Source organism: Castanea sativa, chromosome 9 (assembly GCF_040712315.1).
Source record: "Castanea sativa cultivar Marrone di Chiusa Pesio chromosome 9, ASM4071231v1".
Classification (NCBI taxonomy): domain Eukaryota; kingdom Viridiplantae; phylum Streptophyta; class Magnoliopsida; order Fagales; family Fagaceae; genus Castanea; species Castanea sativa.
This window is the reverse complement of record NC_134021.1, coordinates 12,395,779-12,467,867: the sequence shown is the minus strand read 5'-3', so window position 1 is coordinate 12,467,867 and position 72,089 is coordinate 12,395,779. Positions and strand designations below refer to the sequence as shown.

Here is a 72,089-nt window from a genome sequence, read left to right as displayed (position 1 = left end):
GAATACTGAAGAGTATAGATTTGTTAGTGGTTTTCCTTAAACTAAAATTATGGTTTCCCTAGAATTATTTACTGTATATTAAATTCTGTTTTGCTGCATTACTCAATAAGTATTAGGTTTGGATACCTTTTTCTCTATTTTTCCAGTTAGTTTTTCAAATTCTTAAAATCTTTTTGTTTGATTTTTGTATTGATTAAATATTGTTTTTGTTTTACAGATTTTTATTGCGTAAATCAAACTGAAACATTGAAATAGCCTAATTTTTTATTTTGGATTAAATTGACATGTATGTCATCGGTATAAGAACATAAATGAAGAATAAAAAACATAAATGAAGAATAAAAAACATAATTTAGATTGTCACTTATATTGCAAATGATAGAGTTTACTCCATAATTATATACAAATTTAACTGATGTTTAACTTGTGCAGATAATACAAATTAAAATGAGTATGGAGTATACAACTTTGAAGCAGATATCAATGGACAAAGATAATTCAAAACTGAAAGTTAAGAGTTTTACGAATGTGGAATGCAATTAATATAGCAAACAACCATGATCTGATCAGCCTCGATATGATATTGGTTGACAAAGAGGTAAATTCATAATTGATTCCCTTTTAGAATAAATTGTACAAATATTATTTTATTAAAACTTGAAACCAGATAATGTAAATTGATTGTTATTTACTGCTCCTATTGATTAAAGAATAATATTATTTTATTAAAACTTGCAACCAGTCAATGTAAAAAGGTTGTTATATCCTACTCCTATTGATTAAGGAATAATTCATTTCAAATGTTCGTAGGGAACATTGATACATGCAAGCATCAGAAAGAATCTTGCTCAAAGTTTTCGTCCACAACTAAATGAAGGCAGCATATATACAATTACAAATTTCTTAGTTGAAGAAAATAAAGGGAACTATCGTCCAGTACATAACCAACTCAAAATACTTTTCAATTCTACAACTTCAGTCTCAAAATTCAACGGATTTGATCATTCAATTACTCAATCCCAATTTGAATTTGCTGATTATGGAACAATAGCTTCCCGTTGCTATGACACTACTTACATGACTGGTAATTTTAATTGTTTTACAAGCCAAGCATCTACTTTTACAGAGCTAAAAAATAATGCAATTCATATCTTAATACTGATTCTTACTTAAAAAAAAAAAAGTGTTCTTACCAGATGTGATTGGCATATTGGACTACATTGGAGTCATTGAGGAGATCAAAACAAGAGGGCGTCCAACAAAGATGAGAAACATTCAACTGTTGTTAGAAGAGTAAGATATATAAAAAATTTTTCAAACTCATATGTTATAATTTTTAAATAACTCAAATTTACATATATACAAATTCAGGAACAAATCAATTCAAACAACTTTGTGGGGAAATACTACACAACAAATAGATGATGATTTCTACAAAACAAATAAAGGGCCATTCATTGTAATAGTCACTTCAACTATTGTGAAAACTTTCAGAGGTAAGAATTGATTAACTCATTTATCAAATACATAATATTTATGTATCTATAATGCTTATAAATTTTACAACTTTTTTGTAGGTGACTATCAGCTATCATCCACTTTTGCAACAAAGCTGTATGTCAATTTAGACATTCCAGAAGTTGCAGAAATTAGAAACAAGTAACTATTATTACACTTTTTCTTTTCAAGAGTGTACCTACTTAGCAATATTCCTTAAATGATATTAGCATAAAATTGTATAAAATAGATGCTATACAAGTTAAAAAAAAAAAAAAAACCAGCAGGTATCTTTAAGAAAGAAATGTTTATTTCAGTTTGTTTTGATATATATACATATAGAAACTGTTCTGTTATTTTTTTAATGAATTATACCTAATTTTTGGTTAGATACACCACAATGGACATAACCGTAAAAGATATACTACCAAAGGGACTACCTAAAGCACAAGATGGAGAACTTGCCTTACATAATAAAAAAACAGTGGTTGAAATAAAGGACTTGGAATGGAATTCAAAGACAAAGGTATCAACTATACTCTTGCATTATGAATTTATCATAATTAGTAACTGTTTATGTGTTTTATAATAAGATATAATTTTATAAACTGACTAAACTTTGTATTATAGGACTTACTGGTAACATGCAATGCCAAAATCATTAATATCAACAACAAATATGGATGGTATTATGTTGCATGTCTTATTTGCAAGACAAAAGTGAAACAAGTCAAAGGAATTCTATGGTGTGAACGTTGTAAAAATCAGCCAAAATTTGCAGTCCCAAGGTAATTATTCTACTAACAACTTTGTAAATTCTCAAACACACATAAAATATATATAATATTCTACTAACAACTTTGTATTTAAAACAGCTATAGAATTCAAGTCCAAGTACAAGATGAGACCGGTTCAACCACATTCATATTGTTTGACAAAGGAGTTGAAAAAATTATATCTAAAATTGCAAAAGAACTTGCAGAGATGCAAGAAGAGGTAATTTCATATATAAATGTCAGCTCCATATCTTTATTATCTGAAAACTGAAGTTTTAATACTTTTTTACCAATGTTGTACACACGCACACACACACATATATTCACGCACCATTTAATATAATCTACATATATATATATATATATATATATATATATATATATATATATATATATATATATATATATATATATATATCCACGCACCATATACATATTGCTAATTGTATGAAACTTTGTTCAAACAGATTTTCAAATTAGATGGGAATACTTTACCAGAAGAAATTCAAAAAATAATTGGCAACGAATATTTGTTCCAATTGCATCTTGATGAATATAATCTGAAGTATGGAAAAGAAAATTACATAGTTTCAAAGATTTTGGAGATGGAAATTTCACATAAACAAAATGACTCACGTAAAGTTGAAGAACATCAGGTAATTAAAGCATATTTACTTCACCTTACTTACTATATGATTCAAACATTAGTCTACACATAATTTACTATATAAATCTAGCTGATACATAAAAATGCAAATTATTGCAGGACACAATGGAGGAAATTGTAAAAAAATCAAGAAAGGACAAGTACATAGCCAGTCCAAAAACAGAAATAGGAGAACATCTATTGAAAGACCTGAAAGAATGCCGCTCCCAATGCTTCAAAAACGTCAAAAGGGTGCTAAGCAAATTGCATCAAAAAAGAAAAAAAAACTGAACTCTAATGTATATACTACCTTACTCAACGAGTCTTTATGTATTTCATTGTATTGTTATTTTTTTTTCTTTAGAAGAGTAAACTGAATGTACTACTAAGTTACTGCAACTGTAATATTTCCTTTATAAATTATCATATTACAACTGTAACATTCAGGTATTCTCAACAAATATTGCTGGATAAACTCAGATTGAATGTACATCTACCATAAACTCAGATTATTTTAATCTTTTCAATTCCATATTAATATGATAAGATTTTTTAAGGTAGTGTTGTGTGCTATAGTGTTGAGTTTTATTGTGATGATGATGTGAAATATTGATCTCCAATCTTACCCGTTATAGTCTTAATGTCCTCTATTTTATTTTTCTCCACTTTACAGTGGACCTCTGAGGGCTTACATTGAAGGTTTGCATTTAATTTTCATCTTTTCTCATCAGGTCCTTTTCTGTTTTTGTGTGTGTGGCCCGTGCTTGCATGCAAATTTGAGTAATAAAATTGCTCAACATAATTTCATCGTGTGGTTGTCTTAGTTTTAAAACATATTCACCAAGTTGCAAGTTACAAGAAATTAGAAATATTTCTAATTGCTCCAGTATTTCTACAAAATCAAAATCCGGATCTTATTCTAAGTTGCATGTTTAAGAGCTATTTGGAAGAGCAAAGAGTATTTGATACCAATCGATTTTGATTGTGGTTGTTAAATGAATGGTCCAAACTGATAACTAACGTATCTTACACACTTTGCAACAAACTTTTTCTTTAAAAACTAATTATATTAACCAAATTTCTCTTCTACTTATGAGATTTCAAATGACCCCGCGCATTGCGCGGGTTAAACACTAGTATATATAATAGATGAAGCTAAGAGAAAGTTGGTTCCTGCATTTAAGGACGTGTTGACAAATAGGATAACTGCCTATTTAAAATTCAGACACGTATACTGTTTTTCAAAAATACAGCCGCACGTTACAACACTTGGCTTTTAAAACCCTACCACGTCTGCAATTAAAAAAAGATGTAAATTAAATAACCGATTTGTTTTTTTTTTAAAAAAAAAAACACGTTTGACTGCCTTTTTAGGTATATTAATTAAAAATAAAGCCCGGTTTAAAAAAAAAAAAAGAGAAAAAAAAACATTGCGATTAAACAGCCGCACGTTACATCATTTGGCCTTTCAAAACTCTGCCACACTTGCGATTAAAAAAATGATAAATTATATTGTTTCGTTAGGTTAACACACCATTTGATAGCATCTTAGTATAAAAGGAAAAGTAACCGGCTAAAATACAATACACCCAAAAAACAAAACGCAGGAGACAAAGAGGAAACTGTGTTTATAAGCCGTCGATTGCCAGTCTAGAGCACCGCAATTGCAAGCAAATGCATAGAGAGAGAAAAATATATGGGCATCAACACCGTTAGGCTATCTATCTGCCGCCATTAGATCGTCGAACCGGCTCCGGTACAATTTTCTCAATTTTTTTAGATTTCGATATGAAATATTACTTTATATTGAGTTTTTTTCTCGGATAGGTTTAGATTTGATTTTGGTTTTGATTCCTTTTTGTTTCGGGTTGTTGGGTTCTCCATCAAAATGTATCAAGCGTTTCAATTTCATTCTCTGAATTTTAATTCATATTTTTCTTTCTTTTCCTCCTTCTTTCTTTTATTTTCAATCCTTATATGATGGTTGCTGTTGAAAGGTAGAGATAGTTATGTTCTGTTTTTTTTTTTTTTTTTTTAAATTTAGGCATTAATTATGATTTACATGTGGGTATTATGGTTCAGTCGGTTATGATTTAGGTTTTTTGGTTAGGAATAGTTTTGTTTTGGGAATTTTGCATGGGAATCGAATTTGCATATTTGGTTTGTAAACCTAATTTATCATATTTGCCATTTGTTTTTCTTTCTTTTTCAAGTCGAGGTATTTCTTGTATTTTTAATTCCTTTTATTCCCGTTCTTTTCTGCAATAAAATTTATAATTTACTTTTGTTTGTTCTGGGAATAGAAACAATTAAGTAGGAAAGTTGATTGAAATCCCTAGCAGACAATAACTTGCGGGATATGACTTAGTTTTGGTTGATTAGTAGTTTGGATTTGTTTTGATTAACGTTTTTGGAATCCATTTATATATATGGATTCACATTCTGATTACATAAGCTATTAACTATTGCTTTTGAAGATATATCAGTTCATGTTTTTAATAATTCATGGGTATATATATTAATATGGGCATGTTGTTCCTTTGGGAAAGGTTATCGTGTAAATTTTAAGGATCTCTCTGTTTTTCGGCATTGATAAAGATTACTGATATAGATGCTTTTATGCTATGAGCGCATCAACTTTTATATGTTTATCCAAGCCAATGATATGTACATGTAGCATCATGACAAAGATAAGATAATCATGGCCTTTTATGAATCAAGTTCTAATTCAATAAAAAACAATATATCACATGTATTAATCACGGCGTACATGAATAAATCTAATACTTATGCAGAAAAAATTACTGCAAAATTTTTAATATGAAGAAAATAACCTTTCTTTCATTCTAAAACACAATTAACACATTAGTCCTGTTTCGTTCTCAAAGAAAATGACTTGTAAAATTGTTATGATTTCATTAATTTTTTCCCACCTTTGCCCAGGAGCCAAATAGATGGTTAGAGTTCTCTTTTTTCTTTCTTTTTTAGGCTATGCTTTGTAGCAAATATGGCTTATTTGTGTTTGTTTAGTTTTACAATTCAGTCTGCCTCTAAGATTATATATAGTCTTAGTTTTGCAAAATTTGAGTTTCTATTAGTCATGATTCTATAACTACTAATTTTAAGTTCAAACCGAGTTTTATATATATGGTTTGTGGTCTCTAACTTTTTTTCCTACAAAACAAATACATATGTAGTTTTAAGTTTGACTAAACCATGTTTCAATAGATTTTCATACTATATGTATTTTTTTTTTAATTTATAAATAGACATATAATGTAATTTTTCTCTTTAGTTATGTATGGATGATAGAAAAGGTTCTAGCAAATGTGAAGATGAGAGACATACTTTGGTTTATGGTGGTTGACTATTTTAACAATTACATGTTGGTGCATACACATGTATAGAAGGAAATCGATTTATGTGGGTGAGGTTTAACCAACATATATTGAAGACTGAATTATATAATGGATTGAATGGTGTGATTTGAATCCCAACATTGAAGCTTAATTATGACCCTGTAATTCTATTAAAATTACAGATTTGTTAAGATCTTTGTCAATTACAACCATGGTGGCCGATACCGTACCGGTACCGGCCGTACCGGCCGGTACATACCATACCGGCCAGTGCACCGGTACCGGTACACTTTTATATTGTACCGGAAAAAATACCGGTCGTACCGGCCGCGTACCGGCTGTACCGGCCAATTTCGGGCAATACCGGCCGGTATCGGGCGTACCGGCCGGTACAGAAAAAAGCTTTTTTTTTTTTTTTTAGTTTTGTAATTTTTGAATTTTTGTAAGGGCATAATGGTAACTTATTTACATTAATTTATTAGTATTATTTATTTTCTTAGTATGCAATGAACAACTAAGCTTTCTATTTTTTATATTGTGTTTTTTTTTCTTTTAATTGATACTAAAGTCTAAAACTATGAATAATTTGTTCTGAATTGAGGTAATGTTTTATGATAAAATTTTATATTTACTATAGTATAAGTGAAACATTATATGTTTATAAACATGGTTCTAGAGATTTTGGTGTGTGTGTGTGTGTGTGTGTGTGTGTGTGTATATATATATATAAAATAGCGGTAAATCCGAAACGGTACACCGGTATTGACCGGTATTCGAAATATATCGTACCGGTGGCCAAACCGGTACAGCCTCCGGTACGGTATTGACTTCCTTGATTACAACACTTGGGTAATTTCCAAGAAGAGTTGCTGGAACAAACTGATAGATTAGAATGGTTTGATTTGCCTTCTACTAATCTCATACTTTGTATTAGATTTTGTCCATTTAGTGTATTTGTGTTTGAATTGGCTCTGATTTGCATGTTTTAGCAAGCTTTTTTCTTTACAGATTGATTTTATTAGCCAAATCTGAAGTTTAGAGTGAAGATTTTGTTAAACTCTGTGTTACTGCATATGAAGGAATTATTTACCAGAGTTTTGATCTTGATATTCATATTCAAGCTAACGAGGATAATGTAATCGTTACTATCATGTAAGCTTCTTGAGCATCAATAACTATATAATATAAACCGTGTTTTGAATTCTATAAAAATACTATATAGAAATAATATTTTTTATTATTTTTAATGTTCTTTATATTAACTTTGACTAAGAAGATTAATGAAAAGGTTAGGCAATGGAGTTATTCTTAGAAAGAGGTTGTAAATCAGCAGTTTATCTGTATATTTAGTTATCTGATTCCATGAAATTTCAAGTTAAATGAGTCACAAGTGAAAGGAAAAGATTTGAAAATATATCATAAATTTAAGAATCAAAGAAGACAAGAAATAGAGAAAATATACTTCTGCTTGGAAGAATTTCATCTTCTCAATTAAAATTAGAGTAGTAAATTTTTGAATATGACATTTTTTTTTTCTTGAATTTGGGGATGAGATACGACTTTTCTTTGGTTATTTTAGTTGTATTAGTTTTGATTTACATGTTTGAGTTAGATTTGTTTCATCCTGAGTTTAAATCACATTTATAAGTCCTGGAAGTATTTTATGTGTCCTGATATTACTCAAGCAAATGATATTTTAAGGATTACAAGGAATTTTATCATTAGCAGAACCTATATTATATTTTAGTTACTCACTAAAAGAGAAATACATATATAGTGGCTTTCTTGGTAGATTTCTATTGATAATTGTTTGTTCTAAGTTTACTTTATGTTCTTACTTTTAGATTGTATTTGAAACACCAATGACTTAAATCATAGTGCTAATACCCTATAAACCATTACATCTTTGTTGGGTTAATATTACATCTTTGTGGCATTCTAACTAATATTATGGTTTTGTATTTTCAGCCAAATCAACTTATAGATAAATATTGACAAATGGCAGGTGGTAGTTTATGTTTTTGTTAGTACCATGGGTTAAAAATGTGACAAAATGAATGTGTAGAACCTTTGAATTTGGGTTTCTATATTGAAACCATGCAGGCTTAATAAGCATTTGGAATTTACAAGAGATGGGAAATGAGTCATCTTTTTTTTTTTTTCCTTTGTAGATAGTATAATACATTTGATTAATCAAATTTTTTATTATTATTTGTAAGGTTAAAGGTAAAAATTATTCGTATTTTTTTATTGTGCAATTCTTCTGCTTATGACAAGATATGTTGAGTCTCTCTCTACTTCTAATAGAATGCAAAAAAAAAAAAAAGGGACATGATATGATATGGAGATTTTAGCACTGGATTTTGTAATTTTTCAAGGTACAAGATTTTATGCTGCACCTATGCAAAAAAATTGCAGTGGTGGTGTTGGTGAATATGAGTTTAGCATGGCATAAAAAATTAAAAATGTGACGCATTTATTTAAGTATTTATTTTACTTTCTAATTTTCTTAGGAGTGGCAAATTTGGTTGGTAGTCTCAACACTCATTTATTTGACTCTTTTGGAGCTTTTACATGTCAGCCTGCGGAGAGAGATTAGTGGAAAATATTTGTTGCATCAGAGAGTCTAGGATTAGAGAAACTGTCGCATATGTTTAGACCAAGTTGCTTGATTGTTAATCTTTAGTCAATAGCAAGGACAATAAATTAATTGTTTTGCTGCTGCAATTAATTATAGATGGTACATTGCAGACAGGTTTTGATTTTGATTATTTTCCCTTCTCAATAGTAACGGGTTACTACTTCTAAAGGGACCATTTAGGAATGTAGTGATTATTTTTAGCAGACACACAGACATCTCTGTACTTCAAGTTCTCAATTTCTTTGTTGCAAAAATATATTGCTCAGAAATTGGTAGGGTGCCTTGAATTTACAGGACAAGCAGAGAAGTTCATAGATCACTATGCTCATCAAATACAATTAAAACCTGGAATTGGTTTAAATTTTATTTTCTGACCATGTTGAAGCCTAAGCTCTGAGCTCCAAGATTTGCCTATGAATCTATTCTAGTGTTCAAAAAGGTTACTACGTAAACAAGGAAAAAAGTCTAGGAATCACAGGTGAGGCTGGCACTTGCTTTGACGCTCGAGTGAGAATGCATTAAAATGCTCCTTTAAGACCCTTGAGGTGAGGCAACTCTAACAAGGCACTCACTTTTTGTGACTAATTGAGCACCTTGGTTGAGGGGACAGGATTTAGAACGGTGCTTCACTGAAATAATGATATTTTTAATGAATTAAAACTCAACCCAGGAAATTTTTACCATTTTTCATATTTCCTACTAATAATTCTGGCTTTCTAAAATAAAGAAAATTCATAAAGGCCTATATATTTTAAGAGTAAAACAAAGAAAATAATTAAGGCGAATATATTCTTAAAGAGTAACAAGGCCTCATGAGCATCTCGAATATTGGTGCCTACTTTACTGGGGCCAAGTGCTTATTTTGGCACTAGGGCCTTAAATGATTGCGATTAATTTGCATTAAAGGTTAATTTGTTTGGCTCCAAGTAATTGTGAAAATGCATGTCTGTTTTATTTCAATGTAATTTGTCAGGCTCCTCTATAAATACCACCAAAGTTTGGGTTGTGATGACTGAGAGTGAAGCTGTTGAAAAATATTAGACCAGTTCTAATTTTTAATCCTATGTGATAGAGATACCAAGGGAAGAGATTAAGTTTCAAATAAATGTTAGGACAACTTTTAATACAAGATGAAGAGGAAAATCTTTATTGATCATGCAAATCTTTGTGTTCAATAACTATATTCTCTTCCTATATATATAAAAAAAAATCTATATTCTCTCAAACCCACAACCTTTAAAAAAAACCTTAACCAATTAGTTATAACTTATGAGATCTCAATTAACGTTTTTTTCAGATCATGTGTTGATGTCAGGTTATGTCTGTCTTTTAGAAGAACCACTTGCACATTATTAGCATCATTATTAGAACAACTAGCCATCCACCCCCTTCCATATTTACCATCACATTAAGTATAATATATTAAGTTGATTTTTTTTCTAACTCATAAAATGATCCCGCGCATTGCGCGGGTTAAACGATAGCTTAATATAATATATAAAGCCATAGTTGGTTCGTTTAGCAAGTACCACTTTCTACCATGAGTAATAAAAAGTTTAGCATAGTGCATTCTCATCATTTCCTTCTAATAATTAATATATATGCTTTTCTGAAAATGAAGGAAAGCCAATGAAAGAAAAGATTCCCCACATTTTCTTTCATTCCAAGAACTTACAGGTGGTTCTTAAGGAGGGAAATCCTTCTAATTCTCGGCTTGAAAGATTTGCTTCAGATGTTTCTAGTGCCTGCCTTTGGATTTGCTTGAAACAAAGGTGGGTTGGCAACACTAACTCTACTTTCACCACTTCTATCTCCTTCTTCTTCATGGAAACTGGATATCACTGAAAACAGTGGCTTTTGTGAGAAATATACAATTTTAAGAAAACCACAACACGATCCAAATTAATTAAGAAAACCGCAACACATTCCAAATTAATTAAGAGAATACAACACTTTGTATCGACACAAAGTCCATTACAGAAACAAAAAACCAATAATTAAAGATGTATAACATAACCAAAAAGAAAAACTAAAATAAAATTTTGAAAGAAAGCTTATTTGATCCAAAAGATATCTTTAAGATTTCTATTCTGATCACTTTAGGGTGAACCTTTTTTAGTAATTTCTGTAATCTATAAAAATATAAGACGATGTTTTAAATAATTTTTAATGCATTTAAGGCCGATTGACAACCATAATCAAACACATTCAAGGCAATTCATCAAATAGCAAAACACCCAACACTTGCTTTTTAATTAGTACATGTTGTTGCTTATAATAGTATAAATATAAATTTTAATCAAGAGCCAAGCTAGTTAATGCAATTAAATCTTCAAATTGCTTCAAAAACAAATCATGAACTTATGAAAATTATTCTATAAAAAAATGCAAATTAGAAAATTTCAAAACTGTGGTGCTTCCGGGCTTCTTTTCAAACTTGTTTTTGCCAACTCTTACTTTTTAATTAGCACCCGTTGTCACTTGTAATAGTATAAAGATAAATTTTAATCGAGAGCCAAGCTACTTAGCACAATTAAATCTTCAAATTGCTTCAAAAACAAATCATGAACTTATGAAAATTATTCTATAAAAAAATGCAAATTATAAATTTTCAAAACTGTGGTGCTTCCTTGGCTTCTCTTCAAACTTGTTTTTGCCGAAAATCTTCAGTTGGGCTCCAGCATTTTCTGTTAAAAATCCACTTTGTTCTTCAAAAATTTCTTCTAATGCAATGTGCTCCTATCAAACCAAAGTATTTCAAAGACTTTAAAAATTAAAAACAGAATTTTACTGGTAACTATTTCGGCAATCTGACAGTGTGTGAAGACTCTGATTTTTCTTTCTCTACTTTAAAATCTCAAATCTCTAAGTCATTATTCTAAAGGCCCCAATTTTTCCTGTTTGATACTGAAATAGTTTTTAACAGCAACTGCGGTTCTACCTTTCAACAGAAACTGCCATAGAATGGTTGCAGACCAAGAAAAAAAAGTAAGAAAAAAGAACAGAAAAACCAAATAGAATTAAGAGAATAAGAGGAAAGAAAGAAGAGAACAATAGCATTAACAAAAAAAAAAAAAAGGAATATGCAAATCTGAAAAATAAGAATTAGAACTGATTTTTTTTCCTTAGAACTTTTGAGTCTCTCTCATTCCGATGTGCCCCTTATGAACTGTTTCTCTTTGCGATTGGGGTTCTGGTGGTCTAAGTCTGGCGAGGGAATGGATGGTAGAGGAAAAACTGATGGTTATGGCCAGCCTAACATATTTATCTCTTGGCGCCCTATGAACTCTGTCTCTCATATCTCTGTATCTCAAAACTTTCGAGTTTCGATTGCATTTTAAGTTTTTAACTCAAATAACTAAATCTAAAGCAATCCAACCAAAAAATTCAAACCTAAATCATATTCAATCCCTAGATTTGAAAAAGAAAAAGAAAAGGAAAAAAACAAAAACTTTACTGATTATGGATATATGGCAAAAAAACCTAAAATAAATATCAATGCAACATTCAATCCTATACTTATTTAATCCCAACGATTTGGTTAAGATTAGATACAGAAGTACCCAAACTAAAACCAATATTTTTGAGTGATTTCTGTAATCTAACAAAAAAAAAAAAAAAATCTCATTTCTTTACAATGAAACCCCCCCCCCCCCAAAAAAAAAAAAAAAAAAAAAATCAAAACCTAGCGTAATCCAAATACCTAAATAAATTCAATCCAACCAATCTCATACCCAGATCTAAGAAAGAAAGAAAAGAAAACCTTTATCGATCGTAGTTCCAACGATCTGATGGTAATGTGTTAATGGCACTTAGTTTTCTCTTCCTCAATCTCTACTCCTACGCGCCTTATGGACTGTCTCTCTCTAATCTCTATCTCCGCATCTCTCAATCTGGAATCTAAACATTTAATCTTGAATTTTTAGAAGCAAACCATTTATTTTATATAAATTCAAAGTGTAAATTGTGACACTCTAACTTAAAACCAATTGGTGATGAGAAAAAACATTGGAATTGTATGGCATTCAACATCACGCCTCATGACTCTATTTTTAGAGCAATTGTAGAGAGTTAAATTATGAACCCCTAATAGTAGATAACACTATTAGGCGCTACTTTTCTTCAACTTGTTATTTACCATTAAATTAGTATATTAATAATATATAAATATAATAACAATCATTGAAATTAATTTTTTAAAAAGTATATTGTGCATAAGATAATATATTGCGTATGTGGGGATTTTTTTTTGGATGATAAAGTGTAAGTTATTCTTTAAAAAAAAAAATTAAAAGTAAGTGATTATTTGATTATATAATTTTGTATATATTCAATAGTTGTTTGTCTAATTGTTTCGTAATTTTTTTAATTATTTATAAATTCGAAGTATGAGTTGTGCCACTTTATCTCAAAATCAATTGGTGATGATAAAAACATACCGAAGTCTTTATGGCATTCAACTTTGCATCTAGTGGCCTTATTTATAGAGCAGTTATAGATAGTTGAATTGTGATCCCCAAACAATAAATAACACTATTATACAAATTTTAGGACTTATCCACACGCTAATTCTGATAGATCAAAAACTTTCATAATGATATGGATCTGTTCCTACTATACAGAAGATATCGTGCAAATTTTTAAATTTTCGCTTAAGAATTATCCACACGTTAATTCTAATTGATCAAAAACTCTTATAATGACGTGAATCTGTTATCGCTGTTTAGAAGATCAAATGATATAAATTATTGGCTTTTCTTTTCGAAAGCTTTGACACAGCATTGGAGGGGTTGACCATAGATGTGTTCTTGCTCAACCCTAGGTACAAATACCCAAGGAGGTGCCATTAGACCAATAAAGTCATTGGCTAGATGTGTTCTTCTTTAGATATGCTAGGGAATGACACAGGGAGATACTGATCATAAGCGACAAAAATGGTTTGTATTGTGATTTTTTTTTTTTTTTTGTGATAACAAATAGAATTGAATCACTATTCTTTTTTTCTTTTTTCTTTTTTGCATAAATGGGACTACAGTACAACAAACATATCAACCCAAACTGACTAAAGCAAACTAAACACAATCCGACCCTACCAGACCGAAGAGAGGAATAGCTGAATCTAAACAAAACATCACTGGACCCGTATTATCCGCGACGACCCCAGGGTGAAACAAAACCCATGGAGTCCCAATATAAACACCGCCACAAAAAAGTGAGGCAAGTATCATACAACACTTCCCTTTCTGTTTGGTAAGCACCCCTCTTAGCTAGTATATTTGCACAGCTATTTGCCTCTTTTCATATATGCTCAACGCGCGCCTCCCAGTCCCTACTAAGGAGCCACCTGCAATCCAAAACCAAGTTAGAAAACTCCATAGGATAATTAGCATTAGTATTCAACTAGTCGTACGTAAGAAGAGAATCAATTTGTAGAAAAACTCGTTGATGGCCCTCAGCCCAAGCTTAAGCCAACGCCTCCCTAATACCCCATAGTTTAGCCATAGTATTGTTGGTGACTCCCAGATGTAATGAGAAGCCCCACAACCATTCTCTATTGGCTGAGTGTGCCACGCCCCCCGCACCAGATTTACCAGGGTTGCCAAGTGAGCTATCGTCTGTACTAATAGTGATGTAAGGGGAAGAATTTGGACTCCACCTAATATATTTGATGGACAACAGAGCTAAATGCCCCGAATGAATGGTGCTAAGAAAGAAAAATTTCGTGGCATGAGAAATAGTGTTTTGTTTTTAAATATGAAAAGGAATGAATGTCCTGAAAAGATTAAAGAATTTCGACCTAACCAAATTGCCCATAAGGTAAAAGCAAAAATAATGTTCCATGGGACATAGCCTAAAGGAGAGTGTAGTCTGGAATTACTTTTGCACCAATCATGTAATTCAAGTCTAAAAAAATCTGAAGTAAGTAAATGTACTAGGAAGGAAGACCAAATATTTCGTGAAAATTGGCAATCACGCAGAACATGAACAAGTGTTTCAAGCTCATTGCAATGGGAACACACTTGGTCGCTTAGGCCAGTGTAAGGAAAAATGATTGATTTGGTGGGAATACGATGATGCGCACATTTTCACAAAAACAGTTAAATTTTAGGTGGTATTTTGAGCGTCCAAATCCAAGACCATGTTATCGATGTCTGCCTTATAACCTCTTTGGATTTTGATAAAAGATAGTGATAAGCGAATCTTACTGAGCAAACACCTACGTGATGATCCCAACCGTTAGATTATCAGGAAAGCCAAGGATGGGCCATGGCTGAGCATAGATAAATTGGGTTATTATTTATGGAAAAATCATACTAAGAGGTGTAAGGTCCCATTGATGAGTGGTAGTAATCAATTTAGCCACTTCAATCTCATCCTCGTGAGGAAGTAGGGGGCCATGAATAAGGCCACGGATTAGTCCTGGTGGCAGCCAGTGATCCGTCCAAAAATTTCTTTTACAATCATTATGAATAATCCACCGTAAACCACCCTACAAGAGATTCCTCCCCCATAACAGGGCCTTCCATGAGTGAAACCCAGTATTTGAAGCAGTCTGTAAGAAGTCAATTTTTTTATAATACTTTTGGGATAGGAATTTGGCTAATAGGGAATGCGGGTTCCACCATATACGCCATGCCTGATTCATAAGAAAGACATCATTAGTAGTTTTGGACTCTTTAATACCCAGCCCACCACAGGACTTAGGCTTGGTGAGCATGTCTCATTTAATAAGATGCACATGCTGTTGTGTCTGTGTGTCACCTCATAAGAAATCTCCAATGGACTTGTCTATATTGCACATAATGTTCCTAGGAAGGACAATTGTTTGCATTTGATAATAAGTAAGAGGGGAAAGGACGGATTAAATCAATGTTAGCTTACCCGCCTGGGAGAGAAGCTTCGATTGCCAGGCGTGTATGTGGGTGTGTATTTTTTCCAATAAGGGTTGGAAGGCTGAGGACGACTTTTTTTTAGTAAGAAGAGGCATGCCTAAATATTTACCAAGATCTTGGACAATAGGCATGTTTTTTAGGGAAGCAATGCTATGTTGGGTTTTCGACAGAGTATTTAGTGAGAAGAATAGTGTAGATTTAGATACACTACAAGCCTTACTAAATTGTGAAAAAAGATTAAAGAGGGTCGTGCAATCCTCAATATTTGCCTTGGCAAAGAGGAAAATATCATTTGTAAACAGGATATGATCAAATCCAATAAGGCGATGACCAACTCGTATAAGGGACAGTTTTTTGGTTTGGATCGCCTGTTCTAAAGACAATGACAAATGATTTAGAGAATAAAAAGATATGGAGATAATGGATCTCCCTACCTAATACCACGAGATGGACGGAAAAGTGTGCTCGCCACTGCATTCCATAGAATAGAAATTGATGAGGACGAGATACATGCCATGATTAAATCTATAATTGGAGTGGGGAAATGATAGAACATCAATGTATATTTGTTAAAGGGCCATTCCAATTTATCGTACGCTTTGTCCAAGTCAATTTTGGCAGCCAAGAGATTAGTTTTCCCCCGCTAGTGGCGAATAAAATGCAGACGTTCTTGCGCAAGGATGTAATTATCCGTTGCTCTTCTACCTTGGACAAATCCAGATTGGGCCGGGTGAATCATGACTGGAAGGAACAGTTTAAGCCTATTAACTAAAAGTTTTGTTAGAAGTTTGTACAATGTATTACACAAACTGATAGGCCATAATTGAGATACTAATTCGGGATTAGGGACCTTTGGAATGAGCACTAATTTGATCTGGGTCAAATCTTCGGGATACAGTTAGTGAGGAACAGTGTTTGAATAAATTTAGTAATGTCCTCACCCACAATCTGCCAATTATGTTGATAAAAGTAGGCGTGGAAACCATCCGGTCCCGGAGATTTCAAAGGGTGTATTGTAAATAGTGTGGCACAAATTTCTTCCTTATCTAGAAAATAGATAAAAGTATAACACATAGTCATAGGGTCAAAGTCTGGGGAAGAGAATAATGTCTATGGGGGAGGTAACAATGTAGTCGACCTCCTAGATTGGAAAAGATTTTGAAAGTGATTTATGACATGATTATGCAGATCAGAGCCCTGAAGCCATTCCTTGGACTCATCTCTTAAGGTGACGATATGTTGACGTGTGCGTTTAATTTTTGTTTGGACATGAAAGAAATGAGTATTGGCATCCCCATAGAACAGCCACAACATTCTAGACTTCATTTCTCAAAGCAGAAATTCTTGGTATAAAATAGCATTATATTGATTAATTAATTGCTGTTCTAGGTGTAGTAAAAAAAAGTGAAGGACAACGACATAATGCTCGTTGGGTCCTAGTAGCCGAGCACGAATGGGTTTTTTGGTTTGGGCAACTTGACCAAGAACAGTAGTATTCCAATCAGCTAGACAACCTTGAAGATGGTGATTTTTTTATAAAAATTAAACATGAAGTTGTCCAATCCCATAATCTAGGACTCTTGTGTAAGCCAATTTGTGGCAACTGCTTGTTGGAAAAGAGGGTGGGTCTGCCACATAGGTTGAAAAATAAATTTTTTTATAAGGGAATGCTGCTCCCACCCCTCTGTGGGTATAATAATAGGGTGATGGTCTGAATGAAACCTAGGTGCAGTAAGGCAGTGACCTTGTGGAAAAAAGTACTTGCCATTCAACATTTATAAAGGCCCTATCTACGTTTTCCTTAATGTGCTACCGCCAATCCCAATTTTTATTAGTCCAAGTGCAATTGGGTCCACTAACTGCAAGGTCAAAAAGACCACATTGGTTTAAACATTCTTGAAAAGCATGTACAAGTGATGGTATAAGTGGCCGTCCTATTTTGTCAGTAGTATCTAATAGTTCGTTAAAGTCACCCGTGACTAAGAGCATCCACAGCAGTGGAGCTAAAAAATTAGCTTTTTAGCTTCACCAAAGGTTACTTTATCTATTTTACCTATACATATCTACACATATGCTGCAGTAGTGGATCTATTTTAGCTTTCAACACAATAAAATAATATAAACAACACAATAAAATAATATAAACATCACAATAAAATAATATTTCTCCTACAATAAAATAATATATCTCCTACAATAAAATAATATATCCCACAACTCAAAAAACATTCATACAACCAACCACAACCACCTTTACCATCAGCCACAGTCACAACCACCACCACCAGTCCACAGCAGCAAAAAAAAAAAAAAAAAACCAACCGAAATCTCCAATCTTTTTCCTCAACCCAGACCAAACAAAATCACCCATTATAAACAAAATAAAAATCATCAATCATAGAGCTGGGCTTCGGTGAGGAGGACAATGTCGGCGTGGGTCTGATCGGCGGAAGAGAAGTGGATTGAGGCAGAGGTCTGATCGGCGGATTGGCGGTGAATCGGCGTTGGGTGAGCATTGAGAGTGAAGCTGATCGGCGTGGGTCTGATCGGCGATGAGCTTGCGTGGAGCTGAATCAGTGTGGGTCTGATCGGCGGTGAGCTTGCGTGGAGCTGAATCGGCGTGGGTCTGATCGGCGGTGAGCTTGCGTGGGTCTCAACTGATCGGCGTCGGCGTGGGTCTCAGTTGATCGGCGTCGGTGTGGGTCTCAGCTGACGTTGAAGGCGGCGTCGGCGGCGGTGAGCTTCAGAGAGTGATTGTGAAGAGAAAGAGAGAGGAGAGAGTGAAATGGAGAGATTTGGGTTCCGGAGTGACTGAAGAGAAAGGGTAGCGTGAAATGGAAAATGGAGAAGGGCTGATCTATCATTTTTTAATCCATGCCCGAATAAAAAATTATTTTTTTTATAACTTTCAGCTACAGTGCTCATGTATTGATACATAAGCACTGTAGCGCAAAGCTAAAATTTTTTAGCTTTGCCTCCACTGCTGCAGGTGGGTTTTTGGGGTTTGAGTGGAGCTAAAATAGCAATATAGCTATTTAGCTCCACTGCTGTGGATGCTCTAACCAAGGCATATTATATTCAGACGCAACAGACTTAAGATGTGACCATGAATGCATGCGTTTATGAAGAATAGAAGCAACATAAATAGCAGAAAATAACTAGGGTTTATATTGAGGAAGAGAGGGTACCCTGATAATCATGGCCACACTCTGTTCCGTAGCACGAACGAAATCCACATTACACTTACGGTCGTCCCACAACACCCATATCCCACCAGAAAGGCCTATCGGATCCACTCGAAAGTGCCTAGGAAGGCCTACCTAACTTATCACATGTTCCGCATGGTTGCCACTGATACGTGGCTCCAAAACAACCAGTATGTCTGGACCATAGGCATTTATTAGGTCCTGCACATTTAATCAAAAGCGGGCATTCCTTGCTCCCCTAACATTCCAAGTTGCAATCTTTATGAAGGGTGATGGAGGAGGATGGGATCTGCTTGGAGGTGAGGTCTGAGAGGTGGATGGACACATCCTCCCTTGTGAAGAGGGCAATAGCAATGGCTGCAGCGCAATCAAAGGGTCCAAATAAATCTCGTACTGCGGAGGCAATACCACCCTCCCTAAGCACGATGTGACGCTGATGGCCATGATTCGATGTTGATCGGAAAGATGAGTGATGACCAACTTGTTTTGTTGGGTCTCCATCGAAAACATGATCTTCTCCCTGGTCAGGAAGTTGAATTTGGGAAATGGAAGCTCTTCGTTTCCAAAGACCATGTTGTCATGTACATGAAAGGTGTTCCTTGGTGGTGGATCGGGTGCTCTTCTTGCGGCCCGATGTCATGGGTGAACTTGGTGAGTTTGATTCGGAGATGCTCTTGGAGAGGGGTGGTGGTGTAGGAGCTACCTGTCAAGGCCAGCCCTAGTCTTAGGCCAATTAGGCCATTACCTAGGCCCCTTACTATAGGGAAGACCCTAAATTTGGGGGTAAATTTATTTTTATTTTTTATAAATAAATATTTTTGGGAGATATTAAAACATTTTAGTTTTCATTTTTTTTTTCACTATTAAGAAAGTTTAAAGAATTAAGTAATGCTAGAGATAGAGATAAAGACAAATTTAAATAATGAAGTTTTACAAATAGATGTGTTATTAATAAAAAATAATTTAGATAGAAAGATGTTAAAAAATACTATAAATTTTATGACATAACTTTTATTTATTTAATTATTTTTATACAAGATAAAAATTCTACTCTAGCCTAATTTAAGTGTATATGTGTGCGAAATTTTCTTCTAGAGACTTAAATCTCGGTCATTGCTCTCCACACCCCACAAGAACTTATACTTGTAGAGTGATCACTGTACTAAGGGTGTGTGGTGGTCTCTATAACTTTTATAATTTGATGTGACAATGAATATGATAGGTGAATTTCAACAAAATATTGAATGCATTTTTGAATGAATATTTGTGATTAGTGATATATCTTTGTAATTCTCATGTTGTAAATTTTATAATATTTCTAGTATTTTTGTAAGTCTCATGTCATTGATCACATTCATTACAATATTAGTTTGTAGTAAAATTTGTTATAACTTTAACATTTAAAAAAAAAATCATATTAAAAAGTAAAAAGAATGAATTTTAAAAAAATTATTGTATAAAATGCTAGTTAAATATTATTTAAGTGATAACATAAAGGTCTCATTTGATAATTTCACCTTAGGCCTCCGAAACGCTTGGGCCGGCCTAGTACCTGTTCTTGAGGCATCACCTCCTCCCGATCCTGTTCAGGTGGATAGGCATTGTCCAAGCGAGTGGGAATGATGTGTGATTGCCATTGTATCGGGGTGGTGGGATGAAGGGCTACTTGGAGGATCGGGATGGGTTGTGGTGAGCAAGGAGGTAGAATAAGGGACATGTGAGGAGTTAGGTAATCCACAAGGGCTGATGGGTAAAATGGTTGTGCGTCGGGATTGAGGGTGCTGGAGTTGGAAGTTTGATGATGGTATTGGTGGGTAGGTGAAGATGGAGGGGAGTCGGAATCGAGGGAATGTGGGAGGTGGGGATGGAGGTTCGGCATGCTGGCTATCTGAAATGGTGGCTGTGTGAACAGAAGTAGAATGCATGAAAGGATGATCACTCGGGTTTGAAATAGGAGTGGGTGTGCATGTAACAGTAGCACCAAGAGAATTAGACATATCCACGTACTTCTTACTAGCATCTGAGGTGGAGTCCAAAGGGGTAGGATGTGTCAAGGCTGTATTCTCTTCACGTGCCGAACTCAAGTCATCATCTGCGAGGTCTGCCAAGTGCGAGAATCGGTTCTGTTGGTGAACATGATTTCGTGTATCTAAATTAAGGGGCGTTGAAGTTGATTGGTTAGAGTGATCGGTGTGGGCAGCATCCCAGTCGGTTCAACATCATGAGAAGGCAGAGTCATTATAGCCTTCTCGGTTTGTGAAGGTTTCAGTTCAGCATGCCGTGGGGTAATTCCAGGTGTCCTAGTAGGCTTATATCTCATCTCCATACGTTGCCTAGGTGTTCTACGTGTCACTGACATCCACGGATTGAATTCACTATGGTTCAGGGGATTGTCCGTTTGGATTGAATTGTTTTGGAGGGAACTAGAGTGGTTTGGTGACTTAGAACTCCATGCAACGTTGGCTGTTGAAAATTGCACGTTTCTACCTTGTGCCCGATCCTACCACAAGCAAAACACAAGTTGGGAAGGTTTTCGTACTGAATGACTTGCTTAAACCCACCTATGGTGACATGATTCCATAAAGGTTTATCCATTTCAAGCTGGACACAGATGCGAGCAAACCGACCTTGAGCGACCGTATTCGTTATGGTGTCAATCTTTATAAACTTTCCTATCCTATTCCCAATCAATTGTAAGCTATCGGGGTGAAAGAACTCTATAGGAAGTTCGGGTAACCGAATCCATGCAGCCAAGGAGGCCACCGTGGCCTTTGCCGCCTGAAATTCGGGTTCCCATTTACGAACAGGTAAGTAGTTGTCCCCTACGAACTATGGACCACGTTCTAGAACAGCAAGATAATCAGAAGCTTGTGCAAACTTAATTAAAAAGTATTCATGTCCTAAATCAATCACGGTGAACGTACCTTTGGGGCACCAAATACATTGTAATCGTGTGACTAAGGACTTGCCCACTACCTTGACGATGATACTACTTTTCCATGGCGCATATATATTCTCTCTAACCTGTGCTGACAGCGTGATGGTATGCTGCTCATGATCCTCAGGTCCGTCCTCTGTCATCGTTAACTCCAGCCGCTTCTCACGGATAAGAAGGGCAGTAGGCTCCAGTACTTCCATGTCATGCATCAGAGCGTCCTTGAAGGAAATGGATGAGGGAGCTGCTATATTGGGGTCTTGTCGAGGTGGAGAAGATGAGACTCTGGGTTTTTTGTGGGTTACGTTGAGCATGAATTGTTGTTCAGGTGAAGGCACCTCTGTGGAAGGGTTTTCAGAATTCATTGACAAGGTTCTAAAAGCACTTTAAGGTTTTGCAAATCACTACTCTTTAGTGCACTTTTGTAGTGTTGGGGAGAAAATCTTAGAAAACCTTCAATTGAGTAGTTAGTAAATATAACATATATGGGCGTCACTTAATTTAAAAGACTTAAATTTTTGAGTTTAGTCTCAATATATTATTTTAATCATTCACTTTTGTCTTTTTTAATTTAATGTTGAATTTTACGGGCGTATATAATTTTCTAAATATTATAATAAAGAAGGATCTATTTGTTACTTCATCACCGATGTCAATAATATCATGCTACTATAAAATTATTTGACACTTAGCTTCTTTTTTTTTTTTTTTTTTTTTTTACAAAATTAAAACCTAATTAAACATCGGAGAGTTGGAACAAGAAATAAATCACGTGCTTGGCCAAAACATTCACATAGGAATGGTAGCTAATTAAGCCTTCAAGAGTTCAAGTTGAAGTTCCGCTTGCACACGTTAACAATAGATGGTGGTTGAAGTTCCTCTTTTTGTTTAACATTCAACCACACACTCTCATTCTTCAATCAATCCCAACAATAAGTCCGATTCCTCCATTAAAACATCCCATTCCAATGGCTCCTATAAAAGTAAAATCCAAATGCTTCACTTTATTTTGGTCCCTCACTTTTCCCAAGGCCATATGTTTGTAAATTAGTTCTTCACTCATTCCCAACATAGTTAGATAATTGTGTACTGTCTCCTACATTAGAGAGAGATGGAGATTTAAACCCATAGACAATTTCTTTATAAATACTGCGAGATGTTAGTTGAGTTACAAAACTCTTAAAAATATATATCGTATTATAATTGCACAAACATTTTAACTTAATTTACCTTCAATACTTTTTTTACAATATAATTCTTAATTTTTAAGGTGTATTATTATATTTCATAATAAAGTTATCAAATTATAATTTTAATAACATATACATCAACATTTTCTTATTTTAATGTTGAATTTTTTATCTATTAAGATTTTTATAAAATTTGAATTATTAGATCTTGCCATATATATAGTCTATGTGTGACAATTGTAAAAATAAAACATAAATTGTGGAGCAGAATGATTACAACTTAGTTTGTTATAAGTTTGTTATAAAACTAGTTATTCATAAATTGTGGAGCAGAATGATTACAACTTAGTTTGTTATGAGTTACAAAATTGTTATAAGTTTGTTAGATCCATAGTATTCTTTCATTTTTATCACAATAATGGTTAAATAATTAAATTCATTAGCTTGTGTGACTTTTATTTTTTTTAATTTTTTGAGTGTGTGTTGATAGTTCATTACCATAGTTTATTTTTTCTAACTACCCACCCCAAAAGAAAAAAAAAAAAAAATATATATATATATATATATATATATTTATATATTTCCATGGACAACAGAAAATATAATTTTTTTTAATAGAAAGGGAAAATAAAGTTAAGCATAAGCAGTATGAAATTAACAAATAAGAGAATATAAATAATTGAAAGCACATGCAGTTTGAAGAAATTAAGAAAAGCACACTTTACCATTTGGCTGGAGAGATGAAAAGTAAGAGAATAGAAAATAGGAAGGTTATAGAAAAGGAGAGTATATAAAAAATTTTAGTTTCTTTTATTTGTGTTTGATTGGAGGGGTGGAAAAGTGGAGGGATAGAAAACTTTTTTGTTTGGTTGAAAAAAAAAAGAAAGAGGATAAAAAATGTAGTTTTTATTAATTTACGATCATGTCCCTATTATATAAAACCAAAAAGAAAAAATAACTTTTTAAAAAAATATTTTTATTAAAAAAATATATGAATGTGGAATTCATTTAAAAAAAAACCTAAGAAAATTAAGAACTCAAAGTTGTTTCTTAAAAACCAAAAAAAAAAAAAAAAAAACCAAAACTAATGGAAAAAAAGAGGAAGAGTGAAACGTATTAGGCCTAAAAAACCAAAACTGATGAAAAGAAATGTTAAATTACCGATTGTCCCAAAAGTTTAAGCTATTGGGATATGGTAAATTTAATCATTTAACCAATACTTCTAACACTCCCCCTCACGTGTGAGCCGAAATTACATTTTAATAGATGAGGCCCAACACGTGGGAATTTAAATGGGAGGTAGAGTGGAGGAAACAAGGATCAAATTAAGGATTTCATACTTTGATACCATGTTAAATTACCGATTGTCCCAAAAACTTAAGCTATTGGGATATGGTAAATTTAATCATTTAACCAATACTTCTAACAAGAAAGAAATAAATGGATAAGGCTTAAAAGGTTGTCAACGTTGGCAAGGGCAAGAAACAACTAGGAGGAAAAAAGAAGAAAGGAACATTGTCACGTTGGCAGGTATAGGCATTTCAGTCCAAAATTTTGAGCCCCACTTTCACTTATATTTTATCCACATTTTGGAGAAGATTGAGTTTTGATAGATTCGAAAAGAAAACATCCGGCTGGCCCTATCATGTTTCTCTACCCGTCTCCCTTTCAACCAAACACTCTCTGTTACTCATTTTCTCTTTTATTTTCCACTTATTTTTGTCCATCCTCCCCAAAATTAACTCAACCAAACATTAAGAACTCAGCTTTTTATTTACTTCGTTCTAGCTTAATAGAAAACTTGAAGACTCGATGAAAGAAGTGGAATTCACCGTACATTTAAGAAATTATATTAGAATTTAGAAGAGCATTACAACAATACCATTAAATTCCTACGCAAGAAGATCAACTTAGCCAAATAAAATATGCTTAAAGAAAAGAACAAATTAAAGTTAAGCATTCATCCGCATTTAAGGGACAAAAATTATTGACTCAAGGGTTCATCCGCCTGACTATTATTCTCTAGCTTATAAAAATAACTGTAGAAAACTTTGTTCTACATCACCTGATGATTGACTTGTTCTCTGATATATATTGGATCAACTTCTTCACATTCAAGTAAGAAGATCCCCCTTCTTCAACTGATTTCTTAGCTATTTCTCCAAGCTTTCTAGCTCTCTTTCTTCTCTCTTCTGCTTCTTCTCCTTTATCCGTCAATTGCTCTATTGCCTTCTTCACATCCTCACTCCTCACCAACAACTTATCCTTCTCTTCACCAAAGTCCACAGAAGCCTTAGCTCCTACACTCACACCAATCCTCAACACTTGGACAAGTAACTTCTCATTATAGAACTGCTCAGCAAATATAGGCCATGTTATCATAGGCACGCCTGCACTTACTCCTTCTAGCGTAGAATTCCAACCACAATGCGTTAAGAACCCTCCAGTTGCTAAATGGGATAGTATTTGAACTTGTGGTGCCCATCCTCGAATTATAAGACCTCTCCCTTTAGTCTTCTCTTCAAATTTTTCTTCAACTAACCATTTTTCTAATTCCTCTGAATAATTTCCCTTTTTAATAACCCAAATGAATGGATAGTTGGATGATTCTAAGCCCAAAGCAAGCTCCACTAATTGTGAAGCTGACAGTTCACAAAGACTTCCAAAGCAAACATAAATGACAGAGCTGGGCTTCATTGAATCTAGCCAACTCAAGCAATTGCTCTCATCAATGAAGGTCTTGTTTCCTCTTGCAAACTTATCAGACATCGCTTTGTTACATAAAGATAGAGGCCCTATGCACCAAATATTCTTGATCACTTTCCGGTATTCTTCCACGTATCTTGGCTCTAACTCTTCCAATGTGTTAACCACCAATCCTTCTGCCGATAGCTTAGCCACTCTAAATTGGTTCATAAGAGTGTTGGTATCATCCGAACTTTTTCTCGTTCCTTCAGGTATCTGGCCCTTAGTGAATTCAATCCTATCTGGCATGTTGGGCACCAAAAATGTCTGTGAGTCAGATGTGACTCCCTCGAGCACCTTAGATTGAGATATGTTGTGATTACATACTTGACAGAAGCAAGATGTTGTATAGAAGACAAGCCTTGGAATCTTGAACTTGAGGCCAATCTCTGTGGTCCAAGGAACACCTACATCAGCAATAATGCAGTTAGGCAAAGATTTTGACTCTTCCAGCCACTTTTCTAGTGGCTTTTGTAGCATGCTAGTTGCTTCATAAAATTTTAGTGATAAGTTGAGAGAAGGGAGGGTGTCCATGTTTTCGCATCCTTCAGGCAATCCGGCTTCTGGGCCAGGAAAACGAAGTGAAACGAATTCAATGTTGAGGTTTGCGGCTTTTGCTTCTTCAAGGACTGTGTTGAACCGAGCTGCATTGAGGGGTGTGAAGATAATGGTAACTTTTACGCCATGGTGTGCAAGTAGTTTGGCCATTTCAGTGAAAGGGATGAGATGGCTTTGGGACATTAAAGGGACAAGAAGGAAGTGAAGCTGGTGAATTTGTGACTGTGACGCCATGGCTGAATTGGATCTCTCTGATTTCTTTAGCTGTTCTAGTTTGCAGTTTTATTGTGCAAGTATTTTAGTGTCATACGCGGATATGCTTTTGTCTCCAAAAGGTGAAAGCAATACTTCGACATATAAGAAAATGGTGTCCCGATTTAAATACAAATAGTCATCTTTCTAGATGTCTTTCTTTTTTAGCTACGCAAGGGAAAGACATAGGGTGATAGATACTGATCATAAGCGACAAAAATGGTTTGTATTGTGATTATTATTATTATTTTTTGGTAGCAAATAGAGGTGAATCACGTGCTAATGACTTTAGAGTCAACCCGCATCTGATGTTCATTGCGGATGATTGCAAGTCTCTGCTGTGCCAAATTCGTAACTACAAGATCGTGCACACCTATAAACACCTATAAACACCTACAAGATCGTGCATTTTCTCATTCTTCAATTAATCTTCAATCCTAACGATAATTCTAATCCCCGCCATTAACATCCCATTCCGATCGGTTCGTAAAATCCAAATGCTCCACTTTCTTTTGGTCGCTCACTTTTCCAAAGGCCACGTGAAACCCTGGCCCATGACAGACATGTACGCCAAGCTACTAGCACACTACAGCTTGGTGTGCCAGTCACCATAGGAAAAAAAAAAAAAAAAAAAAAAGTCTCTGCCCAAGCGTATCACGAAACGGTGTCGCAGATTTAGCTCTAAAATCAAGTGTGTAACTTTTTTTATTTTTTATTTTTTGTTGTGTAACTTTTTATTAGCACGTGATTAGTGAGGTTAAGAGATTGAAGTTATTCTAGTAATGTTGTTTGTATTTTTTTGAAATATGTGTAGATAAAAAAATATGTAAAAATACGTGTAATGTTGTTTAAAAACTGAAAATATATGTTTAAAAACATGTACCAAATGAGCCCTAAGAGTTTGTGTCATTTCAGAATTTCAAAAATTATCTGAAAATGTTAGAGAGTTAATTACAATTACAAATCTATAATCACAAATTGATATTAATTCAGATTGTATAAAGGATTGGTTAAAGGTCGGTTTGATTAGAGTAATAAAAAAGTTAAAGGATAGAAAATAGAGAAGAAATAGAAAAGTATAATGATAAAATCGATTTAATTTTTTCTCTTTAGTGTTTGGTTGAGAGACTAAAAATGTGAAAAACTTATTTGTTTAATTAGGAGGATAGAAAATTTTATTTGTATAAATTTATTATCATATCCTTATTATATAAAACTAAAAAATAACACATTATATATATATATATATATATATATATATATTAAAATTTTATATATAAGTGGTACTTTATTTAGAAAAAAAAAATTCAAAAACTCAAAACTATTTTTCTATTAAAAAAGCCCAAAATTGCTGAGAAAAGAAAGAATAAGCACAAAAGAAAAGAAAAAAAAACTGAAAGAATAAGCAAAAATAAAAAATAAAAAATAAAAAACGAAAACGAAAATGAAGACGAACGGACGAAGAAAGAACCAGCCTAAGAAAAAACAAAAAATGAAAACAAGGAAATGATATTTTTTTGAGAATAAGGAAATGATATTGATCAGCACAGATGATTAGAAAAGGACAAAAACAAAAAAGAAAAATTATGAACGCGTAGGACGGGCACTTCTGTCCAAAGAACTGCCCATCAAAATACTTTGAATTTCACCAAATTTTCCATTATCTTGTCTCTCTACCAAACAACTATAAAAACTATTTTCTCTTTTTTTTTTCTTTTTTTTAATCCTCCCTAAAATACACCCAAAGGATCCATTTAGTTAAGTGCTGTTTGGTTCTAAAAATGGTGTATCCAATTTTAATTTTAATTTTAATTTTTGTGTATTCATTTTCTAAATCTAAATATATGATAAGGATCCATTTTTACATTCATTTATCATTTGGCACATGTTCCCTACTTTTTTTACTTAAAAAAAAACATTTTTTCTTCACTTACATGTATTCATTTTTACAAAAATGAAAATATTAAAAAGTTTTATATTCAAATCCGGTTTTGGGAATAATGAAAATAAAAACTAAGTACAAAAAAAAAAAAAATCAAACCAATTTTTTATGGTGGGTCCCATAAAAAACTAAAAATGAACACTAAAAACACCACTTTTTTTTCTCTTAACCAAGTAACTTTTTAGTTTTTCCTTAATGAGTGTTTGGTTGAAAGGATGATAAAGTGGAGGAATGAATTTATTTATTTATTTTTGGTTTGGTTGAGAAGAAAAATAAGAGGAAAAAAAAATATAGTTTATATAAATTTAATATTATACCCTTAGTGCATAATAACTAAAATATATAATATCTTTGTAAGAAGAAAATATTAATTATTTTTATTAATTATAATTAATAAAAAACATAAATATATTAATTATTATTTTTCGTACTCAATATATCATTTTCCTCTATTATTATATATAATATATATTATATTATATTATATATTACGTTATATATGATATATTACTGGCTAGAAACAAAAAATGAGAAATAAAAAACATGTCAAGGAACAAACTTGGATATGTTGTTTCACGTGGCTGTGTAGATAGCATAGAAGAAACAAGAGAGAGAGAGAGAGAGAGAGAGAGAGAGAGAGAGAGATATGTATTTCACGTGGTTGCAAGAGTGTAGGTGAGACTCAAGTAATTCTTAGGTACTTTCGGAATATAAAAAATGATGCTCATTCTTCTCACATTCACGGTAGAGTTTACTCATTAAATTCATAGTGGGGTTCAACATGAATGTGAGAAGGAGAGCGCTATTTCTCCGTACTTCGGGAGTACCTAAGAATTTTCTAATGAGACTCATTTAAATGGGGCAACAAGAACTAGGGAGGCGGAGAAATCAATAGTGATTCAAGAACTAGGGAGGAGCTCCCGGTGGTGCACAACGTGGACTGACCTGATAGAGTATTAAATGCTCAATTAAGGGAAAAAATCGATAGAATTAATGCTCCCAATTATTCAGAAGGCGGTTTCATGGGAAATAAATCTAAAGCCACTATTAATTCTCCCCAAAATTCGAGAAACTTGAATGCAGAAATTATAGGGATCAATGTTCTCAAAATTTCTAGTGGTAATTGCTCATTACTCCCAACGGCACAAATTGTAATTAATCCAATTAATGACCAGAGTAAATCCACAAGTAGTAATCAAGTTAAGGAGGCGGCACAAATAAACCCTAGTACTAATGTTTTCACTCCTAACCCTATGGCACGTGAGGGGCATGAAAGTGATAAGGTAAACAAAAAAACAGGCACGTGGATTAGGCTGGACAGAGGCAAAGTAACGCAGCAAGCACCTCAGGTAGAGTGTGCAGGTCCATGCAAACGAAGTTTTTCAAATATTGAGGGTCATTCTGATTTACCTTGCAGCAAGAAACAAGTTTTGACTCAATTATTAACCAGGGTAAGGAGGATGCATGGAGATTTACAAGCTTTTATGGGGAACCGGCAACACATTTGAGACATGAATCATGGTCGAAGCTAAGACAGTTAAATTCTCGTTATAATCTTCCTTGGCTTTGTGCAGGAGATTTTAATGAGATTTTGAGGAGCAATGAAAAGCAGGGGGAAATATGAGAGCACAATCCCAAATGCAACTTTTTCGAGATGTTGTCGACGAACGTGGTTTTTTTGGATCTTGGCTTTGTAGGTCCTCAATTTACATGGAGCAAGCATTACACAGCGGGACATTCGGTATGGGAAAGACTTGATCGAGGATTAGCCAACTACGATTGGCTTATTCGATTTGTAGGGGCAAGAGTTTATCACCTCCATTTGGATTCCTCTGATCATTGACCACTCTTGATCAATCCCGCAGGTTTGGAGGTTCGAAAGAAGAAAATTTTCAAATTCAAGGAGATGTGGCTTTCCAACAAAGGCTGCTCTGATACAGTAGAAGTAGTGTGGTTGTTTGGTGATTCCGACTTCATTGAAAGCCGAATCCTTGGAAAACTTGAAAAGTGTGGTGATGAACTTACAAAATGGAGTCGGGAGAAGTTTGGTAATGTAAGAAGAGAGCTGGAAAAAAAGAGAAGACAATTAGCTGAAGCCGAAAGAGGTGCAATTATTTCTAGGCGGAACACTCGGGTGAGGGAATTGAAGGATGAAATTGAAATACTTCTAGATAGAGAAAACCGGATGCGGCTTCAACGTTCAAAAATTTAATGGGCTGTACAAGGAGACCGTAACACACGGTTTTATCATAGCAAAACAACCACCAGGTACTAAAAGAATATCATCCAAAAGATTAGAAATCTGAATGGACAGTGGAGTGCAAATGATGAAGAAGTGGCAGATTTTTATTCAATACTATAAAGAATTATTCACATCAACCAATCCCACGTTCCCTGAAGAAATTTTGCTGACCATTAATACTCGAGTTACTGCATAAATGAATAATAGACTATTAACAGCCTTTTGAGGCTTGGGAAGTACATGAAGCAGTGAAACAAATGGCCCCTCTCAAGGCACCTGGTCCGGATGGAGTGCCTCCAATATTTTTCCAACACTTTTGGCCGCTGGTTGGAGATGAGGTAACAACTTCTATCCTACAATTTCTTAATTCAGACACCTTTCCATGTCATTTGAACCACACCTTCATCTCCCTAATTCCTAAAGTAAAAAACCCTTAGTCCGTTTCTGAATTTAGACCAATAAGCCTTTGTAATGTCTTGTATAGTATTTTTTCTAAAGTCTTGGCAAATAGGTTGAAGAAAGTTTTACCTTCTCTCATTATGGAACACCAAAGCGCCTTTACAAAAAGTCGTCTTATCTCTAATAATATTTTGGTTGCTTTTGAGAGTCTTCATAGTATGCAAAATCACAAATCAAAGAAGGAGGGCTATATGGCAGTGAAATTAGATATGAGCAAAGCGTATGATAGAGTGGAATGGTCTTTCTTGGAAGTAGTTATGAGAAGGATGGGTTTTACAGAAAGGTGGATTCAATTGATGATGTTGGGAGTAAAAACAGTTTCTTATTCCATATGGGTGAATGGTGAGCCCAAAGGCTTGATCAAGCCAACCCAAGGAATTAGGCAAGGAGATCCCCTCTCTCCTTTCCTATTTTTGTTGTGCACTGAAGGTCTGCATAGTCTCATTTCACAGGCTGCTAGCCAAGGAGAACTATATGGCTACTCACTTTGCAAAAATGGTCCTAAACTAACCCGTCTTTTTTTCGCAGATGATAGCTTGTTGTTTTGCAGATCTACTCCTCAAGAATGTGACAAAGTTTTAGAACTTTTGGACACCTATAGTAAGTACTTGGGGCAGCACATCAACAAAAATAAAACCACCATTTTCTTCAATAAGTCCACCAATCCGGAGAGAAGGAAATATATCAAAAATGCACTAGGAGTTACTGAAATTCGAAGCTATGAAAAGTACTTGGGGCTACCCTCTTTGATTGGGAGAAGGAAAAAAGCTAGTTTCGAATATATCAAGGAAAGAGTATGGAGAAAGCTCCAAGGGTGGGGGGAAAAGTTGCTCTCTCAGGCCGGGAGGGAAATCCTCATTAAAGTCGTTGTCCAAGCCATTCCTACATACATTATAAGTTGCTTTAAACTTCTAGTGGGATTATGCAATGAAATTGAGGGCCTTATTTGGAAATTTTGGCGGGGACAAAGAGGAGATAGACGATAGATTCATTGGGTAAAATGGAGCACCATATGTAAATCGAAAGGGGAGGGTGGCATGGGTTTCAAAGACTTGAACTTATTTAATGATGCTCTCTTAGCTAAACAGGCTTGGCGGCTTCTTCATAATCAAAATTCACTCTTCTATCGGGTTTTCAAAGTGAAGTTCTTTCCGGATTGCTCTATTTTGGAGGCTGCCGATTCTGCTAAAGGATCATATGCTTGGCGTAGCATATTGAAGGGTATGGAGGTTTTGAAGAAAGGAGGTCAATGGAGGGTGGGTAATGGGAAGGATATTAGCATTTGGAGTGATGCTTGGCTACCCTCTATATCCACCCCAAAGGTCTGTAATCCAATGGGGATCGAATTTCCAGAAGTGAAAGTAAATGCTCCAATCAATGCCCACACGCGAAGCTGGGATATGGAACTACTGCAAGCTCTCTTCAAGCCTGAAGAAGTTTAATTGATAAGGAGTATTTCATTAGGTGATGCTTCAGCCCGTGACAGAATGATCTGGCCTTACACACAATCTGGATCCTATTCAGTGAAATCAGGATATTATTTTTTGTCAAAGGAGAAGGAACAATCAAAGAGGGATACTAATACTCATGCCCCATCTCAGAAGCTTTGGAAGACTATTTGGAATCTCTCTGTTCCACCAAAAGTCCGAAACTTTATGTAGAGGGCTGCCAAAAATGCCATTCCTGTTAAAACTAATTTAGTCACACGGCAGGTGCTTCAAGATGCTAAGTGTGATCACTGTCAGTTGCAGTCAGAAAACGTGGTGCATGCATTATGGCTACGCCCGTGTTCAAACGAGGTATGGGAATCAGATATTGTTTGGAGGACTAGAAACAAATAGCGCTGGGATGATTTTCAAAAGGTCATACTACACGTTGAAGAAGAGGGGCTCGATTTAGATTTATTCTCCGTGATAGTCTAGCTCTTGTGGCAGCGGAGAAACTAGATCAGAGTTGGCACTTCAGCTACTTCACTCGAACAGTTGGTTTTCCGTGCTCAATAACAGCTGCAAGACTACAAACGGGTGCAACCAGTGAAAACAGCTAATACAAATGCTAATCTCCATACAGCGGCAAATTGGACCCCTCCACACGCTCCGTTCTTGAAAATTAATTCTGACGAGGCAGTTTTCCGGGATGATAATAGTGCAGGAATAGGAATTGTGATCTGGGACAGTGAGGGTGGGGTGCTTGCTTCCTTAGCAGAGACCATTCCTCTTCCTCAGACCGTGGCAGAGGTGGAGGCAGCAGCTGCGAGAAGGGCTATCCTGTTACCCAAAGATCTTCAGCTCAGCTCTATCATATTAGAAGGAGATTCGGAGATCATCACTCAAGCAATACAAACAAAGGAGCCGTCCCTAGCTTCATATGGTAATCTCATTGAGAAGATTAGATTCCACGCAGACTCTTTTCTCAATTTTAGAGTTTCTCATGTTAAAAGAAAAGGGAATTCTGTTGCTCATAACCTTGCTAGCGGTTTAGTGATTTGGATGGAGGAGGTTCCCTCCCATATTTTACCTGTACTTTTAGCTGATGTTGGCTAATTTTCTTTAATAATAACTGATTCAGCTTGTTCCTCAAAAAAAAAAAAAAAAAAAAAAAAGCTTTTCTCACATATTTTCTCTCCTAATTGAAGAGATAAATTTATAGTGAGTTAGGTGAGAAAATGTTTGGCCTCCACCAAAAATATTTCATCCTTTCTCTCCTTACCAAACAATACAAAATACTACTTTCCCTCATTTTTTCTTCTATCCTCCCTATTCCACCTTCAACCAAATGCACCTGGATATTTTGTTAGATTGGTCAACAAAATCACAAAAGAGAGAGGTTAACGAAGAGTTAAGAGATCTTAAAAAAAAAAATTAATGCTAATGTGGCAGTACTTGTAGTTGTCTATGTGATATGAGCCATCACTTAATGGTAGAAACCATTTTGACACAATACCAAAAAGTTAGAGGCCAAACTAATACATTTGAAATGTTAGATACTAGATTAACACACAACGTACAAGTTAAGGACCAAAATGGTAATTTATCTTATAAAATTAAGGGAAAATTATACTTTGTCACCCGTGGTTTGCCCGAAAGGCACTTTACCTACTTATAATTTAAAAATTGGCACTTTACCCACTTGAGGTTAGTTACATTTGTCTACTAATTTGTATTTTCATTAAATACAGATCTGAAATTTTTTTGAATAAAAACTTATCTATATTTTCATTAAATACAGATTTGAAATTTTTCTAAATAAAAATTGATCTGTATTTTCATTAAATACAGATCTGAAAAATTTTCTGAATAAAAACTTATCTGTATTTTCATCAAATACAGATCTGAAAATTTTCTAAATAAAAACTGATTTGTATTTTCATTAAATACAGATCTGAATTTTTTTGAATAAAAACTTATTTGTATTTTCATTAAATGCAGATCTGAAATTTTTTCTGAATAAAAACTGATCTGTGTTTTCATTAAATACAGATCTGAATTTTTTTTGAATAAAAACATATTTGTATTTTCATTAAATATAAACTTGAATTTTTTTCTGAATAAAAACTGATCTGTATTTTCATTAAATATAGACATGAACCCTTTTTATAATAAATAAAAAAATGTTTTCTTCAATGTAAAATATAATCAATTTTTTGTGTTACTTCTTAAATAAAAATTGCAGATTTTGAATTCTTAAAGATTGAACTAATCTTAAATTTAGGAATTTCAACACATCATGTCATGCATCATTTGAATAGGTATATGAATGGTCATTTAGAGTCTAGAAAACCAGACTCCGTTTGGGCAAATGGGTGACTAATACCTTCCCATTCTGTAACCTAGCCCCTGAATCTAGATTTTGGTTCGTAGATAGTACATTATCCTTTCCCTTTTTTAGATTGTAATCTATTAAACAAAGCCTTGTAATTTTCCCTCTTTAGATTGTAATCTTGAGAACAAAACTTTGTAATTTCTTTTACTAGATTGTAATCTAGGAAACAAAGCCATGTATATTTCATTTATTATATTGTAATTCATTTAAATAAATGAGAAGTTGTATTATTCAAATATGTATCATATGTATTTTTTTTCTTTTTTCTTATTTTTTGTAATATAAAATAGGTGGCAACTCCACAAATAATCCTAAGAAGGGACGGTGTCGATACCTAACCCCTTTTTTGAGAGAACCCTTATGTTTTATCTCGGTCTCTCATAGGTAAGCTACTATTTATGGATAAAAAAAAATGATATCAGTCGTGTGTCTATTTTAAAATTATTAACAACTTGCCAAATAGAATTTATTATGAAAATATTATGGAGATTGCATTTCTATAAAATAAATAATAATATATCAAACTAAAACATATCACGGCTAAAAATAAGGGTGTAAGGGCACAATTCGAGCCTGAATCCACAATTAGAAGGGAATGGGCCTGGAAAGCCTTTTACAATAATATTTGTAGAGAGTGGGCTAGAAATCTAGGTTCTAATGGTGTCCAAGTAACAACGAACGATGAGCTTTGGTCACAATGGTAATCACAAGGAATTGTTTATATGAATGCGAATGACGACTACTCCTCGGACACAATCCGAGGATAATTTATATTACTGTTTCCCAAGATAGATTACACATGTGGATCTTTAGGTTTACAATGTACTTCTTCTTTTTTCTTTCTCTTTTTGCCCCCTTCTTACGAAGGTCCCTTCTCCCTTTTATACTCCCTCCTTTTTTCCTTTTTCATCCTCCACCTCATGGTTTAGACTGCTGATTTAGATACTTGTCCCATCCATATTCCCTGATATCTCTGGAGATAGGGATCAAGTTTCAAACCTAATGTTCAGGTTTTTCTTCCCATTAATGCGGCCAGAATATCAATTGCAGAGCCTTCAATGCGGGGGCGGTGGTAGCAACTTTATCTTAGATATTCCACCACCCTTTTTTCTTATCCTCCACGTGTACCGTGTCTTCCCTAATCTATAGGAATTTCTAGAACATAGCCTGTGGATATCAAACAACCCTTTTCCTACCTCGGCTTCTTCTAGCCGAGGACACAATCTTCCTCGGACATATTTATTCAGACATTATCACTTCTTTACCTAGTATTTTTTTTTTTATGAGTTAACATTCATACACCCTCAAATTACTTGATGTCCTCGGATTGGGCCTTTAGCCCAAAAGATATTCTTGGGCCATCCTACATAAATTCTTGGGCCTAATGACCCTACAATAACCCCTCAAGATTCTTATTTCTCTATTTCGGGATGAAAGGAGGATCTCGACATCTGTCACCTTTTGACTTGTGGACATTTGCAATCTTGCTGACAGAGATGATGATTTTTGAACTGCCCATCGCATGTTCCCGACGTTTCGGCATGCGAAGCGTCCCTAAATTAAATTCTGGCGACTTTATGTCCCCCACGTTCAGTGATGTCACACGCATCTAACGGTTGAGGATTGCCTTTGGGCAGAGGCAGGAATTCTCCTGCTTCATAATTCCTAATGACATATAAATACTAATTTTTCAAACCTTCTCACACATCACAACGCTCGTACAACGTATCTGCCACACTTTGCAATCTACACGTGCTTTCTCATTTTACCAAATATTTGGCCGAGGTGACTTTGTTATTTTTTTTTGTTAAAGTAAGTTCTCTCATACTCTCTCCCTTTCTTATCAGCTCTTTTGTTTTTCTCCCTTCTTTTTTCTTGTATTCCTTTATCCTCGGCTCATCTATTTTCTTAGTTTTTCTAACATACCCACACCCTGTTTCCCAAATATGGGTAGATTTGCATCCCTAGTGGATTCAAATGAAAAAATAGAACAATTTAAGGCTAAGTACTGAATTCCCTCGGGGGTATTTGTTACGTACTGTACAGAAGAGGAGTATTTCATAAAAAGAAAAACGGGAGAGGTAGTAATCCCGATGATTGCATTTATCGAAGGAGGGATGAAAATTCCCATGGGGACCGTTACTAGGGATTATCTTAGGGCTTTTAGACTAGCTCCTACCCAGTGTGCCCCAAATGTGTTTAGGATTTTAGGTTCCATAGATGCCCTAAATGAGAAAATGAACCTAGGACTCACTTATCACGATGTGAACTGGGTTTATAACCTCCACTACCTAACGAAAAAAGAAGAATATTACTTAAAATCTAGGCATCCAGCAGTTAGGTTAATTCAATGCCTCCCTGAATCCAATTAGGGTCTAAAAAATGACTTCCTGATCATATCAAGGGATTAGCATGACGGCGTGCCTTGTCCGACAAGGGAGGGGACCCCAGGTGAAGTTTCGGATCTATCTAAACCCCTTAAAACCATCCCTTTTACCTTTTTATTTATTCTTACCTCGTTTTTCTTTCTTTTGGCCAATTTTGCAGACCCACACGCAGCGGATCGACATCCTCTTCTCGTTGATTTTGGGAGACTAAACAGAATTTTACAAGTCGAAGTCTTTGTGCATACAGACGGCCAACTCCGAGCAGCTCATTTAATCCTCGGTTACGATCCCATTTCCAAAGCTTTTCAGGCGCTGAAGTGTGTGATCAAAGCCAAGGACCCACGTCTTCCCTGGATAAGCGTTGCCGTTGAAGGTTTTCTGCTACTTGAAGGAGCTTCTATTCCTCAAGGTACCTTGGTTACCCAACCCATACAACCCCAACGACCCGTACCAGGCGACATACCTCTAATTCCTCTTCCAACTCAATACACATCTGGCGAGGCAACCTCTTCTCAACCCAATATAAAGGAAGAAGAAGAGATTGTTGAAGTATCTGACTTCGAGGATGAGTACGAGGTTTTCAATTGACCTCAGTCCCCTGAAGACCAAACTGCTGTTCTCGACAATATCCTCCCCAATCCCACAAGACATCATACTACAATCTGACAACATGGGTATCCAACGCAAATCAAATTCGAGTCTTAAGGACATACTGGAAGCTCAAGTGGGGTCCCAAGAGCTTCCTAATGTACCCCAACCCAAGGCCAAAGATAAAGGGGCCGAAAAAATTCCTGAATCTAGGCTCCTTCCTCCTTCTCCTCCTACCCAATCTCAGCGTACCAATCAAGCTGATCACAAAAGAAAGAGGGATCAACAGAAAGGGAAAGAGGTGATAAAGGGAGGGAAAGACTCCCTTCCCAAAGAGCTTGAGCCTGAGCCTGAGAAAGGAGGAAAACAAGCCCGTACAGTGCACACGAGTTCAGATAAAAGGACCAAGCCCGTTGCGGCTGTACAGGCTTCAATTTGGGCGCCTGAGATGACCATGGACGACCATGCAGTCACCTCCAATGCATCCATCAGGAACTCTGATAAGGGAACAGCCGCCTGCGTAACAGACGCACTAGAGCAAGCACTACTGTTACCCGAGGATATGGGTGAGCTTAGAAGGATGAGAGATCAAAATGTCTTCTTGACTTTGAAGAAGGAACTTGCTTTGGTAAAGGTTTTTCCCAAACTTCGTTTACCTCCATTTCTATTATACTTTAGAAATTCTAATTTTACCTTATTACTTTGATCTTTCCTTCACACAAGCCGTTCAGTCTGCTCACAAGGCAGAAGAGATTGTCATTAGTACGTATAAATCCTTCAAGGCTGAAGAATTAAGGCGCATCAACACCCAGAAGATCTTTGACCTATAAGAGAAATAACTAAAATAGGTCACGGCTAAATTGAGCAAAGTAGAAAGCGAGAGGTCCGGCTTGGATGCTGCATTAAAAACAGCCGAGAAGCAGGCCGAGGACTAAAGACTGCAGCTTAGGCAAGCCGATGAGAATTTTACTGCCGCCAAGAAGTTGATTGAAGATCTTAAGAGAGATTTAAAGGAGGTTGAGAAAGCACGGGAGGGGGCCAGTAAGGCTAAGGAAGAGGCCATTCAAGCAAAAGAGGAGACTGAGAAGGCAAGGGATGTAGCTGAGCAAGAGGGTTATGAGGTTGGCGTGGCTGAGACCACTGAAACCTTTAAAGCTCAAGTCCCTGAGATGTGTAGGCATTACTGCCTTTAGGTATGGAATGAGGCACTTTCTCGAGCTAGGATTGATGCTTATTCTACCCTTTGGAAGGCAGAGAATGTTTACTTCCCCCCAACCATTCGAGCTCTTGCCCAAATCAAGGATGGTGCCATCATTCAAGGAGCAGAGGACAAACAAGGTGAAGTAGCTGAAGATCCTGCCTTTGTTGAAAGTCAGCTCCCAAAGCAAGTTGATCTAACAGAAGGAAAGGCTCTAGAGGATACACATCACTTAAGTGATCCTAAAGACTCTTCCATGGACAAGTAGGGTGACCAAACAATTCCAATAACTTTGAAGGAAGATCCAAAAGGCAAAGGGGTAGCTGCTGACTCCTCTGCGCAAACTCAGCTCCCACAAGATCCCAAAGGCCCTTTGAAGATAAAGCTGAAGCAACGACTGCTCTCCTTTTCTCTCCAGCCTTTCCCTTTATCTCCACCTAATGTAATTTTGACAACTCGCAAGTATTTTGTAATTTCCCAAGAAATTTTGAATTTAATGAAAACACAAGTTCTATCTCTTTTGTTTTTGTTTTACCTTGATCATATTACTTCATGCTTGTTTGCTACATTTAGAACAATAATCTGTTTACCTTCATAAATTAACTAACAATTCTAAGGCAGCAATCTGGACTAAATTAGGTAATAAACATGTTCAATATACCTACAAATGCATTAAGTGATGCTCATGGATTTCCATCCATTTATCACTATCTCGGGGAGACTTCAAGATGTACAGACAAAAATGGTACATTTAGGGTTGCATCTATGTTAAAGATAAACAGACTAAGGATCAAACATAGTTGAATTTCAACCAATTGATCAATAGTACATCCAAGTACCTAGGACAAATGGATAATAGAAAGTGTTAATTTCCCTTGAAAGAGTGGTTCAAGGACCAAAACGTCATTAGGCTCTGTTCAACACTTAGTAAGATATCCATTTAGACGAGGCATGTGGTCCGAGGATCCAGGCATGACCAAGTTTCAATTTGATATTTTAGAAAAATGAACTAAAGTGTTAATTTTTCCAAAGTAGATGATCTGAGGACCAGACATAACTATGGTTCTATTCAACACTTAATAAAATATCAATTTAGACGAGGTATGTGGTTCGAGGATCCAGGCATGACCAAGTTTCAGTTTGTACTTTAGAAAAATGAACTAAAGTGTTAATTTTCCCAAAGTAGATGATTCGAGGACCAGACATAACTATGGTTTTGTTCAACACTTAATAAAATATCAATTTAGACGAGGTATGTGGTCTGAGGATCCAGGCATGACCAAGTTTCAGTTTAATACTTTAGAAAAATGAACTAAAGTGTTAACTTCCCCAAAGTAGATGATCCGAGGACCAGACATACCTATGGTTCTATTCAACACTTAATAAAATATCAATTTAGACGAGGTATATGGTCCGAGGATCCAGGCATGACCAAGTTTTAGTTTGATACTTTAGAAAAATGAACTAAAGTGTTAATTTCCCCAAAGTAGATGATCCGAGGACCAGACATAACTATGGTTCTATTCAACACTTAATAAAATATCAATTTAGACGAGGTATGTGGTTCGAGGATCCAGGCATGACCAAGTTTTAGTTTGATACTTTAGAAAAATGAACTAAAGTGTTAATTTCCCCAAAGTAAATGATCCGAGGACCAGACATAACTATGATTCTATTCAACACTTAATAAAATATCAATTTAGACGAGGTATGTGGTTCGAGGATCTAGGCATGACCAAGTTTCAGTTTGTACTTTAGAAAAATGAACTAAAGTGTTAATTTTCCCAAAGTAGATGATTCGAGGACCAGACATAACTACGGTTTTGTTCAACACTTAATAAAATATCAATTTAGACGAGGTATGTGGTCCGAGGATCCAGGCATGACCAAGTTTCAGTTTAATACTTTAGAAAAATGAACTAAAGTGTTAACTTCCCCAAAGTAGATGATCCGAGGACCAGACATACCTATGGTTCTATTCAACACTTAATAAAATATCAATTTAGACGAGGTATATGGTCCGAGGATCCAGGCATGACCAAGTTTTAGTTTGATACTTTAGAAAAATGAACTAAAGTGTTAATTTCCCCAAAGTAGATGATCCGAGGACCAGACATAACTATGGTTCTATTCAACACTTAATAAAATATCAATTTAGACGAGGTATGTGGTTCGAGGATCCAGGCATGACCAAGTTTTAGTTTGATACTTTAGAAAAATGAACTAAAGTGTTAATTTCCCCAAAGTAGATGATCCGAGGACCAGACATAACTATGGTTCTATTCAACACTTAATAAAATATCAATTTAGACGAGGTATGTGGTTCGAGGATCTAGGCATGACCAAGTTTCAGTTTGTACTTTAGAAAAATGAACTAAAGTGTTAATTTTCCCAAAGTAGATGATTCGAGGACCAGACATAACTATGGTTTTGTTCAACACTTAATAAAATATCAATTTAGACGAGGTATGTGGTCCGAGGATCCAGGCATGACCAAGTTTCAGTTTAATACTTTAGAAAAATGAACTAAAGTGTTAACTTCCCCAAAGTAGATGATCCGAGGACCAGACATACCTATGGTTCTATTCAACACTTAATAAAATATCAATTTAGACGAGGTATATGGTCCGAGGATCCAGGCATGACCAAGTTTTAGTTTGATACTTTAGAAAAATGAACTAAACTGTTAATTTCCCCAAAGTAGATGATCCGAGGACCAGACATAACTATGGTTCTATTCAACACTTAATAACATATCAATTTAGACGAGGTATGTGGTTCGAGGATCCAGGCATGACCAAGTTTTAGTTTGATACTTTAGAAAAATGAACTAAAGTGTTAATTTCCCCAAAGTAGATGATCCGAGGACCATACATAACTATGGTTCTATTCAACACTTAATAAAATATCAATTTAGACGAGGTATGTAGTCCGAGAATCCAGGCATGACCAAGTTTCAGTTTGATACTTAAAAAATATGATAATCAACATAATACAGTGTCAGTAGAAATAAAAATGGTCGAAGTGCCTTTTATTTAATAATAATACCTTCGTAAGTTATTTATATTTTAGGGACGTTGTACAACATATTCATCTAGATTTTCAAGATTATAAGCCCCTATGTCCACGACTGAGATAATACGATAAGATCTTTCCCAATTGGGCCCCAGTTTTTCCCATGCTAGGTTCTTTGTCGTACCCGAAACTTTCCTCAGTACCAAGTCTCCAGGTGTAAAAGGCCGTAGCTTTACATGAGAATCATACCCTTGCTTGAGTTTGTGTTGATAATAAGCTAGCTGAACTATGACATTCTCTCATCGTTCTTCAACTAAGTCTAGACTTCTCTCCAATAAATTATCATTGCTGTCTGGAGTGAAGGAGCTCATCCTTAGTGTTGGGAACCCAACTTCTAGAGGTATTACAACCTCCGCTCCATAAGTCATGGAGAAGGCTGTTTCTCCTGTGGACCTTTGTTGTGTAATTCGATATGTCCACAAAACGTGTGGCAGTTCTTCCACCCATCTCTCCTTAGCATCATCTAACCTTTTTTTGAGCCCATTGAAAATCACTTTATTGACTGCCTCGGCTTGCCCATTCCCTTGAGGATAAGTTGAAGTGGAATATCTATTCGTGATGCCGAGATCACAACAGTATCTTCTAAGGCCTTACTATCAAATTGTAGACCGTTATTTGAAATGAGAGTATGAGGGATTCCAAACTTGGTGACAATGTTCTTCCATACAAACTTTTTTGCTTCCATGTCTCTGATATTTGATAATGGCTTAGCTTCAACCCATTTGGTGAAATAATCCGTTCCAATGAGTAGCCATTTCCTATTCCCTGTTGCTTTTGGGAAAGGCCCAATAATGTCCAAGTCCCATTGAGCAAAAGGCCAAGGACTAGACAAAGGATTAAGAACACCCCCTGGTTGATGTATGTTAGGAGCGAATTTTTGACATTGGTCACATTTTTTCGCATAATCCTGTGTCTCTCTCTGCATATTGGGCCACCAATATCCCTGAGTAAGAGCTCTATGAGCTAAAGACCTTCCTCCAGTGTGGCTTCCCCAAATTCCTTCATGCAACTCTTCTAAATGTAACTCCGTTGCTTCTGGGTGTATACATAGCAAATATGGTCCCAAAAAAGAGCGCTTATATAATTTCTAGTCCTCAGACATCCAGAATCGAGGTGTTTTCCTACGTACCTTATCTGCTTCGGACCTTTCTTTAGGCAAGATATCATCTTTGAGGAATGTCACAATTGGATCCATCCAATTAGGCCCCATCCTAATTTGGTGAATTCGGATGGCGTCATTACTCGTCCCAGTGGCTTTCCACAGATCTTCAACAAGGATTACCCGAGGTAGGCTTTTTGCCGAGGATGTTGCGAGTGTGGCCAAGGAATCAACATGGGTATTCCCACACCTGGATACATGTAATAAAGAAAAAGACTCAAATTTGGATTGTATGTACCTGACCTGGGTTAGGTATCCTTGCATTCTTGAATCTCTTGCCTCTAACTTCCCTTCCATTTGGCCTACCACCAATTGTGAATCTGAGAACATTTATGCCATCTTTCCTCCCATTTTATGAACCATGTTCATTTCAGCGAGGAGAGCTTCATATTCTGTCTCATTGTTAGTGGCCGAGAACCCCAATCTCAAGGATTTCTCAAAAGTAATTCCCTTAGGGGATACCAAAACTAGCCCCACACCAGATCCTCTTTGATTTGCTGCCCCATCAATATTCACCCTCCATAACGGAGGCTCTTTGTACGAAATCATGCCAACTGATTTTTCATCCATGCCTGATTCCTCAATATACTCTTCTAACAAAGGCTCAGCAAACTCCGCCACCAGATCCGCAATGACTTGTCCCTTTATAGAGGTGCGAGGCATATATTTGATATCAAAAGCCCTAAGATAGTACCCCACTTGGCAATCCTTCCTGTGTAGTCTGCACTTCAAAGTATAAACTTAAAAGGGAGTTGAGTTAGGACAACAATTGTATGAGACTGAAAGTAGTGGGGAAGCCTACGCATAGCGTGTACCACTGCCAGGATTGCTTTCTCCAACGGTAAATAATTCACCTCGGCCTCATGTAGTGACTTGCTCACGTAATAAACTGGCCTTTGTACATTATCATCATCCTGTATAAGAACCAGACTACCTGCATGATTAGCTACCGCAATATATGCGAACAGAACTTCATCAATTTCTGGTCGAGACATAACGGGTGGTCGTGAGAGATACTCCTTAAGTTGTTGAAAAGCCAATGCACACTCCTCGGTCCATTCAAATCCCTTTCACTTATTCAAAAACTAAAAGAAAGGCCTACACTTGTCCACGGACTGAGAAATAAATTGATTGAGGGCAGCAATCATTCCTATCAGCCTCTAAACCTCTTTAGGATTCAAAGGTGGGTGTAAGTTGTTAATGGCCTTGACCTGGGCTGGATTAACTTCAATTCCCCGGTGAGTTACCATATAGCTTAGAAATTTGCCCGACCCCACACCAAAAGAACACTTAAAGGCATTGAGTCGCAATTTGTACTTTCTCAGCGTTTGAAAAGTGTTGCTCAGATCTTCTACATGTGTGGAGACCGCTTTACTCTTTAACACCATATCATGCACATATACTTCGATAGTTTTTCCCAGCTGTGGCTCAAACATCCTAGTCATCATCCTTTGATAGGTAGCCCCTACGTTTTTCAAACCGAAGGGCATTACCTTATAATGATAATTTCCCGTGGGAGTGACGAATGCAGTCCTCTCTTGGTCCTCCACAGCTAGAGGTATTTGGTGATAACCTTAGAAAGTATCCAAAAAACTCATCCGAGGATGCCCAACAGTAGCATCCACCAACTGATCTATTCGAGGCATTGGGAAAGAATCTTTAAGACAAGCTTTGTTCAAGTCTGTGAAGTCCACACACACTCTCCACTTCCCATTTTTCTTTTTTACCACCACTGTATGAGCTAACCATTCAGGATAAAAAAAATTCTTTGATAGCACCCGCCTTTTTAAGTTTGAGCACCTCCTCCTTGACAACCTCGGAATGCTCCTTGGAGGATCGCCGAGGTGGTTGTCTCCTCGGTACTACAGCTAGATTGACATTTAAATGATGACAAATAAAACTCGGATTAACCCCAGGGGCTTCGTAAGCATTCCATGCGAATACATCCACATTTTTCTTCAAAAATATAACCAGCTCTGCCTTCTCCTCCTGTGGTAATTGAACTCCCACCTGAAAGAATTTTTCAGGGTCATCGTCTATAAGAACCTTTTCCAGTTCCTCACATGCAGATTCTTCTACCAATGGTACCCTGGTTGTGGCCAGAGACTTTGATTGCTACGACTTTCCGTTAGCCAAGGCCGAGGACTTCGGTTCAGGCTGACGCAGAATTGCAGCCGTGACACACTGTCGAGCCACATATTGACTTCCAAGCAGTTCCACCACCTGATCCCCAGAAGGAAACTTAACCTTAACATGCAAGGTTGAGGAAACGGCACCCAAAGCATGCAACCAAGGTCTTGCCATAATAACCGTATAGGGAGAATAGGCGTCTACTACAATGAAATCTACGTTTACCACTTTTGGGCCTGATTGCACAGGCAGCCTAATTTGCCCTTTTGGTATAACAGTCTTTCCCTCAAAGCTTATTAAAGGTGAGTCATAAGCTATAAGATCTTCAAACTTTAAGTTTAACCTTTTAAATAGATTAGGGCACATGATATCTGCGCCACTCCCCTGATCAACCATCACCCTCCTCACATTGTATTCTCCTATCCTTAGGGTAACAACCAAGGCATCATCATGTGGTTGGATAGTCTCGATTTTGTCCTCTTCTAAGAAACCCAAAACTGGTAGGATATTCACCTTAATCCTCTTTGGCTGATCTTTAGACTCCTCGGCCAGGGTCTGAGCTACAGACATCACCTTGGAAGGATTTGAGCCAGTCCCTCCAGGTGTAACAAAAATAACATTGATTATACCCAAAGGGGGCCTTGATGAAGTGCTACTATGGTTCGCTGCCCCTGAGTGGTTTCTTCGCGCATTAGGCTGATACAACAATTGGTTTAACCTTCCCTCTTTAACCAACTGCTCTAAATGGTTCCACAGAGTCCGACAATCCTTAGTGGTATGACCCCTCTCCTGGTGATAATGGCAATGAAGGTTTTGGTTGCGCCTCAAAGGGTCCCCCACCATCTTATTGGGCCATTTGAAGTATGACTCATGCCTGATTTTCTCCAACAGCTGTTGCACTGGTTCCTTAAAAATGGTGTTGACCACCTGTAGGGCAATAGGACCAACTTATCTGGAAAAATATTTCCCAGGCCTGTTACTGTTGTATCTATTCGACCTGAAATCCCTCCTCTCCTAAGGGATAACCTTCACCTTTCCTTTTCCTTGCTACTGATCTTCCTCAACCTTTTTGTACTCATCGATGCGATCTATGAGCCTAAGCACGCTCCTGACAGGTTTCTTGGTCAAAGATTTCCTTAAGTCGTGCTCCGTAGGTAGGCTGACCTTGAGGGTCCTTATCGCTACATCATCAAAGTCCCCGTCAATCTCATTGAACATCTCCCAGTACCTGTTTGAATACATTCTCAGGGTTTCTCCTTCCCTCATGGCCATGGACAATAATGAATCCAAAGGCCGAGGAACCCTACGTCATGTGATGAAACGAGAGCCAAATGCCCTAGTAAGTTCCTTGAAAGAATTGATAGAGCCTGCCCTCAAGCCATCAAACCACCTCATCGCCAAAGGTCCCAGGCTGGAAGGGAATATCTTGCATATCAAAGTTTCATTCTTAGAATGTACTGCCATCCTTTGACTAAAATGACTCACATGCTTCACAGGATCTATTCGGCCATTATAAATGGTAAAGGCTGGTTGTGTGAAGCGTCGAGAGAGCCTCCCCTCTTCCAATTGGTGCGTGAAAGGTGACTTGGAGATTTGATGTAATGCCCTACCCATAGCATCGTTACCCAGGCCCCTGGAAGAAGAATTTTTACCCTTTCGCCCATGCAGGTTGTCATCGTCGTAAGAGAAAGATTCATCCGGGGGAGTCCTTGACCTCGGCCTGTAATTATCATCCTCAGAGCCCTTAGATGAGGGATTAGAGAAAGAAGGAGTTTGCCTTCGCCTTTCACGACACAACTTCCTTTCTAGGTTGTCAATTTCTTTCTGCATGGCTTTTTTTTTATCTTCCTCGCGAGGAACTCTACTTCCCCCTCGTAATGGCTCCTACTCCTACTGGTGCGTATTATGTGTACACTCCCTTCACGGTCTTCTTCGTGCTCAAGATGCAAGGAGTGACCCCCATGTTGAGACCCCACAGACTCCGTATGGTGTGGACCTGAGCTTACCATCATGCCAAACTTATTAGAACACAAGAATTCCCACAGACTGTGCCAATTGTAAGGGCACAATTCGAGCCCGGATCCACAATCAGAAGGGAATGGATCTGGAAAGCCTTTTATAATAATATTTATAGAGAGTGGGCTAGAAATCTAGGTTCTAATGGTGTCTAAGTAACAAAGAACGATGAGTTTTGGTCACAATGGCAATCACAAGGAATTGTTTATATGAATACGAATGACGACTGCTCCTCGGACACAATCCGAGGATAATTTATACTACTGTTTCCCAAGATAGATTACAAATGTGGATCTTTAAGTTTACAATGTACTTCTTTTTTCTTTCTCTTTTTGCCCCCCTTATTACGAAGGTCCCTTCTCCCTTTTATACTCCCTCCTTTTTCCCTTTTTCATCCTCCACCTCATAGTTTAGACTGCTGATTTAGATACTTGTCCCATCCACATTCCCTGATGTCTCTGGAGATGGGGATCAAGTTTCAAACTTGATGTTCAGGTTTTTCTTCCCCATTAATGCGGTCAGAATATCAATTCTGCCGCCCTTTTTCTTATCCTCCACGTGTACCGTGTCTTCCCTAACCTATAGGAATTTCTAGAACATAGCCTCTGGATATCAAACAACCCTTCTCCTACATCGGCTTCTTCTAGCCGAGGACACAATCTTCCTCGGACATATTTATTCAAACATTATCACTTCTTTACCTAGTATTTTCTTTATGAGTTAACATTCATACACCCTCGGATTACTTGATGTCCTTGGATTGGGCCTTTAGCCCAAAAGATATTCTTGTGCCATCCTACATAAATTCTTGGGCCCAATGACCCTACAAAATGTATAGTGAAAATATTATAATATTTTGTTATGTTCCTAGACTTCTTTTTTGGTTTAGTCAAATTTGGTGAGTAAAAGTTCACTATTTCGTGCACAATTTTCTTTTGTTAGTTTTTTGTTAGTTATTTTTTTAATGCATAGTTTAAAGTGGTTGTCCCAAATAAAAACCAAAAACAATTTACCACCTAGAATTTCCTCCTTTATATTTTGTATACAAGTATATAGTTCATACTGTTACTCTCTTAATTAAACCCTAACAAAATCTTATGATTCTTAGAATATTTCATTGTGCAATATTTAAAATGCCTCATTAAATTTTAATTCCCAAAATTTTTCTTTGTGTATTTTGAACTTTATGTGTTAGTCATACTTAGAAAGTAAAAATTTTGATGTATGGTATTCTATTTGTTACCTAGAGAATACTAATTTATTAGTGGTTTAAATCTTCTAGATTTATAATATTATCTAATGGAAACTTCAATGACATATGTCTTTTGTTATTTGTTTTGTTTTCTTAAAAAGGTGTTCATTAAAAATTAAAGTAAGCTAAGCATCGTAATTAGGCTCATAAAATAAAATGATAAAGAAGGAAGTATGAATAACAAAATATTCATTGCAAATGGTTGTATGTATTTTTTTTTTTTTAATTATATATACAAGATAGAAATTCTACTCTAGACTAATCTAAGTGTATATGTGTGTGAAACTCCCTTTTAGAGATTTGAACCCCGACTTTTGCCCCTCACACCCCACAAGCACTTATACTTGTGGAGTGACCACCGCACTAAGGGTGCATGGTGGTATGGTTGTCAATTGTTAGTAGGTTAGTTATTTTTTATTGACATGTCTCACACTTATTGGATTTTGATACCATTGACATGGTATCATTTGATATCAAATACCTTCTCCTATGAAATTATCATACTAAATAGATAGAAATATGTTAAATAACCATTCTAAATTTAAATACATGGTTTGATACTACTTCAAAAGAAAAAAAATTATATCTTACATTTTCTCACTCAAGATGCAACACGTGCCTTGCACGTGCAACCCTTACTAGTGTTATTAAAATAGTTCTTCACTTCTTCCCTAGTATTCTTCATGATTTTCAGACCCAAATCGTTCAATGAACCGTAAAAGAGAGAGGTTCAAAGTTTTTAAGGTTGGATTGAGCTCAAACCGTAATGACGTCATAATTAGTTTAATAACTATTTAAAATATAAATAAATATATTAAATTAATACAAAATAGAAAAATTAATTAAAATAGTCCATTTAAAACTATACATCCATATTTTAACTATGTCTAATATATTCATCTCAAGCCCAAATATGAAATATCTATCCAATAATAATAATAACCATTTTTTTATAAAATGAAAAATAAAAGCATCAATTTGTACCAGCACAGGTGGACAAAAGAGGATGATATGATGTATCATCATATCATGGGGAGCTCAAGGCCCTGTAAGAAACAAAGTCTTAGAAATTGTCTTTCCAATTTCCATATTCCAATGTCCACACAATTAGTTCACAAACCTAAAAAAGCACTACAAAAAAAGTGAATTAAAGGAAGAGAGAATAAGAAATCAGAAATGGCTCTAGAAGGTAGAAGCTGAAAGAACAAGAAGAACAAGAAGGAGGAGAAGCTGGTATCTAGCTGAAACAAGAAACAAACCTGAGAAGACATAAAATAGCGAGTGGTAACGTAGCTCTATTTTATTTTTTCTCTTTTCTGATTTCTTTTTACTTTTATTCAAATTCTTTACTAGTGGATATTTTTTTTTCCGACCAAAATATAGTAAATATTCCGGTACGATGCCATCTAAGGCTTGAATATTTTTTAAAAAGGGACCTATGAGAACCGTTCACAGTTCTCAGAATCATGAGGTCCAACCGCAATTTGCACGGGTCTCTATTTTTTTTTTTTTCCATAGAGCGGTTCTTAAGGCTAAAAGATAAGAACCGCAAAAATGAGAGGTTTGCAATTTTTTCGGTCGGACCATACGGTTTGGTCTGGGTTTCAAAACCATGGTATTCTTTCATTTTTATCACAATAATGGTTAAAAAATTAAATTTCTTATTTCTTATCCATTTAAGCTTAAGCGATTTTTTTTTTTATATAATTTTGAGAAAAGCTTGGTTTATAGTTTATTACGATATTAAAGAGCTTTTGTGTTTACTCTACTCCTATATAAAAATTTAATGTTAAAATAATTGCTAGCTTTTGGGTTTAGTGGTAGTTTATAACTACCCAACATAAAACCAATATATGTATAATTGAAAGGGAAAATAATCTATCCATGGACAACGGAAAATAGTCTTTTTTTCAAATAGAAAGGGAAAATAAAGTTAAGCATAAACAGTATCAAAACAACAAATTAGAGAATATAAATAATTGAAATCACATACAATTTTTAGAAATGAAAGAAAGCACATTTAAGAATTCAGCTTTATTTGCTTCATTCTTGCTTAACAGAAAGTTTGATGACTCAATGAAAAAAATGTAGAATTCACCATACATTTGAAAAATTATCATAGAATTTAGAAGAGCATTACAGCAATACCACTATCAACTTAGCCAAATAAAATATGATAAAGAAAAGAACAAAGTTAAGCGTTCATCCGCATTTAAGGGACAAAAATTATTGACTTAAGCGTTAATCCGCCTTGACTTTTATTCTCAAGCTTATAAAAAGATTATAGAAAACTTTGTTCTACATCACCCGATGATTGACTCGTTCTCTGATATGTGTTGGAACAACGACTTCACATTCAAGTAAGAAGATCCTCCTTCTTCAACTGATTTCTTAGCGATTCCTCCAAGCTTTCTAGCTCTCTCTCTTTTCTCTTCTGCTTCTTCTCCTTTACCCATCAACTGTTCTATTGCCTTCTTCACATCCTGACTCCTCACCAACACCTTATCCTTCTCCTCCCCAAAGCCAACAGAAGCCTTAGCTCCCACCCTCACACCAATCCTCAACACCTGAACAAGTAACTTTTCATTGTAGAACTGCTCCGCAAACATAGGCCATGTTATCATAGGCACGCCTGCACTTACTCCTTCTAGTGTAGAATTCCAACCACAATGCGTTAAGAACCCTCCAATTGCTAAATGGGATAGAATTTGAACTTGTGGTGCCCATCCTCGAATTATAAGACCTCTCCCTTTAGTCTTCTCTTCAAAGTTTTCTTCAACTAACCATTTTTCTAATTCCGCTGAGTAATTTCCCCTTTTAGTAACCCAAATGAATGGAAATTTGGATGATTCTAAGCCCAAAGCAAGCTCCACTAATTGTGATGCTAACATTTCACAAAGACTTCCAAAGCAAACATAAATGACAGAGTTGGGCTTCATTGAATCTAGCCATCTCAAGCAATTGCACTCATCAATAGAAGTCTCGCTCCCTCTTTCAAACTTATCAGATATCGCTTTGTTACATAAAGATAGCGGCCCTATGCACCAAATATTCTTCACCACTTTCTGGTATTCTTCCACGTATCTTGGCTCTAACTCTTCAAATGTGTTAACCACTATCCCTTGTGCCGATAGCTCAGCCTCTTTAAATTGGTTCACAAAATTTGTGAATTCATCCGAAATTTTTGTCGTTGCTTCAGGTAGCTGGGCTTTAGTTAGTTCAATCCTATCTGGCATGTTGGGCACCAAAAATGTCTGGGATTCAGATGTGACTCCTTCGAGCACCTTAGAGCAAGATATGTTGTGAGAACATAATAGACAGAAGCAAGATGTTGTATGGAAGACAAGCCTCGGAATCTTGAACTTGAGGCCAATCTCTGTGGTCCAAGGAAGACATATATCAGAAATAATGCAGTTAGGCAAAGATTCTAACTCTTCTACCCACTTTTCTAGCGGCTTTTGTAGCATGTTACATGCTGCAAAAAATTGTAGTGATAGGTTGAGAGAAGGGAGGGCGTCCAAGTTTTCGCATCCTTCAGGCAATCCGGCTTCTTGGCCAGGAAAACGAAGTGAAACGAATTCAATGTTGAGGTTTGAGGCTTTTGCTTGTTCAAGGATTGTGTTAAACCGAGCTGCATTAAGGGGTGTGAGGACAATGGTAACTTTTACGCCATGGTGTGCAAAGAGTTTGGCCATTTCAGTAAAAGGGATGAGATGGCTTTGGGACATCAAAGGGATAAGAAGGAAGTGAAGCTGGCGAATTTGTGACTGTGAAGCCATGGCTGAATTGGCTCTCATTGACTTCTTTAGTTCTTTTAGTTTACAGTATTATTTTATTTTTTGGCAATTACACTTTCTTGTTTTAACTTTTGTTTGGGACAGGAAAATGGAATATAATGGAATGAAAATGATATTTTTAGAATATTCTTCATTTTTCTTATTTTGGAGAGTGACAATTTATCCCAAACCTTAAAAAAATTAACACTACTCCCTCTCTTTTGTTTATATAGGGTGAGTTTGATTCAGCTTTTTTAAACTAGGTTTTTTTGAAAAAATGGAGTTTTCAAAAAGTGGAGTGTTTGGTAAAAGTTGTTAAAAAGTATTTTTTGAAGAAAAACTAAGTATTTGACTAGCACTTATAAAAGTGGCAGTTTGAGGGGTAAATTACTAAAAATGACAATGTTTATATAAAAATAATTCTTTATTTTAATTACCTCTTTTAATGCAAGTTATTGACACAATATTTTTACAAAAAATTTCACAATAAAGCCTATATAACAAGTTGTTAATGGTAGGAAAAAAAATGTCACTAGTAGGTCTAGATGAGAACTAATAACAACTTACTATATAAACTTTATTATGAAATTGTTATAAAAATATTCTGTCAATAGTATTTTTTTTTTCTAAAGAAAAATAGTACTAACTTAAAAAGTTTAGAAATATAATAAAATGTCACAATATTTTCACAATACTAATTTAAAATTAATTTTTGTAAAATAAAATTTTATTAACACTTATCTTTGAAATGAATTGTTCTAGTACTCACAATTTTTTCTCCACCACATCCACTTTAACATCACAGTTATGAAAAAGAAGTTGTAATTACATCCATGTAACATCACAATTATCAATTGACATGTTCTCCACCACATACGTCTTCTTTCTTTTTATTTTTTTTTTCTCTTGGTTTTTTCTCCACCACACACCTACCCCACTCCCATCTCTATCTACCATTCTTTTTCTTTTTCTAGTGCATTCTGGATCCCCTTTCCCTTTCTCTAGCTCTCTCTTTCTTTTACTTTTTCTATTTCTACTTGAACACTCTCTAGCAATGATAAGAAACAGAGAAATTAAGAACAAGTGATTGCATGCTCCACCGTTGATCGAAGGACACAGACAAGCGTTGTCTCTTTTTTGCTCCACCTTGGGTCAGATGGCTTCTGTCTCTTTTTTTTTTTTTTTTGCTTTTATTGTTATGATTTGATTAATTTTAAGATTGTGTTTTTGGTTTTGTATTTTGATTATGCTTGAGTTTAGAGATGTTTAAGAGAAATGATTATTGTGAATGTAGCTATTGTGAATGTTTGATTGAGACTGAGTTTAGAAATGTTTGAGAGAAAAGATCAAGAATAGTTTTGTTGTTACTGTTGTGATTTTTGAGTAAAAAAAAAACTATGAGCAATTTAGGAAAAAAAGAAACCCACCAACAATAATATTTTTGTTTTGAGAAAACGTGTTTGTGTGCGTTTTGCAACTACAGCTCCGAGCTCCTTTTTGCAAATGCACGTTTTCTTCACAAACCCAAAACGTAACTTTTAACAAAAAGTTGCTTTTTGAACCTCACCAAACGGGCTTTTTGGGCTAGTAGTTTCAAAACGCACTTTTTGGCCTGGGAAAGTTGAAACAAACAAGCACATAGACTAATAATAATTAAATATTCTAAATTTTTTATAAGATTCTCTTTACAAAAATGTAACCATTGTTAGTAAAAAAATAACTGATCAATTTAGAATATATATATATATATATATATATATATATATATATATATATATATATATAAACTCATCTTTTATTCATTATTTTAAACTACAAAAACTTGAATTTATACAATTGATTGATAACATGACTATTGATATTTAATTATCTTTGAATTTTGCAAGCATGGTAAATGCATGAAAATAATGTAGTCCAATGGTGGATTTATTAAAATTCATATTCAATTAAAAAATATTGAATGATAGAATATTTTTAAAGTTACACTAAGTGTGTGTGTGTGTGTGTGTGTGTGTGTGTGTGTGTGTGTGTGTGTGTGTTCAAATATGACATACTTAATAGAACTCAATGCATAACAATTTTCAACAAAATATGTCTGCTCTTTATTTTTAATTCTTTCAAATACATATTTTGATAATTATCGTAGTTGGTACTAGGCATTTATTATGATTTTGTTTTCTCTATATTCTGAGGGAATAAGTTTTCTCCTCGCTACCTCCTATGCTTCTCTAACTTATCCGATTGCAAGGATGCTGAGAGAGATTCACTAGGAGGAGTTCTGGATCTTCGTCGATAGGATCGATCTCCTTTTGATAGGCCAAGAATGTATTAACTCCTTTGGTAAATTAACCAAGTAAATTAATTAAGTCAATTTAACATGCAATACGTGTGGTAGCACAAACAAATGACCAAATAACTAAATGCAGAGGAAATTCAATTTGACACGGGTGATTTGTTTACGAATGGGAAGAACCATCAAGGTAAAACCCCACTAGGTGAATTTAAGGTCACCACTCCCGAGAATCTACTATTATCAAAACAAGCGGTTACAAATAAAGGAATCTTAGTACCTTATACCAACTAACAGTTGAACCCTCACCCCAATACACAATTGGACTTACAATGTAGTGACAATCTCTCCTTTCAATGTACGGCTCCTAATACGTGACTAATCAATCGATGTACGGATCCCAATACGCAGCTTATACACCAACTTGAGAAAAATGTTGGCTGCAAAGTTTTTCAGTTTTTCCACACGATGAAGATCAAGATGTTCATTGGTTACAAAACCCTACAACGTATAAACGCAGTAGCTTCTTCAAGAGAAAGATGAACTAAGGCAACTTTTGTCTCCAGTCACACACAATGCATGTAACAACAAGTGTAACAACTTAGACAGCCCTTAAAATAATCCTTATATATATTTAGGGTTGTGATAAAAGAAACCCTACACAAATAGCTTGGATATGTGTGAAAAATAGATCTGGAAATCTGATTTTCGTAAACCTCGATAAATACGCTATCTGTCGAGCTGCTATCAAGTTTCGAGCAAAAAGCTTCTTTTAAACCTCGATAGATTCAATTTGTCGAGTTATCTGTCAAGTTTTAAAATATAGTAATTCTTCACTTTTTTATTGAATAGATTTGTGTGGTTTTAACTCTTGACTTGAACACAAAGTTGCTTGAAGACTTAAATCATCCTAGATCTACCCAATTACAAGTAAAATGTGTTTTGTCAAAGGATTAGCAAATTCTAAATGACATATGCACATAACAATTTCCATATATGTCCTAAGACTTTTCTTCTTGGATCCTTCACTTGATGGGGGTGTAAAATTTCTCCTGTTATGTTCCCTCCTACGCATCTTTTTGCGCAAATGGTCAATATCCAGCGTCAAATTCCGCGTTTCTTGTTCATGCGAAACATTTCTACCCTAACACTAGGTGTGGGATTATTCTCCCTATCCCTTCTTTGTTTCAAGTTAACAAAGTGATCCTCAAGTTAAGAACCTACAGATTCTTCTCTATCATGCTCCAAGTTAGCCATGACTTAGGACAACTACAAGTAAGTTTCTCACAGACGGCACCAACTTTAGGATCTAAGGATTTGATAGCCCAAGCCCACTTAGAACAATTGTGTCTTGTTCTTCAATCCAAGCTCAAACAATAGAAGATTATTAAGTAGAGGGTGGGAAGACAATCTGGTGTAGTTATGAGTTAAGTTTGGAACTAAGGTCGTAGAGCCCAAACATAGAAGAACAAATCACGTAGTTATTGAGAATAAAGCTCTCCTCAGCCAGTTCCGAGAAGGAGTTCTTATATATGATTGACACATGTTTCTATCAGGCAATACACTGTTCACTTTCTTGTCTTTCTCTCTCTTTTTCTCTTTTAAAATTTTCTTCCTCCCCTCTCACTGGGAGGCTCTCTTCCCCTTATATACCCCCATTTCCTTGAATCCTAGCCCTCCACTAATATGCCTCAGGGCTTTCCTCAAGATATTTGTCCCATCAGAGTGCTACTAAAGGTGGTAGAAGGGGTTGCTTGCTATGAGATTACTATCCAGAGGTCATTTCCTCATCAATGCAATTGATAAGGTTGTTACTGAGCATTTAATGTCGAGGAGGAAGGTATACCCTTTCAGGAAGCTTCCTCCCACCATTCTGACCCCTTCCCTAAGTTCTATCTCTTCCAATCGGGTTTATACAAAAGGCTACCTCACCTCTCCAGCCCTTCTCAGGTATATGAAGTCCTCGGGTTGAATACACCCTTATGGGTGGGATCATGTATGATATTTCGCGTTCAATCCTCCTCGTTTTTCAGGTACCCCACAACTTATTATTGAATTCATATTTAAAATATTGATAACATAAATATTAATATTTAATCATCTTGAAATTTTGCAAGCATGGAGAATGCATGAAGATAATGTAATCCAACGATGAATTTCTTAAAATTCACATTCAATTAAAAAATATTTAGTAATGTAACATTATTTAAAGTTACATCAGGTGTAACTTGAACTCATCATTATATATATATATATAAACTCATTTTTTATTCATTATTTTAAACTACAAAAACTTGAATTTATACAATTAATTGATAACATGACTATTGATATTTAATCATCTTCAAATTTTGTAAGCATGAAGAATGCATGAAGATAATGTAATCCAATAATAGATTTATTAAAATTTGTATTCAATTAACAAATATTGAATGATATAATATTGTTTAAAGTTACATCAGGTGTAACTTGAACTCATCCCTCTATATATATTTTTTCAAGTATGACATACTTAATAGAATTCAATGCATAGTCATTTTCAACAAAATATGTCTGCTCTTTATTTTTTACTTTTTCAAATACATATTTTGATAAGTATTGTAGTTGATACTAGGCATTTATTAAGATTTTGTTTGCATATAAAATTATTTATTTGTAGCAATATTCTAATCAAGTGTATTGCTGTATGAAATATAGGATTTTTATTAAAAATTATTTTAGAAACCAAAGTCAATTAAAAAAAAATATATATATATATATATAAAATAGATTAATGATGTGAAAAAATATAGTTTTTCAAGAACTTATGTCTAATGATTAGAAGAAGCAATCAAAAAGACAAAGCCTTTGATTTTATATATATTAAAAATTAAATTAATTATGATATTATCATGAAGTCTTTTGGCTAAGTATTGTTAAAATTAGAGTTCATAGGCTTTATATATGTGTATTGTACAAAGTTATTTATTTAAATTAGGTGAAATGTAAAATTCGGTGTTGCTATTGCCAAAATACATGAAAAAGAATGAAAAAGAAATTGACAAGTTGTAAAAGGAAGAGAGGGAAATTGACAAGTTTATATATATATATGAACTCATCTTTTATTCATTATTTTAAACTACAAAAACTTGAATTTATACAATTAATTGATGACATGACTATTGATATTTAATCATTTTCAAATTTTGCAAGTATGGAGAATGCATGAAGATAATGTAATCCAACAGTGAATTTATTAAAATTCACATTCAATTAACAAATATTGAGTGATATAATATTGTTTAAAGTTACACCAGCTGTAACTTGAACTCATTCCTCTCTCTCTCTCTCTCTCTCTCAGAGAGAGAGAGAGAGAGAGAGAGATGGGTTCAAGTTACACCATTTGTAGACCGTTGATTTGTAATTGATCTAATGGTTAAAAAAATAGCATTAAATGATAATTGACTTACACCTCATTCACTTAATTAATAGCAATTTTGTTTCTCTCTCCTTATTTATTATTTAAAACTCTTTACATATATTTCTTTTTTCGCCCATGACTTTACAAATATGTTTGCAATACTTTTTTTTTTTTTTGGTTGAGTTTGTACTACTCTTTTTTTTTTCTTCTTCTTTTAAGCCGGTCATACTCTTATTCTTATAGTCTTATCAATTGTGAATATATATCTTGTCTCCTTAAAAATAAATAAATGGCTAGCTAAGTGTTGTTTAATGAGGTTTTAAAATATATATATTTTCAAATATGACATACTTAATAGAACTCAATGCATATTAATTTTCAACAAAATATGTCTGCTAGCTCTTTATTTTTTATTTTTTCAAATACATATTTTGATAAGTATCATAGTTGGTACTAGGCATTTATTAAGATTTTGTTTGAATATAAAATTATTTATTTGTAGCAATATTCTAATCAAGGGTATTACTGTATGAAATATAGGATGTTTATTAAAAATTATTTTAGAAACCAAACTCAATTAAAAATATATATAATAGAATAATGATGTGAAAAAATATAGTATATCAAGAACTTATGTCTTAAGATTAGAAGAAGCCATCAAAAAGACAAAGACTTTGATTTTATATCAACTATAAAAACAAAGACAAAGACTTTGATTTTATATAAAGACAAAGACTTTAATTTTATATAAAGACAAAGACGAAGACTTTTTTTATTTTTATTTTTGATAGGAAAGACTTTGATTTTGTTTAGCTTAAGAAGCAATGAGTAGACCTCTACATATGATTATAAATGGAAATTAATTCCATTTAATCTAATACTAGTAGATATTTCAAAATTTCCAACATTGAACATCGTTTTTAGAGACATCAAATCAAAAGTGTCAATTAGCATAACTTGATAAAATTTATTTTAAAAAAATAACTTTTATTATACTTATAATTAATATATTTATAATTTTTTTATTATAAAGTTTAGTTACAAATTTAGTTGAAGCCTAAGGTTACAACTTCCTTTAAAAACATTAACATTGCTACATATTTTGAAAATCTAACCATTAGATTGCATGTTATTTATGCCCTTAATACACATGTCAAATTTTGTACCAAACGGATGTTATTTACTATATGATCCATAAACTTGTTTTTCATGCATAATTTCTAACTATAAAAACTCGCAATTTAAACAATTGATTAATAACATAGCTATTGATCTTGAATCTTTTGAAAATTTTGCAAGTGCAGAGAATATAATAAGAAAATATAATCCAATATTGGATTTGTAAAAATTGACATTCAATTAAACGATATTGAGGGAAGTCGTAGCCATAAGTCACAACTAAGTTTGTAGGCAAACTTTTTTTTTTTTTTAATAATTAGTCTACTTTCAAAACAAAATATTATTTTTTCCCTTTAATATGAAGAGTATAGTGCAAAAAGAGTTAATCAATGGTTTTTTTTTTTTTTTCCCTTTAATAAGAAGAGTTAATGCCTAAGAAACCACATCATTAACTCTCTCTTTTTTTCCCTAAAAATCCACATCATTAACTCTCTTTTTTTCCGTCCATATCATCATCTTCTTCCTCTTGTCTTTCTTTTTGCACTATACTTTCAGGCCTCCACCATTCATAAAATTCTCATAGTTGGGTCAGAAAGCAACCACAGAGCTTCCCTTTTGTTTATTCATCTGGTGTTACTAGGTAATTTCATAGTTGACGTTGAGGAGACCACATGTGCACTAAATCTATTGCAAAGAAAATATATTTCTTAAATTTGTATTTCCATTACCACCAATAATAATTGTCTTGTATCTATAAAGGAGTTTTTAAGCAGATGACGCGTTTTCTGTTGAAGAAATTTTTTTGTGGAGGAACCATTAGAAAAACTTTCACATTAACTTTAAGAGAGAATCTTGACTAAAATATTTTGTTTATATATAGAGACGTTATATTCAGAATTCTTTCAACAGCGAGTCTAGCAAGAAGAAAAGGACTTAAGAGTTATTTTCAAAAAAAATTCCAACAACAAGTCTAAGAAGAAGAAAAGACTTGAGATGTTATTTTCATAATTATTCCAACCACCATTCATGATAGAGGCTTGAAAGTATAGTGCAAAAAGAAAAACAAGAGGAAGAAGATGATGATATGGACGAAGAAAAAAAAAAAAGTTAATGCTGTGGTTTTTGTTTTCTTTAATAAGAAGAGTTAATGCCTAAATCACTAATTTTAAGGGAGTAATAATGATACTACTATGAGTGTTTGTTGACCCTTAGATCTAAAGTAATCAATAGTTCACAAAAGGTGTAACTCTTGTAACTCTTGAACCCATCTCATATATATATATATATATATATATATATATATATATATATATATATATATATATATATATATATATATGAACTCATCTTTTATTCATTATTTTAAATTACAAAAAATTGAATTTATTCAATTAATGACATGACATGACTATTGATATTTAGTTATCTTCAAATTTTGCAAGTATGGAGAATGCATGAAGATAATGTAATCCAACGGTGAATTTATTAAAATTCACATTCAATTAACAAATATTGAGTGATATAATATTATTTAAAGTTACACCAGGTGTAACCTGAACTCATCTCTCTCTCTCTCTCTCTCTCTCTCTCTCTCTCTCTATATATATATATATATTTTTTTTTTTTTTTTCAAATATGACATACTTAATAGAACTCAATGCATATTAATTTTCAACAAAATATGTCTGCTCTTGATTTTTTATTTTTTCAAATACATATTTTGATAAGTATCATAGTTGGTACTAGGCATTTATTAAGATTTTGTTTGCATATAAAATTATTTATTTGTAGCAATATTCTAATCAAGGGTATTACTATATGAAATATAGGATGTTTATTAAAAATTATTTTAGAAACCAAACTCAATTAAAATATATATATATATATATATATATATATATATAATAGAATAATGATGTGAAAAAATATAGTGATGGGGTATGATAAAATACAAACTCCAATCTTGTCCATGGAGGTCATCCAAGACAAAACCAGGAAAGCAAAGGACTGTAAGAAGCTCGTCCACGCAGGAAGGTGCTTGGACGAAAATTTGCATGGTCAGGTTTTACCACGCCTTGTCGTCCAAGGGAACCATTAACCTCGTCCATAAGAAGGTTGTCCATAAAGGAATGACCTCCCTTGGAAGCGATAAATGCACGCCTAGACGAGGACCCCTGGACAAGCCCTTGACACTTAGGAAAATTCCTGAGTGTATACTACAACTCCTTATTACATGCATAACTTCCAGTGACCGTTATGTGAGAAATATGTAACTTTTAAGTAGTTGTGGAGGTTATCTCTGAACCCTCACACCTCCTCAAATCCAAGGGAAGTTAAAAGTTTGATAACTATCTTTAGGACACTATATAAACACTCATTCAGACCAGACAAAGGTGCGTTTTTACACATCCTAAAAAGTTGGAACTCCAAAGTTTGAGAGAGAAAAACAAACTTTTCCATCAAAGGGTTCTTGGTCAACGACCCCGATCACCTTTAATTGCTTTTCTTTCCTTTTTCAGGCCATCAAGATAGTCAGTAGTCCCTTCAAGTTCGAAGCATCCAGCCTACGGATTTTCTTTGCATCATCATATAGTATTTCAAGAACTTATGTCTCAAGATTAGAAGAAGCCATCAAAAAGGCAAAGAATTTGATTTTATATAAACTATAAATTAAATTAATTATGACATCATCATGAAGTCTTTTGGTTAAGTATTCTTAAAATTAGAGTTGATAGGCTTATGTGTATTGTATAAAGGTATTGCCAAAATACATGAAAAAGAAAGAAAAAGAAACTGACAAGTTGTAAAAGGAAGAGGAGAATTTACAAGTTTGATCAATTTCAGTAATAGTGTTGCTAAAATTCTTTTACCCTAAACAACAAAAATTCGAGAAAAAGGAAGAAAGAGAAACGCTAGCCACTAGGGATCGAAACCCTTAATGGAAGAGTTATTTAGCTTAAGAAGCAACCAGCAGAGACCTCTGCACATGATTTTAAATGGAAGCTAATTCCATTAATTCCATTTAATCTAATACTAGTAGATATTTCAAAATTTCCAACATTGAACATCGTTTTTAGAGACATCAAAAGTGTCAATTAGCATAACTCTATAAAATTTTGAAAAAAATTAATTTTTATTATAATTATAATTAATATATTTATAATTTTTTATTATAAAGTTTAATTACAAACTTAGTTGAAGCCTAAGGCTACACCTTCCTTTAAAAACATTAACATTGCTACATATTTTGAAAATCTAACCGTTGGATTGCATGTTCTTTATGCCCTTAATATACATATCAAATTTTGTACCAATTGGATGTTATTTACTATATGATCCATAAACTTGTTTTTCATGCATAATTTCAGACTATAAAAACTTGCAATTAAAACAATTAATCAATGACATAGCTATTGATCTTGAATCTTTTGAAAATTTTGCAAGTATAGAGAATATAATAAGAAAATGTAATCCAATATTGGATTTGTAAAAATTCACATTCAATGAAAAGATATTGAGTGAAGTTATAGCCTTAAGTTACAACTAAGTGTCTGTTTGGATACCACTTATTTTTCTGAAAACTAAAAATACTATAGCAAAATAATTTTAAAATGTGTGAATAATACTGTGGGACCTAGTTTTTTTTCTGAATAAAGTACTTGTAAGTCCCGTGAACAGTGCATGAGACCTATTGAATTGTACATAATCACGTGAAATGTTCTTTAAAAAAAAAAAAAACAAAATTCCAAAACGCAGATGCTGGCAGCTGTATCCAAACGGGTACTGAGTTTGTAGCCAAACATTTTTTTTTTTTAATAATTAGTCTACTTTCAAAATAAAATATTATTTTTCAAAATTTTGAAATTCTTATTTTTGTTTATGTAGTCATGTCGTGTACTTGAAGGATTAACTATAATATGTTCTTTTTTTAAATTAAAGTTGCTGAATTTTTTAATACTAATTTTTGTTATCACAAGTAGCTCGTTGTTTATAGTAGCAAACAAAGAGAAAAAAGAAAAAGAATACTAATCATTTACAATAATGATCAACCCAAATTAGCCAAAGAACTCGATGTATGACATAGTCATGTGTTTTTTTTTTTTTTTCAACTCAATAGAATTGTTAGATTATTTCAATAGAGCAAAATAACTCAAAAGATTTAATTCAAAAAAAATTTGTATTTTATTTTATTTTTAATTCCCATTAGAAACCTTTGATTTTGATGCAGTTCATTTTCTATATATATATATATATATATATATATATATATATATATATATATATATATAAATTTTTTAATTGGAGCTAATGGGCAACATTTTGGTTAGTTTCGTATTAATAGGATATTATTCTTGGTAATTTTATTTGTTGCAAATGATAATATGAGAGCAAGATTTAAGAAAATAAATTGTTGAAAGGTCTGTAAAATAAAAAGATTCAAAGTTTTGAGGTCAAATTAGAGTTCAACCGTGATGATGATATAATTAATTAATATTAACTAAATAAAAAAATTGTAAAAATTAGTAACCTTGATTTAAAAAGTATCAACAAAAGTTTTAATACTTAACAAACATACTACATGTATTAAAAAAGAAGATACATGGCATAATTACTGTGGGGGCAGAAGAGTCAAAATATGTTTGTGGGCCTTGGGCTTGGTCCGAGGATATTAACTCGTCCGATGAGGTCTTAATGATAATAACTATACTAGATATAAAAGCTCACAAGCAAATTATTACGAGAGAAGTGGGTGGAAATGGTCCGAGGAGGGAGATCTTCTCGGCTCTATGAAGTAAAGGTTGTACCATACACCCTGATGTATGTAAGAGAATTTTAGGTCTGATGAGGGAGGATATGTTCCACATGAGCATAGGGAGAAGGAGTGAATAAGAAATATCTTAGAGAAAGCTACTACCACCGCATTAAAGACTCTGCACCTACCTCTCTGGCCGCATTAATGGAGAAATGACCTCTGAACAGTGGTGGGCAGTGTTACAACTATTGTTTGAGGGCTTCAAGAAAAAGGTAGATGGGACAAATATCTAGATTGGTGATCTGGTCCATACGTGGAAGATGGTGGGAAGAAGGAAGATAATACAAAAGGAAAATGGTGGCATTCAGGAAGGGGGATCGGGAAAAATAAAGAGAAAAACACTGTACGCACCACCTTCAAATATAATCTATTGTGGAAAGAAGAAAGAGGAATATAATTCATCCTCGGCTTACGTCCAAGGAGAGTTTTTGTCATAAAATCATTTCATTGTGAATGTACTTGCGATCTAGCCCACCATACTTGTTAGCCAATATCCATCAAACTTAGGTTTCAAGCCCATGCTCTACAATTTCATTGTATAAGGCTATTTGGGCCTGCACCCTTCACACGGTTGGGTCTGGGTGCAAATTGTGTCCTTACAATTGGCGCCGTCTATGGGAAATCTTTTGTTGAAGGACAGATAGCGTGATGGTAGGCTCAGGTCCACACCATGCAGAGTCTATGGGGTCCCAGCAGGAGAACCACTTTCAATGTCTTGAACAGGAAAGAGATCGAGAGGGCAGTGTGCACACAAGGCACACCATTAGGAGTCATTCAAAGGGAGGAAGTAGAATCCCTCACGAGGATGATGCTAAGGCAATGCAGAAAGAGATTGACCATCTGAAGAAGAAGCTGCGCCATCCAAGATAACGGCGAACACCCTCGTTTTCTGATCCTTCCTCTGAAGACTCCCAAGGTAGTAGTTATAGGCCCAGGTCGAGAACTCCTCCTAGTGAGACTTTCTCCTATGAGGAGGATGATGTTCATGGTCATAAGGGCAAGAAGTCTTCTTCCAAGGGCTTGGGAGATAATGTTATGAGCAGGGCGTTGCACCAAATTTCCAAGTCATCCTTCACGCGCAGGGTGGAGAAAGGAAAGCTTCCTCGGCGCTTAACCCAACCAAATTTCACTATCTACAATGGCCAAACGGATCCTATAGAACACATGAGTCATTATAACTAGAGAATGGCGGTGCATTCTAAAAATGAAACTTTAATGTGCAAAGTCTTCCCTTCTAGCTTGGGACCGGTTGCGATGAGATGGTTTAATGGCCTGAGGGCAGGTTCAATCGATTCCTTCATGGAACTCGCTATGGCATTTGGGTCTCATTTCATTACCTGCGACAGAGTTCTTCGGCCTCTAGATTCGTTATTATCCATGGCCATAAGGGAAAGGGAGACCCTGAAAACATACTCTAACAGGTATTGGGAGATGTTTAATAAAATCAATGGTGATTTTAATGAGGTGGCGGTTAACACTTTCAAGGTGGGTCTTCCAACTGAGCACGACTTAAGGAAATCTCTGGCTAAGAGGCCTATACGAAGTGTACGTCAGCTCATGGACCGTATTGATGAATATAAACGGGTTGAAGAGGATCAACAGCAAAGGAAAGGGAAGGCAAAGGTTATCCCTCAGGAGAGAAGGGATTTCAGGTTGGAGAAATATAATAACAAATGGCCTCGGAGAGATTTTACGGGGCAATCTGGTCCAGCCCCTCTTCAAGCAATGAATACTGTGTTTCGTGAACCTGTACAACAAATATTAGAGAAGATTCCTCATGAACCATACTTTGAGTGGCCCAACAAAATGGCAGGAGACCCCATAAAGCGTAATCAAAACCTTCAGTGTCATTATCATCAGGAGAGAGGTCATACCATTGAAAATTGTAGGACCTTGTGGAATCATTTGGAGCAGTTGGTTAAGGAAGGATGGTTGAAGCAATTTATATATCAGCCCAATGGGCAAGGAGATCATTCAAGCTCGGAAAATCAGGGTAATAATGCTTCAAGGCCTTTTTTGGGTACGAAAACCTCCTGGATAGCCTGAGAAGAAGTGGCGAACAAACGCATTGTGATGGGAGTAATAGAAAAGTGTGTACAAAATAGTTTATATGAAGAGAGTAGTTAAGTAACAAAGTAGAACTAGTTGAATGGTACATACCAAAGCCAAATCCCTTTTTAGGGAAAGGAAAAGTTGTGGTAGATTCATGTTCTTCAAGGCTTCCATATCCCTTATCAAGAGGAAGGGCTTTTCCAGGGCTTCAGCTAAGTGGTAAGCATGCCCTTTTTGGAATTCCCTTATAGAAAAGTGTTGGGAGATAGGAGTTCCGTCCAACTCTAGCGGGGGTGACCAATGGGCTGGGGTACGGCACACCTTGGCCAAATCACGACTATCTCTACTCTCCACGGAGGAGGCTCGAGTCTGGCCCTTTCCTGCTTTTTGTTGTTTATGTTTCTTCTTCTGGGCCAATTCCTCTTCTTCAACCTCAATCGCTCTTTTCTTCTTGGGGTTAGGTCGAGGAGAAGAGGGCCTGGAGGAGGAGGTGGAGGAGGGAGATTGGTAGGAAGTTAGGACACCAAGGCTTTTTTCATTGTGGATTGTTGGCCTTTTTAGGTAAGCAGACCCCTCAAACCTAACCTTTGTTTTCAAGACATTTCTTCTTCTTCCTCGTCACTCTTAGCAATACGTGCAACTATCAGACCCTTGATACAAGAGCCCTTGGCAAATTCGTCTTCTTCGTCGAGATGTTGACAAAATGGTCCTTTGATGGTTTCTCTTCTTCCTTAAGTCGAAACTGGTCTATTTCTTCTTCAAGAGATAGGCGAGGAGACGCAGGTTCTTCTCAAATGGCTTTTGCTTTAGGTCATGCCAAAATAGGGATCGCTTTTATTGGGCGCACGTATAGGATGACAAAGGGGTCGTCCGGTAAGTCGTGGGGGGCAAGAAAATCTGGTTTCGAGACATCTATCTGTCTACGTCTCCAGTCACCCGCGATGATTGCATTACCAATATCTTGGACGATGTTCGATAGTGGTTCGTATCCCAAGATGAGATGGGCAGCCCTTACCTACAGGTCTTCACTCACGAATACCTTAGATCTTAGAACTCTGTTGAGGTCCGCGATGTTGATTAAACTCAAACAGGGCAATACGTGTTGCTTATCTGCAAAGAAAAACATCCAAGAAGCCAAATTTGGTTAGACCAATAATAAACGTTAAATGCAAAGAACGATGAAGTACAAATGTGAATCTAGGTGATGAAATTAGGGGAACTAGACCCAAAACCAGGGAACCTAAGCCCCAAGGAATCACACCTGGTTTTCCCTCTTTGACCAAAAACTAAGGGCCGTTAGACCATCTCCCGGAGGCGATTAGGTAGTCGTCCTTCATGCCTTTGTTAGATTTGGGGAGACATGATATGAGTCTAACAATGCTAGACCTAGAGAAAGCTGCCACATGAGCACATGCTCCCTGATGTATTGTACAAAGTTATTTATTTAAATTAGGAGAAATGTAAAATTCGGTGTTGGTATTGCCAAAATACATGAAAAAGAAAGAAAAAGATATTGACAAGTTGTAAAAGGAAGAGAGGGAAATTGACAAGTTTATATATATATATATATATATATATGAACTCATCTTTTATTCATTATTTTAAACTACAAAAACTTGAATTTATACAATTAATTGATGACATGACTATTGATATTTAACCATCTTCAAATTTTGCAAGTATAGAGAATGCATGAAGATAATATAATCCAACGGTAGATTTATAAAAATTCACATTCAATTAACAAATATTGAGTGATATAATATTGTTTAAAGTTACACCTGCTGTAACTTGGACTCAAGTTACACTTGGTGTAACTTGACAAGAGTTACACCATTCGTAAACCGTAGATTTATAATTGATCTAATGGTTAAAAAAATAGCATTAAATGATAATTGACTTACACCTCATTCACTTGATTAATAGCAATTTTGTTTCGCTCTCCTTATTTATTATTTAAAACTTTTTACATATATTTCTTTTTTTGCCAATGACTTTACAAATATGTTTGCAATACTTTTTTTTTTTTTTGGTTGAGTTTGTACTACTCTTTTTTTTTTTTCTTCTTCCTTTAAGCCGGTCATACTCTTATTCTTATAGTCTTATCAATTGTGAATATATATCTTGTCTCCTTAAAAATAAATAAATGGCTAAGTGTTGTTTAATGAGGTTATAAATAATAAGTGAGGTTTTAAATTTTTTTTTTTTTCAAATATGACATACTTAATAGAACTCAATGCATATTAATTTTCAACAAAATATGTCTACTAGCTCTTTATTTTTTATTTTTTCAAATACATATTTTGATAAGTATTGTAGTTGGTACTAGGCATTTATTAAGATTTTGTTTGCATATAAAATTATTTACTTTTAGCAATATTCTAATCAAGGGTATTACTGTATGAAATATAGGATGTTTATTAAAAATTATTTTAGAAACCAAACTCAATTAAAAAAAATATAATAGAATAATGATGTGAAAAAATATAGTATATCAAGAACTTATGTCTCAAGATTAGAAGAAGCCATCAAAAAGACAAAGACTTTGATTTTATATCAATTATAAAAACAAAGACAAAGACTTTGATTTTATATAAAGACAAAGACTTTGATTTTATATAAAGACAAAGATGAAGACTTTTTTTTTTTTTTGATAGGAAAGACTTTGATTTTATTTAGCTTAAGAAGCAACCTATAGACCTCTGCATATGATTATAAATGGAAATTAATTCCATTTAATCTAATACTAGTAGATATTTCAAAATTTCCAACATTGAACATCGTTTCTAGAGACATCAAATTAAAAGTGTCAATTAGCATAACTTGATAAAATTTATTTTAAAAAATAGCTTTTATTATACTTATTGTGGGAGTAAAATGGTCAAAACATGCATTTAGGCCTTAGGCCTGAATTGGTGGTGTGAGCCTGTCCGAGCAGAGCCTTCGAGGCCCACAAGTCAACTCGTGCTAAAAAGATTAGTGAGGTTGTCCGAGGAGAGGCTTCTCCTCGGCTAAGTCAAGTGAAGATCATATGACATGTCGTGATATTTGGGGAGAGAATTCTGGAATGCCTGGTGGGTAAAGATGTGTTCCACATAGTTGTAAAAAGGAAGAGCGTATGAGAAATATCACGGGAAAAGGCTGCTACCACCGCATTAAAGAACCTGCACCTACCTCCCTGGCCGCATTAATGGGGAAATGACCACTGAACAGGAATGTTCAGTCTTCCAACTATTGTTTGAAGACTTCCACGAGGCGGTAGATGGGACAAGTATCTAACTTGGTGACTTGTGCTACACGTGAAAGATGAAGGGAAGAGGAAGAAGGATATAAAGGAAGGAACGAGGGAAGAAAGAGTTTTTGGAGGGGTAATGTTTTTGTTTAAAGAGAGAAGATTAATACAAGTGATCATTGGCTTACATCTGAGGAGAGTTCCTGTTATTTTCATCCATTGATTGTGTAGATAGTGGTGATCTAGCCCACCTATTAGTTGTCCAATACCATAAAACCTAGATTTCAAGTCCATGCTCTACAAATTTTATTGTATAAGGCTCTTTGGGCCTGAGTCCATCTAGTGATTAGATCGGGTACAAATTATGCACTTACAATTGACACCGTCTATAGGGAATCTTGTGTTTAAGGAATTCGAACACTATGGCAGGCTCAAATCCGCATCATACAGAGTCTCAGGGGTCCCATGTGAGGATCATTTCCAATGTCTTGATCGTGAGAGGGATCGAGAGGGTAGTGTACATACGGTGCACCCTAGTGGGAGTCATTCGCGGGGTGGAAGCAGAGTCCCCCATGAAGATGATGCAAGGGCCATGCAAAAGGAGATTGATCACCTTAAGAAGAAGTTGTGCCATACGAGATAGAGGCAGAGACCATCTCTTTCTGATCCTTCTTCTGAAGGCTCCCAAGGTAGTAGTTACAAGCCAAGGTCGAGGACTCCTCCTAGCGAAACTTTCTCGTATGAGAAAGATGACCTTCCTGGTCGTAGGGATAAGAAGTCTTCCTCCAGGGGCTTGGGAAACGACGCTATGAGCAAGGCGTTGCACCAGATCTCCAGTTCACCTTTTTCACACAGGATCGAAAAGGGAAAGCTTCCACGACAGTTCACTCAGCCCACGTTTACCATCTATAATGGCAAAACAGACCCCATGGAGCATGTGAGCCACTTCAATCAAAGGATGGCGGTACACTCTAAGAATGAAACCTTAATGTGCAAAGTCTTCCCCTCTAGCTTGGAACCTGTTGCTATGAGATGGTTTAACAGCCTAAAGGCGGGTTCTATTGATTCCTTCATGGAGCTCACTAGGGCATTTGGGTCTCGATTCATTACATGCAGTTTAGTTCCTCAGCCTTTGGACTCGTTATTGTCCATAGCCATAAGGGAATGAGAGACCTTGAAAATGTATTCGGATAGATACTGGGAGATGTTTAATGAAATTGATGGCGATTTTGACAAGGTGGCGATTAACACTTTCAAGGTGGGCCTTCCGACTGATCACGACTTAAGGAAATCTCTGACCAAAAAGCCTATACGGAGTGTACATCGGCTCATGGATCCTATTGACGAGTACAAAAGAGATGAGGAAGATCAACAGCAAGGTAAGGGGAAGGCGAAGGGTATCCCTTAGGAGAGGAGGGATTTCAGGTCGGATAGATACAATAACAATAGGCCGAGGAGAGATTTCGCTGGGCAGTCTGGTTCAGCCACTCCTCAAGTAGTCAGCACTGTATTCTGAGAACCGGTACATCAGTTGCTGGAGAGCATCTGGAAGGAACCATACTTCAAATGGCCCAGTAAGATGGCTGGAGATCCTACAAAGCGAAACCAGAATCTCATTTGCCAATATCATCAAGACATAGGTCATACTACCGAGAATTGCCGTTGGTTAGTGAAGGAAAATTGAAGCAATATTTGTATCAGCCCAATGGACAAGGAGGCCATTCAAGTTTGATCAATCAAAAGAACAACTTATCCCAGCCCTCCTTAGGATGATTAATGTTATTTTCGCTGCCCTTGGCAGGACTGGCTCCTGTCCTACTAGGGTGATGTCTGTATCACATGTTCTTGCCGAGGAGTCTGGCTCGAAGCCAAAGAGAATTAAAGGAAGTATTTCGCCTATTTTGGGCTTCTCGGATGAAGATAAGGTTGGGACCATACAACCCCATAATGATGCCCTGGCGGTCACGCTGAGGATAGGGGGCTATGATGTAAAGAGAGTGATGGTTGATCAGGGTAGTGGTGCAGATATTATGTACCTAGACTTGTTCAAGGGGCTTGATTTAAAGCTCAAAGATCTTACAGCTTATGATTCCCCATTGATAAGTTTTAAAGGAAATGCCGTCATACCAAAGAGACAAATTCGTTTACCTGTGCAGTCAGGTCCGGAAACAATTGACATGGATTTCATTATGGTTGACACTTATTCCTCGTACACGGCCATCGTGGCAAGGCCTTGGCTGCATGCTCTAGGTGCTGTTTCCTCAACTCTACATGTCAAAGTGAAGTTCCCGTCAGGAGGACAAATCGAAGAAATTCTCGGGAGCCAATCAGTAGCAAGACAATGCATATCGGTTACAATACTGCATCAAGCTAAACCAGAGTCCTCGATCTCGGCTACGGAGGACTTATAGCAATTAACATCTCTGGATGCGCCCAGCG

General features: G+C 35.2%; 4 protein-coding genes across 4 annotated transcripts; 2 read left to right on the top strand and 2 right to left on the bottom strand.

Annotated features, from left to right (window-relative positions):
* Nucleotides 1-526: 526 nt before the first annotated feature.
* LOC142608760 (replication protein A 70 kDa DNA-binding subunit D-like) lies at nt 527-3,393 on the top strand. Its single transcript, XM_075780441.1, has 9 exons — nt 527-598; nt 811-1,084; nt 1,578-1,659; nt 1,888-2,023; nt 2,128-2,285; nt 2,373-2,493; nt 2,741-2,929; nt 3,040-3,171; nt 3,367-3,393. Exons 1-9 carry the CDS (start codon nt 527-529, stop codon nt 3,391-3,393), a joined length of 1,191 nt encoding a protein of 396 aa, XP_075636556.1.
* Nucleotides 3,394-24,970: 21,577 nt separating this feature from the next.
* Nucleotides 24,971-26,830, bottom strand: LOC142610871 (UDP-glycosyltransferase 73C11-like). Its single transcript, XM_075782838.1, has one exon. It carries the CDS (start codon nt 26,678-26,680, stop codon nt 25,205-25,207), a length of 1,476 nt encoding a protein of 491 aa, XP_075638953.1. The 5' UTR covers nt 26,681-26,830; the 3' UTR covers nt 24,971-25,204.
* Nucleotides 26,831-51,070: 24,240 nt separating this feature from the next.
* On the bottom strand, nt 51,071-52,769 carry LOC142610130 (UDP-glycosyltransferase 73C11-like). Its single transcript, XM_075781857.1, has one exon. It carries the CDS (start codon nt 52,763-52,765, stop codon nt 51,272-51,274), a length of 1,494 nt encoding a protein of 497 aa, XP_075637972.1. The 5' UTR covers nt 52,766-52,769; the 3' UTR covers nt 51,071-51,271.
* Nucleotides 52,770-65,620: 12,851 nt separating this feature from the next.
* Nucleotides 65,621-66,412, top strand: LOC142608759 (uncharacterized). The gene has a single exon (XM_075780440.1). The coding sequence runs from the start codon at nt 65,621-65,623 to the stop codon at nt 66,410-66,412; it is 792 nt and encodes a 263-aa protein (XP_075636555.1).
* Nucleotides 66,413-72,089: the final 5,677 nt, after the last annotated feature.

Coding starts and splice junctions, on each gene's coding strand:
- LOC142608759 (XM_075780440.1), top strand. CDS start 65,621: ATGAGATGGTTTAATGGCCTGAGGGCAGGTTCAATCGATTCCTTCATG.
- LOC142610871 (XM_075782838.1), bottom strand. CDS start 26,680: ATGGCGTCACAGTCACAAATTCACCAGCTTCACTTCCTTCTTGTCCCT.
- LOC142610130 (XM_075781857.1), bottom strand. CDS start 52,765: ATGAGAGCCAATTCAGCCATGGCTTCACAGTCACAAATTCGCCAGCTT.
- LOC142608760 (XM_075780441.1), top strand. CDS start 527: ATGTGGAATGCAATTAATATAGCAAACAACCATGATCTGATCAGCCTC. Junction 1,085..1,577: donor TGACACTACTTACATGACTG/GTAATTTTAATT, acceptor ACTTTTTTGTAG/GTGACTATCAGCTATCATCC. Junction 1,660..1,887: donor GTTGCAGAAATTAGAAACAA/GTAACTATTATT, acceptor ATTTTTGGTTAG/ATACACCACAATGGACATAA.